The 72,089-nt window shown below is 34.2% G+C and overlaps 4 protein-coding genes across 7 annotated transcripts in view; 2 read left to right on the top strand and 2 right to left on the bottom strand.

Annotated features, from left to right (window-relative positions):
- Nucleotides 1–40,505: 40,505 nt before the first annotated feature.
- LOC110667913 (probable NAD(P)H dehydrogenase (quinone) FQR1-like 1) lies at nucleotides 40,506–44,937 on the bottom strand. The gene is made up of 3 exons (XM_021828911.2): nucleotides 44,791–44,937; nucleotides 43,995–44,667; nucleotides 40,506–41,111 (listed from the first exon to the last, which is right to left on the bottom strand). Exons 2-3 carry the CDS (start codon nucleotides 44,552–44,554, stop codon nucleotides 40,853–40,855), a joined length of 819 nt encoding a protein of 272 aa, XP_021684603.1. The 5' UTR covers nucleotides 44,555–44,667; nucleotides 44,791–44,937; the 3' UTR covers nucleotides 40,506–40,852.
- Nucleotides 44,938–50,777: 5,840 nt separating this feature from the next.
- On the bottom strand, nucleotides 50,778–51,750 carry LOC110667891 (uncharacterized). The gene is made up of 4 exons (XM_021828855.2): nucleotides 51,595–51,750; nucleotides 51,305–51,410; nucleotides 51,134–51,211; nucleotides 50,778–51,036 (listed from the first exon to the last, which is right to left on the bottom strand). Exons 1-4 carry the CDS (start codon nucleotides 51,652–51,654, stop codon nucleotides 50,972–50,974), a joined length of 309 nt encoding a protein of 102 aa, XP_021684547.1. The 5' UTR covers nucleotides 51,655–51,750; the 3' UTR covers nucleotides 50,778–50,971.
- A 1,422-nt stretch (nucleotides 51,751–53,172) lies between these two features.
- On the top strand, nucleotides 53,173–66,580 carry LOC110667896 (uncharacterized). 4 transcript variants are annotated; one of them, XM_058136273.1, is made up of 5 exons: nucleotides 53,266–53,414; nucleotides 53,677–53,815; nucleotides 54,556–55,050; nucleotides 65,713–65,957; nucleotides 66,188–66,580. In XM_058136273.1, exons 3-5 carry the CDS (start codon nucleotides 54,602–54,604, stop codon nucleotides 66,424–66,426), a joined length of 933 nt encoding a protein of 310 aa, XP_057992256.1. In that variant the 5' UTR covers nucleotides 53,266–53,414; nucleotides 53,677–53,815; nucleotides 54,556–54,601; the 3' UTR covers nucleotides 66,427–66,580. The 4 variants fall into 4 exon arrangements, with proteins under 4 accessions (XP_057992254.1, XP_057992255.1, XP_057992256.1 ...); XM_058136274.1 differs by having other exon boundaries at nucleotides 53,677–53,820; XM_058136271.1 differs by lacking the exon at nucleotides 53,677–53,815 and having other exon boundaries at nucleotides 53,173–53,342.
- A 1,289-nt stretch (nucleotides 66,581–67,869) lies between these two features.
- The window catches only part of LOC110667890 (phosphoenolpyruvate/phosphate translocator 2, chloroplastic), a 6,348-nt gene continuing 2,128 nt past the window's right edge, over nucleotides 67,870–72,089 (top strand). The window contains exons 1-2 of the mRNA XM_021828854.2: nucleotides 67,870–68,444; nucleotides 71,941–72,063. Coding sequence (XP_021684546.1) covers nucleotides 68,067–68,444; nucleotides 71,941–72,063 — 501 coding nt within the window. The 5' untranslated portion in view covers nucleotides 67,870–68,066. The remainder of the gene's footprint in view (nucleotides 68,445–71,940; nucleotides 72,064–72,089) is intronic.

Genomic DNA, 72,089 nt, shown 5'->3' with positions numbered 1-72,089 from the left:
GGGTAAAGCTTTTACTAGCCTACGGGACCTTATAGCTAGATCGTGGTTGAAAGAACGAACTCTTTGCCGATCTTCCCCCTGATCACTTTATTAGAACTCTTCGATTAGCGATGTCAGATCTCTTTTAGTTGCTAGTCCGGGATCCGATCTTATCTTGATTCTCGATCTATTATATTACCACCTGGGCTCGTTCTGAAGCCCGACCTCATAACTTATTTGTTAGTTTTGCTTTCGACCTATCCGTCCTATACTACACCCATCTTCCTTTGTCATTTTTATCCCTTTTTTAGACCGAAAACTCTCATATCGAAATACCCCTACCAACATTCTTTTGAGTATTTACAAGTTGCCTATGAATTGAGCGTCTACTCTCGAAGGAAATGAAAACTAAATGACGATTAATGGAATTTGCAAATGAAATAAAAGAAGATACAAGAAATAACTATTGGCCTGGACAATCTATCTTGAGATTTTACTGTAACTGAATATAAAAGAAATTTCAAAAGAAGACTGGAGAAAACAAAACAAGGATGTTCGATGAAACAACAGTTAAGACACTTACCTGTGGGAAGTCAAGGAGACAAATGAGCTGACTCCAGAATCCACAGATCTTATAGAGATAAAAGCTATCAGCCGAAAGACTAGAACTCACTCGAAGTAACGGGAACCAGGTCGGAACAAAGTTGAACTCTGAAGGCAATACCAGATACTAGAGCAGTGGGAATGAGGTGATGTGAAGATGATTGCACAGAAACTGAAAAATGGAAGTTTCAGGACTTAGAGCTCCTTTTAGTGAAATACTTAAGAAAACTGGTTTCTAAAGTTTCTCAATACTTAGAAAGCTCAGAATGGCAAGTAGCAAGACTGAATCAAATTTATGAGTCTTTCCACTATAATCACCACCTTCTCATTTTTCATCCCCCCTATAGTATTGCATGCAGATATTTATAGGGAACGGGTGCCCATAATGAAGGGTCAGGATCTCACCAGGGGAGACGGAGGGTTTAGATTCAAAAGGACATAATCTAATGTCTGAGAATTAAAAAGAATCAAAATGGATGATCGGAATTTCGTTCAGAATATCCATCCTTTCTTCTCTTAATCCAACGGCTCAGGGTCTTACCTTACAAGATGGATCCAAAGGCTGGGAATAAAAAGCGCCGAACCTATCGACTGCTTTTTGATTCGAGGGCTCCAGATCCATCCTTACGATTATGATCAACGGTGAGAACGAGATGTATAGGACTGCCTTAACTGTTTTGGCGTCTGGTGGCTAGGCGAGTGTTTCTGCAGATGAGGCGTGTGGTGAGGATCTGATCATGCCTGCAATGCTTTAACTAACTTGGATCTAATGATGAAGAGAGTTAATTGAAAGTTATTTAATCCTTCTATGTTTTCTTATCTCTATAGGTCGTCCCCTATTGCTTCCAATCTCCCCATTATGACCCTCTTCTTTTCCGATCTTTCTCTCGTATCGGGTCCCCTCTCATTTCCCGATCTCTCCCATTCTAGATCTTTCCTTTTTATCTGACTTGCATTGGTCAACGCAATAAATTCTTCAGTTACCGATGCATTTGCTTCAGGTTTTGTATGCAATAAATGCCAAGGCCCTATATATATGCAGCGATAGGAAATTATCTTCACACCTCACTTTTCCTTTCTCAGTTTATTTTTCAATGCTCTCCTTCCCCAATTCCAGCTTTTTCAATGAGAATTCTAATTATGAATGTCACACCCTACCCCTCCGTAAGGCATAACATGATCCCGTAGTATACCTAATGAATTACCAAACTTCGCCTACTGATAGTTCATTAAATACACTACAAGGGATTTTAAGACTTTTTTTATTTCTGTTTATAGTGGTGAGCACTTTTGACAGGTATTAAAAATTTTCGTTTACTGAAGTGAAACTAAATAACAAATTTGAGTATCAATAATTTTTATAAAAATTTTGGCAGAGTGCCATCTGTATTTTGAATAAAATAGTTCTTCAAAAACCTGTAAAAAAGTACTTCCAATATTTTTCTCAATCTCAAACTCCAATAACAGTTGAACACAATAATTTCTCAACATTTATCAACTCAGTTCAACAATCAATTTTCCAGTGTTTCCAAAAGATGAGATAAAAGAAATATGTCACAATATTTTTACAAGCCAAAATAATTTAGAAACTTAGTTTACAATTGCTCAAGACCAAGTACAATATATACATACAATGCACATACATTACAACAAAAACTACAAAATGTGGTATACTCAATATACCCAGCGAAATCTCAAAATGTAGTACAAGCAAATTTACTCACGCTTCTATCCGTCTGTCTACTGCGATAAAGAATGAAAAAGCTATCGCTAAGCCAATGTCTCAGTGGTGCACAACATTAAAAAAATACAATTTAAAGCCATAAACCATAAATCATATGAACTGTGGATACTTAAAATCATAGTTAAATTCAAAAGACAAAGAATGTCATAAAGAATTTAAACTCCATTTCACAATATCACAATAAATGTCAATAAATCATACACACAGCTTAATCATGATTCTATAGTCCAATTCGTCCCAAAAGCCGATGGCTAGTGAGGAATAACATAGCTAGCTAGCAATAATATGAGTACTCATTTTATTCGTCCTCAACAGGCACACACCTCAACACTTCAGCTAGAGAGGGAATTCAAAATTAATTCGTCCCACTAGACAAGTTAGCGAGGAATTCAATCAAATACATGATAGTTGTGGTTTCAAACCATTTACAATGTTTTTCAAGCAATAAGTATCCATCAATTATCCATTCAAACAATTTTCCACAATTTAAAACAATAACATACAAATAGTCATAATTTATTTCAATTGAAAAATTCAAAAGAAATAACTGTTGTGCATAAACCTCTGATAAATGCCTCTTGGCCCTGACTCGGTGTTTCCTTCCCCTTCCTTAAGTCTTTGCTAACTAAAACACACAATTTGAAGTGTTTCAGTACTTATTTAAACTGTCTCTAACAATAAGGCTTAATAATTGATTTATTGAATTCTATTATTTTCCTTAGTCAACCTATAATATTGACCATCAATACACTCTAGGTGAATTAGGTTTAATATTACCAATATGTCACATTTTGCATTTCAATATGCTACCAATATAGTGCAACTTACCATTTTTACAAGTTGGCATTCATTGCCACATTATTTCAAGCATCATTGTATGTAAATGTCAAGTTCTCAATTTTTGTGTGCTAGATTGGTCTAGCTTAAAGTCCTATTTCTCTTGGTTTTTAGCTTCTGGTCAAAGAAGCAAAATTGTAGCTCTATGTCTTATTGCACTTGAGGCAAAATTTTAGGTCATTCTGAGTTGTATAGACCAAGATATGGTCAATTTATTAAAGCTGGACAGATTGTACTAAAATGGCAACTTTAGGTCATTTTTAGGTCATTTTTGGTTCTGGCAGTTTTTATACCCAAATTTGTGCAAGCTATTTGACATGCTTATGGTCATTTCTGGGTTTTGGTGTCTTCATAAGAGTTGTAGCTCTAGGTCTAATCAATTCATGGTAAAAATTTCAGGTCATTTGGACTTGTTTTGAGTGAGTTATGACCAAAACACTAACTGCTGCCCAAATGGTAAATTTTCAGGCTTTCAAGTCACTAATCCGGATTTGGTCATTTTTCAAGTCACTTCCTAAGCAGAATTTTGGTAGACTTTCTTCATGAAAATTAGCAAATTTTGTGCCTAGTTTCACCTCCAATTAGCCACATACCAATTCGAGCCTCACACTTAGGGTTATAGGTCCATTTGCACACTGCCCTCTACATGCTTTCCAAACACCAAACCAACACACATTCACCAACTACCTCCTCACTTCTCCATACCATTCTGCATTTGGCACTAACCAAAACCATTCAATTCTCTACATTATAGGTCAACTTGGACAGAATATAACCACTTCAAAATACACCAAATGCAGTCACAATTCACAAGGTTCAATCCCAACAATATATACACATAATTACTTCTAATTATCACACATACTTCCATTAACAATTTGCCTACCTTATCACTATTATCCTCACACATATATACTGCCATTTTTTGTATAATATTACGATAATATTTCATGAACTTAAACACTTCAATCTTCATCATGAGGTTGCCACAAGTTTACACATACCCATCAACTTCCATTTTCACTTTTCAAGCTTATAAATCAAATTTTATACATGAAAACCAACTCCAATACATTTAAACATTTAAATCAACATCTCAAACAACCATTTACATGCAAAGATAAGTTGTACATGGTGAGGTTTCATGGCTGCCAAAATGGCTCAACTCCAATAATTCATCAAACATAAAAAATTCTTCCATAAATCAACTACCCACAACCTTGGTTACACTTTTAATGAAACAAGAATTGAAAACACCCACTTACCTCTTTTGAAGCTTTTTTAAAACTCATCAAAACTTATCTTTCTTGCTCCCTTATTGCTGCTTAAGGTGTTTAGGTAAAGATTAATGAAGGAACTTAAGGTTTTTATGGCTAAATCATGGTGGACTTAAGCTTGGAGTGTGGACGGCAATGGAGGATTCCCATGGAGGCTTTCAGCTGGTTTTGCAAGGTAAGGTTGAAGATGAGTTCTTGACCTCCCAAGTGTCCCTTTAGGTATCCCAAGGTTAAGGTTAGTGGAGCACTAAGGTAATATAATGGTTATTTATTCCAAAGTTTCTAAATTCCCATATTTTACCTCATTTTTTTTTACTATTTAATTTATGTACCACCATTTTAGTTTTTATGATATTTTCAAAGTTTAATATCATTTATTTTTAATGGACATTTAGGTCAAAAGGCATCTCGGGGTGTTAAATGACCACAATGCCCCTATTCAGGTTGCATTCCCGATTTTTCAGTAACACCGAGTTTTGTCGTTTTCTCGATTTCTTGATTTTCTTTGTACTAATTAATTAATTTTTCTTTTTATATTTCTAATGACATTTATACTTTAATAAGTCTTTAATTATGTCTCGAAACTAAATTCCGAGGGTTCCCTGCAGTCTTGGGGTCAGCTATTGCCTGCGCCGTAACTTCCCCGTGCGGTCACCCATCGCTGCAGTGCTGGCTCGTTTAACTTAGTTTCATTTCATTGCCATTATTTTTCCTTTATTTTTCTTGTATTTTCCTTTCTTGTATTTTATTATTTTATGTCTCCTCACTACTTTTAAATGTAGTTCTAGGCATCCTAGCTGTCCGGATAACACTGATCACCGGAACAGTAGAACGCACTACCGAACATAGGGGTGTTACAATGAAGGCCCTTTTGATCTTATTCTGGCTGTTTCCTTTGTCCTTTGCCTAAAAATTTATGATCTCGGCGATTGGAGAGCTATGAGAACATCATCTAATGACAGTGAGGGAACCGGACTAATCTACCAATCAAGATTGAAAGTGACGATCGTGCCGATCTCGAATAGCTCTACCGGTTCAATCGATAGACCGATCTCAGGCAAGAGGACTGCTAATTTCAATCTTAACGTCGGTGACCGCCTCTTGAAGTTCATTTGGCTTCTGACCACATCGAGCATCCCGACTGCAGCTCGGTTCTGGTCGATGACATCGGCGATGACTCCGCTCAATATCATGAGAGTCATAGTCACCCTATCTGAGCTGCACATCTATCCAATACTTGTGGCTGGCTTTTTGATCAAACACATCTTTTGATTCAGCCACAAGACTAGGCTTTGACATAGGCCACCATCCGGAGTAGTCCTAAACTAGGTAGAATGTAGTGCTGATCTTTAGAGATCGCTCCTGTAATAGCCCGACCCACTAGTGATATTGTCCGCTCTGGGCCAAGCCCTCACGGTTTTAAAACGCGCGACTAGGGGTTACGAACCGCCAACTTATAAACCCAGCATCTCTCTCGTATTTTGCCGATGTGGGATTTGCCTAGAGTGTAACAATCCACCCCTCTTATGGGACTTAGCGTCCTTGCTGAGGTTTGCCCCACCATTGCCCAAGGTTGCACGCAGAGCGGCTCTGATACCACAAATGTAACGGCTCGGCCCACTTGTGATATTGTCCGCTTTGGGTCGAAGCCCTCACGGTTTTAAAACGCATCACTAGGGGTTACGAACCGCCAACTTATAAACCCAACATCTCTCTCGTGTTTTGCCGATGTGGGATTTGCCTAGGGTGTTACAGCCCCAATGATGTAATCCGATCTTTTGAGATCACCCAAATGATGTAATCTGATCTTTTGAAAATGAAATGAAATTTTTTATTTAAATGTTTTTGTTTTATTATTGCATTAGTTATTTTCCGATCTCTTATATGTGTATCCGATCTGATCCCTAAACGGATCGCCATTAGCCGATCCATGATTTTGGAAGTTTGTTCAATCCGAAGACCTTGGCTAACCGATCTCATTTATTTGATTTTTTTTATTATGTTTCTGGAACCTTCTTGCGACGTATCAAGGAAGCGGCTGGTTCCGCTAACCGATGCGTCGCTTGGAACTTCGTGAGCATTTAATGCTCAAACGGGTATAAATAGGGGAGAGGTGAGTCAATTGTTTCCTTATGTCATTTTCAAAACTTCCCTAGTGATCTCTGCATTTTCTCTCATTTTCTCAAATTTTCAGGCACCGATTACACTTCGGTAAAAGTTTTGATTCTTTTCTCGGTTAATTTCTTTTTGTTTTTCTAAAAATGAGAGGTGTCGAGGGTCAGAGAGCTGCTAGCCTGCCTTCCGTCCATATCTCATGGACGTCGGATGAAGTTGAGATGGTCAGGCCAAGTGGATGATCTGAACCTTCTGCAACCTCTGTCCTAGCCCATGGTCGGGCGACCCAATCCAAACAGGCCTCTACTTTAGGGAAAGAAAATCTTCATGTGGATGAGTTGCCATCGGTCCTTCAAGAAACCGATTTGTAATCCATTAGTCAAGAGTACAACCTTCAAACTGACTCTTTCGAGCTTATCCAATGCCATAGCGATCTCCTAGCCGATCATTTCTTTGAAGAAAATGACGTGATCATGGTGTATGAGGAGCAATTGAAGGCCGGACTTCGATTTCCCTTGGACGATTTCTTTAAAGCCGTTCTGAAGCTTCATCATATAAGCATAGCCCAAGTGCACCCGAATTCATGGCGGATCCTGGTGGCTTTTAGAGGGTTATGCCGAGCTAAAAAGCATGAGCCTACAGTAAAGGTTTTTGCTGAGTTGCATAGGCTTACTCATCGAAAGGACGATGAGCACTGGTTCTTCCAAGTTAAGCAGCACTGTGGGCTTTTTACCGACCTCCCCTCTTCACTGAAGAATTGGAAGAATCGGTTCTTTATATTGAGGAGCAAGATTCTGAACGGCTTCAAGGGTTTCCCACGCAGTTGGGAATACCTAGTCCCTTTGGTTCCAAAGAAGGTCGCCCTAAATAGAGACGAGGACGCCATGGTAAAGGAATTGAAGGAGCTGTCGGCCACCCATAAGTATTCATATCTAGATGCCGTAATGGTTGAACTGAAGTGGTGGCTTATGCAGATGATAGCCAATGAAGATTATAAACTGTAGCTCTCTGACCTCAGACCTAGGATCAGTATAACCTGAATCTCTAGCCTCCTGACTTAGGTGATCTCATTAACTTATTTTCCGTGCAGTAAGTGAAAGCGCGAAGGAGAGTCATAAGCAAAAGAGAGAGGTCGCCCGGAAAGTATGGGAAATGAAGATTGCTACAGTATCCCAAACGCCAAGGCAGGACTCGACAGAAGTGCCAGGATCATCGTCTCGTCCTTCGGAACAGCCGATCCCAGAGGTGGAGATCGCTCCTTCCCCTCCTCGACAGGAAAAACCGCCACCTCTGCCTGTTTCCTCAAGTTTGGAGGGAGGATCTTCTCAACCTGCTGTGAGGACCCTTTCTTGTGGTGCTCAGGTCCTCATTCACTCTCTCGAGAAGAACCGCTCAGTTCGAGGGAATCCTGGCTTAGCCAAAGTTTTGGGTGCCACCATATGCCTTCAGGATGATTGGAATAGGTTGACCCCTGATAGTATTGATAATCTCCTGGCTTAGACGATGAGCTTGAGCGTAGAGAGTCTAGTGAATCAACACATAATCAGAGAAAAGGCTCATCTCTTAAGGGAGGAAATTGCAGTGGTCCAGATCGCTTCTCCCCGATCCCAACTTTTGTCCTCTCAGGACTATATCACTGAGATTGAGGGTCAGATAAAATCTTACGAGGACAGGTTAGCCAAACTGGAGCGTGAACTAGAAGAAGCTTGGGCCCTCCGAACTGCCGATGTCACTCGCCTTACCGAAGAGATCAAAGTGAAAAAAGAAGAGGCCATGACGAGGGAAGCTAGTGCTTATGTGAATGCACATGGCTATCTTCTGGCCGAGCTCAAAAGCTGTTATCCTGAGGAAGACTTCTCCTGGATGGTGGATCTTGCTCCTAGAGATGAAGAGGGGAGTGAGGAGGAGCTCGAGAGAGAGAGAAATGATGATGTACCTGGAGAGCAGGCTGGGGGAGACCCTCCAGCCGAATGACTTGTAAATTTTTACTTTCAAATAAATTGAAGTCCTCTTTTTTTTTACATTCAATTTTTTTTTATGAGATTGGAAAGCGTCCAAATTGTTTGAGTACTTAATTGATTGAACATTGTTAAACATTAAACTTGAAAGCGACTATTAATCAGAGTATAAGAGATAAGAAAAACATTACACGTGAACATGAGATCGGACTAAGTCATGACCAAATGCCGGGCGAGACTTTAAAATATTAGAATTACAAAGGTTTGACAGTGACTTGAACTTTTAAGATCGGAACTATTATTAAATCGGATAGAAACCTTAACTTTATTTTGGGGGAATATCTAGAGTATTCAAGCGAGAAGCCTGATCATAACATTAGTCAAGCGAAGCTCTGCGATGTTCGCACACAGAGAGATTGAAAGATATAAGTAGGCAAGATTTGATGGTCCGGAGACCCAATATTGATTTGAATCCATCTGATAAAAGATCGAAAAACAATTTACTTGAGCGTGAGATCAACTTCTCCATGAGATGAGTGATCAGTAAATTAGGAAAAGCTATTTTGTGATCGGGACATCGGTAAAGAACGGATAATAAAGTTTCAATTTTAAAAGACCCTTGCCTTCGGAGGTCGGCCAAAATATGGTATCTATAGCTGCCCCTCTTTACATAATTTCTATTAAAGAGAATGAAATTCTCTTGTATAGGAATTATGTAAAGATTCGGACCCATATTTTGGATGGTTGGGATATTAGAACCAGAGATCAATGATAAAAATTAAATGATGAAAATTAAAATCAACTTGGATCTAGGAACTAGAGGTTGATAACATGAAATTTAAAATGCTGAAAATTAAAATCAACTTGGATCAAGGAACTAGAGGTTGATAACATGAAACTTAAAATGCTGGAAATTAAAATTAACTTGGATCAAGGCAGAGGTTGATAACATGAAACTTAAAATGCCGGAAATTAAAATCAACTTGGATCAAGGAACCAGAGGTTGATAACATGAAATTAAAATGCTGGAAATTAAAATCAACTTGGATCAAAGAACTAGAGGTTGATAACATGAAACTAAAATGCTAGAAATTAAAATAAACTTAGATCAAGGAACCAGAGATTGATAACATGAAACTTAAAATGCTAAAAATTAAAATAAACTTGGATCAAGGAACCAGAGGTTGATAACATCAAATTTAAAATGCTGCAAATTAAAATCAACTTGGATCAAGGAAGCAAAGGTTGATAACATGAAATTAAAAATGCTGGAAATTAAAATCAACTTGGATTAAGGAACCGGAGGTTGATAACATGAAATTAAAAATGCTAAAAATTAAAATCAACTTGGATCAAGGAACCAGAGGTTGATGGCAGAAAATAAAAAATGCTAAAGCAAAGCAAACCTGACACAAGATGTTCTTCCAATCGAAGTGTACTTAACAAGGTTCCGAAGGTAAATGATAAATGGAGAATGAGTCCCAAGGCTTGGCCTACAATTTCCTCATCTTGCTCACTTTTCAGGATACCCTTTTCGATTTTCAATCCTTTCTTATTTTGCAGAAAGCGCCCTTGCGAATTTTTGCTTTCTTTGATACCTTTTGCTAGGAGCGCCCCTTCGGGTTTTCACTCCTATTCTTTTTTTTTTTTTGCCTGGCCATCATTCATCCCCTGCAAATCTCATAGCAAAGTACATGGGGTTATCAATATTCAAATCCAAAGCACATGGGGTTATCAATATTCAAATCCTGATCTTATAATAAAGTTTTAACGAATTAATAGCGCATAAATCAATGGTAGATAAGAAAAATAAATTGGAGTGAAGGAGCAATTTTATTATGGTTTAAAAATAAAGGTACAATTTCAAAGGGAAGGGGTACACGTAAAAATTTATTCTGTCTACAGAGAGAAGAATGATTCAATTTACACATGGCTTGAGAGAGAAAAGAGAAATACTGACTAAATTTCATACTGGAACTGTTCAGGTCAGCGTCTAAATAAAAAAATCATTAATTAGAGGTTAGAGGGATTTTATTGTGTAAAATTTATAAGTTAATGGGATTTTATAGTATATTTTTAAGTTGAGGGACTATAATGTTATAACTAGATAAGTTCAAGGATAGTTGTTAAAATTTATCTACTTATTATAGGATGATAATGAGTAGAGTATCTATCTAAAATATTTTATATAAATTTAAATGATTAATAATTTTAATGTTTGAATTTATTCATTTTAAATTTAATTAAAATTTATGTTTAATTATTTAAATTTATCTTAAATTTGATTATTATTATTATTATTTAAAAAATATTTGAATCTTTTTAATTTTATATTTTTTATTACTAATTTAAATAAAAAATATTTTTATTAATAATTTTTATTCTAAAAATTTACTAATTCTATGAAATATTAAAATAAAAACAAATATTTTATAATTTTAAAATATCATATATAAAAAATTATAAATGTTATTATAAAAACAACGTGTTCAACCCAATCTATAAAATTCCAACATGATATAAACATTATTTTTCAAATTCAAATCCATTTCAAATCCAATTATATATTAATTGAACTCATCTTATTAGAATTTAATCAAATCGATACCTATAAAGATCTGACTCGTTGCTTAAATAAAAAAATAATAATAATAAATATATGTGTGTGTGTGTGTGTTTAGCCCTTATAAATGATTAGGCTAATATATGGTAGTTTCAAATGAGTCGAGCATAGGTCCAAAATTGAATGGTACTCTCACAAATTTTTGAGTCAGATCTTTTTCTCCCTGCCTATATTTTCCATTAATTTTATATATTGTCATTTAAGGAAAAAAATCTCATGATTTAATATAAGATTTTAATTAGTAATTTTTAAATATATCACATAATTAAAGCAAGATTTTAATTAGTGATTTTGATTTTGGTGAATTGAGTGCGTGTGTGTATATATAAGGGTTACTCCAACCTGCTTTTACAAATACTAAAATCATCCAAGTTATTAAGTATTATTGTGGCTACTTATATATAAAAATAAATTTTAAGTTTGATTAAATTTATATTTTTATCAATATAAATAATTTAAAAAATTATAAATTTATGATCAATAATATAGTTTATCTACTTGAGTTGATTAAAAATTTAAATTCTTGATTTGATATGTAGTTAATGCTAAATTTTTATTTAATTAGATATTTAGTTTTTTTAATAATATTAATTATGTTAATTAAATACTTAATTTTTTTATAATAATTTTACAATAATGTGAAGGATATTTTTATTCCTCCAATAATTTTTCTTCTTTCCAGTTATATATATATATTAAAATAAATTAAATAATTTTTGATGAATTAATAATTTTTATAGGATTGTAATTATAGAATTACTATATTAAGAATTATAATATATTTTTTAGTTTAAGTAGAATTATTAAAATAATATTAAAATTTTAATTTATATTAAATATTATCATATTAAAAAATAAAACAATTAGGTATTTAGTGATATATTTCGTGGCCAAAAGTTATTATTGATAATATAATATATTTAAAAATTGGCATCATAATAGATTTAGAGACAAAACTTTATGTAGCTAAAAGATTAGAACGATAATGTTTGGAATGTTAAAATTACTAGTGATGTATATTTTTATTGCTAAATAGTATTAGTGACAAATTTACATGGATCAGCTACATGTAGATCTCTTCATTATGCATTATTAGCTAAGGATTATTTATCTGTCACTATAAACACATTTTATTTTATATTTTTATAAATAATAGATAGATTAATAATATTTTTTATTTATTAATTTTTTATTTTAGTTAGTTACTTCTTATAAAATTTTATATTTAATTGAAATTAATTATAAGTGAGATTAAGAATTTTAAATTTAAATAAACTTTAAAATTAAGAATTTTAAATGTATATAAACTTTAAAATTAATTTAAATAATAAAAATATGATTATAATTAATTTTAAGAATGAAAGATAATTTGAGGAAAGCTAACGTTCCTCCCTTCGTATATTTATATATAATATGGATGGAGCATGGGTTCAAAAATTGAATAGCACTCTCATAAATTTTTGAATATGATCTCTAACTATTTATCCATATTTATCATTAATTTTACATATTGTCATTTAAGAAAATAAATCTCATGATTTAATATAAGATTTTAATAAGTAATTTTTAAATATATAACATAATTAAAGCAAGATTTTAATCGGTAATTTTGATTTTGATGAATTGTGTGTGTATATATAAGGGTTACTCCAACCTTGCTTCCTAAAATCATCCAAGTTGTCAGTGTTATTGTGGTGGCGATGGAGAGCCGCAGAAGTGTTTTGGGTCTTTTAGCAACGCTTCTGTGCGTGTTGTTTGTTATGGGGTCTCTCCTGAAGATTGCTTCAAGCAGTCGTCAACCCACCATTGGCCCTGACGAAGCGACATGCACAGGTTTATTCAATGCGACTTGCTTTATATTCTGCATTGATGATTGCGAACATAGTGGTGGTATAGGACGACCCTGCGGTGATTTTTGTACATGCCAATGTTGTACGCCGCCATGCCCAAGTTGACAAATTAAGTGGAACAAAGACCAACACAAGAGGGATTGTGAAGTCTATATATCTCCATGGTTATCCTCTGCTTCTTAAATAATTTTCTTGTGTTATTGGGTCCATTAATAAGTTATTAATTCTATGTTGTCTTTGAATGATTGGTTATTTAGACAACAAGTTAATAAAATGATAATTTATGCCTTGCACTATTTAATAGTATTTCATATAGAATTAATTATTATGATTTTAATTTGCTAATTTAAAATATTATTTCAAGTTCTCTCTATATAAAAAAAAATTATAAATTTTATTATATAATATTTGTATGAAGAAATTCATTCAACTATAATATTTTTAACCTTCTTATTATATAATTGATTTATTAAACTAACAGTTAATTAATTATTTTGAAGTCAATTGAGTTAGAATTCTCAAATACATATATACTAGCTGATAAGCTGATGACTTTTATAATGCAGTGGGATAATTTTTTAATTTAATTAAATTAAGTTATTTTAAATTTTTTAATAAAATAATAATCTTTTAATTAATTAAAAAATTAATATAATATTCAATAATTATAATAAAAAGATAAATTTATTAGATTTTAGAATATAATTAACTTGTACAGTTATTTAAAGGGTAAATTATAAAGATGGTACCTTATCTTAGGAGTATGTAATAATAATTTATAATATAAATATTTTTATTTTTTAATTTAAATAACATAAAAATTTTTTATCACATTTAGCAATCAATTTCTATATTATTTATATTGAAGTAACATTTATCAAATCTGATCCAATGAGTTGCTTTTCATTGAAGAACGAAGGGATCTAGTTGATGAGCAAAACAATGAAGTGGATCTATACAGGCGAGGTTTGTTAATGGACAGGAGATGGGTGAAGGTATGTGTAGTTGATTTTATCATCGATATAAGTGAGGTGGAGGTGCCAAGAGTTGAAGGAGCTGCGAAAGTTTAGAGAAGATGGTTGAGGCGTAATGTGGAGGAGAATGAAGCCAAGAGAGAGGGGAAAGCTGGTTGAAAGGCGAATGTTGATGGATTTGATAACAAGGGAGGAGGAGTGGACGAGGTAGCAGTGGAGAGATAAATGAATTATTAAATATTTTTTAATTAATTAAAAAATTTTGTGTTATAAATTAAAGTTTAAATATGTTACTATTAAATATCTCTCCCTAAGTTAAAGTAACGTTAGTCTAATTTACCAAATAATTAATTATGCACATCATATTAAATAACTAATAGATTTCACAACTATTAAATTAGTTATTTCCATTATTTCATGTAATAGTTGTAAAATTGTATAAATAATTAAAATAAATTAATCAATGTAAATCAAACATTTTTAAATTTAAAAATGCGAAAAAAAATAATTAAAATATATAAAATAGAGAGAGCAATTAAATGTACAAGTCTTTATGCTTTTTGCAGGTAGATTAATCCACAATTATTTAATCAATGCAAAAGCAAAGTGAAATTCAAATTTTCTTGCATTGAAATTATTCCACATTTCCTAAGCTTTTGATTTAGCTCTCTCAATCTCACAGGAGACGAAGATGAATACTGAAAAGAGGATCCAAATCTTGGTTCTCACTCCAGATTCTTGTCTCCTTATCTACTTTCCCATTTATTTTTTTATTTTTTATTTTTTATTTTTTATTTTTTATTTTTTAGCTTTGTTTGATTCTTTCAATCTCTCAAGCCAATATAATGGCAAATCACCAGGGCAAAGTGCAAGGGCAATACAAAACGATGCACAGAGTAGAAAAACGACATCGTTTTTTTTTTTTTTGTTTCTGTCTTAACCTATCCAAGTAACGCAAACTTCACATTGTTAGGTGCTGCTCTAATAATTTTTTAACTTACTTTATATATTTACAGTTAAATTAAATTTTAATCATTTATTCAATAATAATTATTGTCAAAATAAGATATAATCTACAAAAGTTAAAATTATAAATATAATTTAAGTATTATTAAATTAAATAATATTATTTTCTAATTAAATAATAAATCTAAATAAATAAAAAATTATATTATAAATAAAAATTATAATTTAAAAATTACTAATTTAAATAAGGAAGATGCATGTGGGAAGGGAGAGGAAATAATGGGATAGACAAAAAAAAAATTATCAATTGAATTTGATAATAATAAATTGTCCTATATTTTGACTAACTAAAAAATAAAATAAAAATTTATTATTAGTTAAAAAAATCTTTAATTTTATTATTTGTTTAGTTTTCTATTTAAATTTAAATTCTATTTTATTAAGTAATATAATTCCATTGAGATTTATAAAAAAATAAATTAATTCAGTTGAATTTGATAATAATAAATTGTCCTATATTTTGACTAACTAAAAAATAAAATAAAAATTTATTATTAGTTAAAAAAATCTTTAATTTAATTATTTGTTTAGTTTTATATTTAAATTTAAATTCTATTTTATTAAGTAATATAATTCCATTGAGATTTATAAAAAAATAAATTAATCAATATATGTTATAAATATTGTGTAAGCTAAAAGGAATATGAATCTTATCACCATTGTGTGTGCAAGGAGAATAGAAAAAACACTTAATAATGAGTCTTGTAAATTGAAAACCTATTGACTATTATTTTCATTTATTTTTATCTGTCGTATTTGTATTTTATATGATAATTAAAAAAATAATTGGATGATTTCATTTTTATAAAAATATATTAGTAATTGACTAAATTACTCTTTATTTCACTTAATTATTTATTGTATTTAATAGATATAAAGGGTAAAATTAGGGGAAAAAAAAGTAGTTAATGCTGATTAATTTTCTAAATATCACAAATAATTTTAGATAAAATAAAAATCCAAATACAATAAATAAAAATTGATGAAGAAAGTATTTTTACTAACTTTTAGTTATTATATTTATTTGTTATTGAAATCAAGGGTTTGAGTAAAGAATAAAAAAATAATAACGAAGTGGTTTTTTTTTTCTTTTTAAATATGAAAGGAATGAAACAATGAAGCATGAAAAAAAATAATTATTATAAATATCTCATTGATCTTACAGCTTACAATTTTTATATATTAAAATTGATGTAAGAGTTTCATATTGATCACTATTAACCCAATAATTAGTATAATACATGATTTTATAAAAATTAAGAAATTTGATAATTATTTCTTTTATACTCTAAAATTAATTGATGCTCTAAATTATAATTTGCTCTCTATTTTTATTAACTAAAAAATAAAATATGAATTTATTATTATTTGAAAATTTTTTAATTTGTAAGAAATTACTATTTGTCCCTTCAATATATTTTTTTTTCATTTACACTTCTATAAAAATTTCATTTATATTTTTATATGATTTAATTTTAATTTCTTAATATTTTATAATTTATTTTAGTCCATATATTTTTATCAAGATTCCATTTAATTCTTTTTAATATTTATTTTTGACTCTCAAAAATTAATTTTTAGTTACACCCATATTCACCATCTTTTTTGTTGAGGTAACATTTTGGGGCGCATTTGATTTATTTTTATTAGCAAAATTAAAATATTGTATGATATTTTTTACTATTTTTGTTTGGATAGGGTTTCTGGGCAAAGAAATACTTTTGATCTTCACATATTTTTATGGAGGTAACACCTACTTTTACTTGGATGGTTGCTTTGGAATTTTTTTTTAAATAATTGTTTATTTATCTACGTACAATTAAAATATAATAATATTGTCTTTTAGTTATTTTCATAGTTTTTATTTAGACCTTTACTTTTGTTTTCTTAGTTTAATTTGTTATATTATTATATTTACTTTGATAGAAATTTTATTATTAATTAATATAAAAATTTTTCTAAAATTACATATAAAAAAACAAATTATGAGTAAAAAAGCATACAATGCACATAAAAATTTACTAATATAAAAATGTAAAATTGGATAATATTTAAAAACATTTATAACTTTTTAATAATGTCACGATCCAACCTATAGGCCGGAGCGGCACTAGGACCTGGGCCAGCCTAAAGCCCATGAGGCTCGTAGTAAGCGTAACTATTCCTTAACCCAATCCTATGGCCCATTTTAAGCCCAATTTCAAGAATAGAATTCAACTGGATAGAGTTCGGCCATAATATAGACCATACAACGAAAAGTTTTTTATTAGCTCGACCTGTAAACACAATATATAATAATTTGAGGAGCTCAGCTCACCCTCCACATACTCATCATGTCATAAATCAAATAACGAAAAGTTTTTTATTAGCTCGACCTGTAAACACAATATATAATAATTTGAGGAGCTCAGCTCACCCTCCACATACTCATCATGTCATAAATCAAATGGGAGCTCAGCTCACTCATCCAATCCAATCACACTCATACATACATGCATTTAATGTTCTTACAAATTCAACATAATATTATATTACAATCCCAAATTGATTAAAATACTCCTAATATATGCGAAGTCTAAAATTTTGGCTAAATTATACAAAATACATTAGATATTACTAATTGACCTGTGAAGAAGAGGAGCAGGTTAGTCACAATAAGTAATCCTCCTGTAGCCTGGCAAAATAAGGTGAACAGGAGTGAGCGTTTGACTCAGAGAGTAAAATATCAATTTTAACTATAATTTCTATAGCTACCTAGAACTAATGCATCATAAGGAGTGGAATGCAACACCATCGAAATTTTTATACACATCACATCATAACAGTAAAAAGGCAATTTAGAGCACTCACACACCCAATAATATTCAAACAGTACATATATGGGAGCTAATCCCCGATACAGCTCTCTTAATCCAACCTCTGCCAGTGAGTGTCTCTAAAGCTGGGCTTTCGCTTGATAAACCAAATATGGGGGCCAGCGAGATCATCTCGAGCCGTGCCTACCTCGACTTATCCATAAAGGACTGAGTCCCAGCGAGTGTCTCTCAAGCTGCATCTACCTATCTTATCCATATCCAATACCACACACCACACGCATGCCAACGCACGCACACTGCTCCAAATTACCATAAACAACATCCATGGCACTTCATCAATTAAGAATGCAATATAAAATGTGTCTAGTGTTTAACTATATAGATACATATTTATAAGTGATGCATGGGCATGCCTGAATATATAATAATATTGAAATTATAATTAAAATTAATATTTTATTTACAGACTTGAACCGAGGTCACTGCGGCAGCTGGGCGGAGGAGGAAAGCTGTCCCGGCTCACCTGATAATTTTATTGCAATTGTTTAATATATTTGACTCAATACCAGTTTAGAAAGGACCAAAGACACCCTAAGTCGTACCGAAAATATGGCAGAGTCTCCCCTATACTTAGGACCTACCTAACCTGCAAAATGGTTCAAAATACACTTCTATATCCACAAGTCACACATTCACAACTCAATCACATCACATGGCCCCTCCTGAGCCCATCCAAACAGTCAACAGCCATAATTTGAAAATTTATGATTTAGTCCCTGCAATTACCCTTTTGCAAAAACTACCCAAATGAGCTCTAAAAATTCTAAAATTTGCCCCGCAGTCCTTAGCAATATTATTAAGCTAATGCAAAAGGAATTATAATTTTTTAACCTACCACGAATATTTTATAGATTTTTAATCATAATCAAGCACTAGATAATTAAGAAAAAGTAAGGTTCAGATTTACCTATACCAATTCCGACCTTGGGGACTCGTCCGAAACGTCTGAAAATGGTGGGGTGGCATATAATTTCGACCAAATTCTGAAACTTTTTTGGTACCCTGCCTGCACGACCCGAAATTGCAAACCTGAGCAACTGTTGAATTTTCGCGAATTGAAGGTACCTATGGGAAGCCCACAACACGGGGGTTAGTATATAAATTTTACGAAATTTATTAAGCTCATTTAGTGCTTAGAAAAACACTGCGAAGTTTCATGGGACCCATCAAAAAAGGTATCAAAAAAATTTGAAATTGATATTGCTGCGAAACTCTCGCTAAGGGGAGCACTCCAATACTCTCAGATATTTTATGGGGTTCACGATTTACGAGATATCTAGCCAAAAAATTGAAATAGGCTAAAACTTTTCGAACAAAATTTGGACAAACCGCTCAATGAATTTTAGTGTTCTTAGAGTCTATGGAAAGCTCTCGAAGTGTATATGAGTTTTGGGATAAGACTCGGTCCAATCGGTAGCCGGATCGGCCGAAATTAGCCCGGGAAGCTGAAGCAGCACGCGCACACAGGGGGCATTTTCGCGAGGTTTTCCGGTGGCCTGGAGGCCAACCGACTGCGGGAAAAGGGTGGGGAAGGCCGGCGGCAACGCGGGAAGGGGTGGGAAGGCAGTGACCGGCGCGGAGGGAGAGGGAGGAGAGAGAAATGAGTGAGGAAAGAGGGAGCGTTGGGGAGAGAGAAGGGAGAAGAAAAAAAAGAAGGAAGGGACAAGTTTGATTTAATCGGTCCGATTCAATTTGATTCGATTCAGGATACCCGAAATTGAATTTTTACTCTGCCCTGAGACAAAAAACGAGGCCCAAAAATTTTGAAAAAACTCCAAAAAACTCAAAAAAATTCATAGAGTTTAAATATATTTTTAGTTTTACCATGTGGTCTTTAAATTAATTTTTAAAAATCATCAAAGTTTCACATTTTCAAAAAATCGAACCCGATTTCTAAAATTCGAAAAATTTCAAAAAATTTCCCAAAATTTAAATAAAATAAAATATTAATATTTACCCATAAAATAATTAATTTAAAAATTAGGGGTGTTACATTATTCCCCTCTTATAGAAAATTTGTTCTCAAATTTTTACACAAGGCAGAATAAAAGAACAGAATTACATATTGAACAAATAAGGGTACTTGCAAAGCATGTCTCGCTCTGACTCCCAGGTGTATTCTTCCACTGACTGGCTCTTTCATAAAAACTTAACTATAGGGATCTGTTTTGATCTTAGTTGCCTTACTTGGTAGTCCACTATGGCAATTGGCTGCTCCTCAAACATCAAGTCTTCTTTCAGCTCTATTGTATCCAGATGTAGTACATGAGAAGGATTAGATATGTATTTTCTGAGCATAGAGATGTGAAACACAGGGTGAACATGAGAAAGGCTGGGTGGTAACTCCAACCGATAGGCAATTGCTCCGACTCTGTCAGTAACCTCAAAAGGTCCAATATACCGAGGGGCTAACTTGCCTTTCTTTTTAAATCTCATAACTCCCTTCATTGGAGAAACCTTCGGGAATATGTAATTATCTATTGCAAACTCTACATCCCTCCGTCTAGGATCTGCATAACTCTTCTGTCTGCTCAAAGTCATTTTCAATCGTTCTTTGATTAAAGGAACCATCTCAGAAGTGTATTGCACTAGGTCTACATCATACACCTTTGCTTCTTCCATTTTTCTCCATCACATAGGAGACCTACACTTTCTGCCATACAGTGCCTCATAGGGTGCCATTCCGATACTGGAATGATAACTATTGTTATAGGAAAACTCCACCAAGGGTAACTGATCATCCCATTGACCTCTGAAATCCAGGACACACATACGAAGCATATCCTCTAGTGTCTTAATTATCCTTTTGGACTGCCCGTCTATCTAGGGGTGGAAGGTGGCACTAAAGTTTAACTGCGTGCCAAGTGCCTCTTGCAGCTTTCTCCAAAATCGAGAAGTGAATTGGGGCCCTCTGTCAGATATTATAGTAGCAGGAACTCCATCCAATCTGACTATTTCTCGAACATAGAGCTTGGCGTATTGTGCAACAGAATAGGTGGTTCTCACAGGCGAGAAATGAGCTGATTTAGTCAGACGATCTATAATTACCCATATTGAATCATATCTCCGCGTGGTACGAGACAACTCAGTTACAAAATCTATAGTGATCATTTTCCACTTCCATTATGGGATAGGGAGCTCTTGCAGCTTCCTTGATGGCCTCTGGTATTCAAACTTCACCTTCTGACAAGTCAAGTACTTGGACACAAAGTCTACTTTGTCCCTCTTCATGCCATTCCACCAGTAGCTATCCTTCACATCATGGTACATCTTGGTGGAGCCTGGGTGGACACTGTAGGGTGTATAGCGTGCCTCTTGCATGATCTCATTCCTGAGGTTGTCCACGTTGGGCACACATATCTTGGAACCTTGCATAAGAGAGCCATCACTAGCAAATCCAAATTCACAACCTTCACCCGGCTGTACTCTTTCTATAATCTTCATTAATTGTGGGTCCCTGTGCTGAGAAACTCTGATTCTATCTCGCAGGCCTGGTCTTACTAAAAACTGGGCCAATAATACCCCCTCATCTGAAATATCCAAGATTAGACTTTGATAAATCAACTTGTGTACTTCCTGAATTAATGGTCTCCTCAGAGCTGATATGTGCACCAAGCTGCCAGAAGATTTTCTGCTCAGAGCATCTACTACTACATTGCCCTTCCCAGGTTGATACTGGATGGTACAATCATAGTCCTTTAGAAGTTCCATCCATCTCCTCTGCCTCAAGTTTAAATCCCTTTATTGGAAGATGTATGTCAAACTCTTATGGTCAATGTATATCTCACACACTTCACCATACAGGTAGTGTCTCCAGATCTTTAATGCAAAGACTACAGCCGCTATTTCCAAGTCATGGGTGGGGTAGTTCTACTTATGCCTCTTTAGCTGCCTTGAAGAATAAGCCACTACTTTCTCATGCTGCATCAAAACACACCCTAAACCAACTCTGGAGGCATCACAGTACGCGGTATATCATTCACCACTCATCGGTAATGTCAACACAGGGGCTGCAGTTAGACATTCCTTAAGCTTCTAGAAGCTCTCCTCACAATCATCTATGCAAATGAATGGAAAATTCTTTCAAGTTAACTTAGTTAGGGGAGCTGCTATCCAAGAGAAATTCTATACAAAATACTTATAGTAGCCAGCTAGGCCCAGAAAACTTCGCACCTCAATGAATATTGTAGGTCTAAGCTAATCAGTTATCGCCTCAATTTTTTTTGGATCCACTTGAATACCTTTACTAGAAACCACGTGTCCCAAGAATGAGATGCTTTCTAGCCAAAATTCACATTTTGAAAATTTGGCATATAGCTGGTGCTCCCTCAAAGTCTGCAACACCATCCTCAAATGCCACACATGTTCTTCCTCGGTCTGAGAGTATACCAAAATGTCATATATGAATACGATGACAAAACGGTCCAGGAATGGCCTGAACATCCTGTTCATCAAGTCCATGAAGGCCACTGGTGCATTAGTGAGTCCAAAAGACATCACCAAGAACTCATAATGACCATATCTTGTCCTAAACGCTGCCTTGGGTGCATCTTCATTCTTGATTCTCAACTGATGGTAGCCTGACTGTAGATCTATTTTGGAAAAGAATCTAGCCCCTTGGAGCTGATCAAATGGATTATCGATCCAAGGAAGTGGATACTTGTTCTTCACAGTCACCTTGTTTAGCTGTCTATAATAAATATATAACCTTAAGGACCCATCTTTCTTCCTCACAAATAGAACAGGAGTGCCCTAGGGGGAGGTACTTGGAAGGATAAAACCCTTATCTAGAAGCTCATGTAGTTGCTCCTTCAGTTCCTTCAATTTTGCTGGGGCCATCCTGTAAGGTGGCATTGATATGGGATTTGTACCCGACATAATGTCAATACAGAACTCTATTTCCCTTCCTGGTGGTAACCCTGGAAGCTCCTCAGGGAAGACATCCATAAATTCTCTGACAACAGGAACATTCTCAATGTCAACACCTTCTACAGATGTATCTCTCACTAATGCTAAATACCCCTGACACCCACTCCTCAACATCTTTCTAGCACTAATTACTGACACCAAGTTATATGGAGCCACACTCCTGTCATTATCAAAGCTAAACTCTTCCACACCAGGTATATGAAAATACACCTTTTTGTTCCTGCAGTCTAAAGTGACATAATGAGTTGCCAGCCAATCCATGCCCAAATTACATCAAAATCCATTACCGGTAAAGGAACCAAGTCTGCTAGGAGGATTCTTCCATCCACCACCACGGGGCTACCTGAAAAAACCATATCTGCATCTATGTTGCCACTAAGAGGGGTAGCTACAGACAAGGGGCACTCTAAAGTTGTAGTGCTCCTACCCAATCTCATGGCAAAAACGGGGGAGATAAATGAGTGCGTAGCACCCAGATCTATCAAAACACGAGCCTCATAGGAACATACTAGAAGAATACCTACCACAACTGCATTGCAAGCCTGAGCATCCTGGTGGGTCAAGGTGAAAACCCGAGCTTGACCCCTACCCTGCATTGCAAAACCCTGAAGTTGACTTCTACCTCCTGACCTACCTCCAAATCTACATCCTCCTTGTCCTCAGCCCTGTTGGCCACTAAACTGACTGCCTGCCATGCTGGAAGTACCAGGATACAATTAACGAGAAAAATTTGCAACAGAACCCTGTGACCCCATTTGTAGCTCGATGAACATGGGACATTCTCTAGCAAAGTGACCTTGCTGGCCACACAGGAAATATACTTTTGAACCCATCATATAAGGTGTAACGCCCTCACTTTAGGTAGTCCATACGTTCTACTGTTCCAGTGATCCATGTTTGTCTGGACAGCCAGAATGTCTGAAACTATATTTAAATTAGAGTAAGGAGTCATAAATAACTTAAATGATGACAAGAAAAATGCTGGAAAAATATAAGAGATGAAATGTAAAGAAGTTAAACGAACCGGTGCTCCGGCAATGTGTGACCTAATGGGAAGCAGCTGTAAAGGCAGTTAGCAACCTTAGACCCGAGGGGAACCCTGTGAAATAATTTTTAGGACTCCATGGAAGGATTATTGAGGTTTCGATGACAATAGATTGTTAACAAAAAACAAGAAAAATTAAATCAATCGATACAGACAATTTTAACTCGGTAATCAAAATGAAGGGCATTTTGGTCATTTCACCTTCAGAGATGAGTTTTGATCAACTTGTCCAATTAAGTAAGTGAATTATATGACATAAAATATGAATAAATATTTCTAAAAATCTAATTAAAAATGAGTAGAAAAGAAAAAAAAAAAGAAAATAAAATGAAATTAAATTGAATTATTACATAAGCACACCTTATTAAAAAAATTTCTAACCAATCATAAATTGACAACCACATATAAAAAAACATAAAAATCAATTAAATGGACAAAAAGAACTCATCTTCTTCATTTTTGATCACCTTGGCCGAACCATACTCTAACTCTCTTCCTCCATTGTTGAGCTTTCTAAGCTCATGAATCCCTATGTTCTCTTCATAATTCTCATAACCCCCAACATAAAATCTTGATTTTTAACCTTGCTTAACAATTTGGGAGCAAAAGTGAGAGGATAATTTGAAGTTGATACAAGCTTGGAAGAGTAATCAACATAAGGTTAGTGCTAATTCTTACTTTTCTCTCTCTTTATTCTATGTTAGGGACTTAAATTGAGTTAGAAATTGTAAGAAAAATAAAATAAACATGTATAAACACCCTGAATTTTGGCAGCCATGGGAGGAGGTTGGAAATTGTTGATTAGTTTGAATTAAATTGCTTAGAAATGGTTTTTTATGAATAGATTTAAGTTAGATGTTGATTGGTATGTGTTGGATGTAATTATGGATTATGAGGGTTAGAGTTTGTAAATGAATTTAGGGATTTGTTAAATTGTTGCTGAATTGATGTTGTGAGATCAATTATGGATTATTTGAATTGCCATGAATGTGAATTGAAGTTTGGAAGTTGGGTGGAATGGAAATTTGGGAGTGTTGTTTCATTGCAGGAATTCTAGACCTATGAGTCCAGTGTGTTTAAATGACCATAAGTAGAGTTATGTTGCTCCAATTGGTGTGAGGCCAATTGGAGATGAAATTTAGGACATAATGCAACATTTTTTATGAAGAAACCATGCCCAGAAACTGCCCACAAAATGACCAAAAATTGGCTTGAATCACGATAACCATATGCTGGACCTGGAAAAATGACCATATGAATAGTAAATGTTCAAATGGCCATAACTCACTCTAGGAAGGTCAGAATGACCTGATTTTTGAACCATTGGAAAGCTTAGACATAGGAGAACATTTCTAATGAAGAACTTAGAACCCAATTCTGACCCTAATCTAATCAAATTGCTAACCAAAATTAGCCCAACAAAACTGCCAGAACCAAAACTGTCCAGAAAATTCTGGATATTGACCATCCAACTAGTTGTGGCAAAAATGCCATAACTTACTCTACAAAACTAAAAATGCAGCGAAACTAAAGCCAAAATCTTTATAAGACCTAGAACTATAATTTTGATGTTTTGACCAAAACCCAGAAATGAATGCAACTTTGCTAGGAGAATTCAGGACTTCCTAATCTGGAAATTCCTGCACTTAGACAAATTGACCATTTGACACCCGAATAGTAATTGAGCCATAACTTTTAGTAGAAAACTCCAATTGAGATGAGCCAAATTGATCTGGAAACTTAAGAAATAGAAATAAAATTTTGGTTTAAAAACCTCACTCAAATTTTGAGTGTAAGAACCCCAAATATGGATTGTAAAGACTGACCTGAACCTAAAATCCTGAAAGCACATGGTTCATAAGTCCAGGTCAGTTATTTGGCAATAATTCACTCTGTATAACTAGAAAATTATGATTCTTGAACCTGAGTGATCCTAAGACATAAGGTAACAACTCATATGAAGGATATTAGGTCTAAAAATGACTGTAGCATACCCAAATAATTAAACTAAATTAGACTCCAGAATCTGCCTGATTCTGGATCCAGAAAGAGTCAATGAACCAGTTATGGTAATTTGACCATAATTTGAGCTCCAAAACTCCAAATGGAGTGATTCAAAAAGGGAATGAAAGTAGAGACATTAAGAAACAACTTTAATGAAGAAAAGTTAGCCAAAATCCCACTGTAGATAGGTCTAATGAAATAGTAAACTTAGGTGAGAAAACTGAAATTTTGGGAAATACATCTATAAAGAATTAAATTGTGATTGGCAACTAATGCCAATAAGTTTATAATCCAAAATGTGGTACTACCACACATTTAGAATTTGTATTCCTATTAATTATGAAAAAGTCAACATTTTGCATGACTAGTAAGGTGAAAAGCAAACACAGTGAGACATAATACATAAGTAATACAACTTGAAATATGAAATGTAATCAACATAAATGGATTGTTTAGAGTATAAATGAGATAAAGTTATCATTAGGACTTACGTCTTTATTTCAAATAGGATGATAGTACCTTGTACAAAAATTGGTACATTAGAGGTAATAATATAAATACTAATTTAAATAAATTTTATAATGAATAAATGAATCACATGAATGTGTGAATGGGACATTAGTTCTCATTATGAGAAAAAGGAAGAATGTTTTGAGTACAATGGTATGTGAAACAATTGATGTGAATTGTGATCAATGTATATAATATGATAAATGTATAAATTACGTAGGAATGCAATTTGAAAATTTTGCTTCCATCAAAATTAGAATTAAAATGCTATAAAATATAAATAGAAATTATAATGAAATAATAAAACATATTAATGCTTAATAGTACCTATATGCCCATGTATTGCCTAAACACGTGTGTCAGATTGGATAGATTGACATGCCAATAGGATATTATTTGAGTAGTATTGCGTAAGGCTTTATGCCTGTATTTATGGCTTTATGCCGCCTTCATGGCTTATATGTCTGATTATTTGTTACCATAGCTTTTTAGCCATATTGATTGCATATGTAGTTGACGTTCCGTATTTCACGTCCTATGGTATGACAGCCAGAGACACCACGGTGTCCAGTACCCAGTGACCTGCTTATCCCGTTTAGTTAGCCTATCATAGGTTACTTGGGCAGTGAAATAAATTAAAAATATTAGAAATAAAATAAATAAGTTAGAAAAATTTGAAAAGAATTAGTTAGAATTAAGAATATTAGTTATTATGAAATGATCTAAACCTCATAAAAAAAATTATTAAGTAAAGTGATGAAAGATTGGCAAAAATAGGTATAACTTAAATAAATATTACAAATGTACCTTCTATAATCATATGAATATAAACTTAGTATTTTTATTAATTTTGTATATTAAGCACTTCCAAAGAGGAATAAATTAGAACAAAAGATAGTTAATACTAGAAATATCATATTAAATTAAATTCCTGAGTATCCAAATAATGCTTCATTTCTTTCTTTATTTGTATATTTTATTTTCTTGTTATATTATCGCACCACTAAGTAGCAATGCTTAGTGCGATAGATTATTTCCCTCGCGCAGGTACTAAAGGTTAAACCCAGTAGACATTAGACTGGGAATAATGAGTCCGGATCTGCAAAAGTGTCATAAGTGTTCAAGGTTGTCACCTCCTCAGCAATACATGTAGATAGGGCTCACAAAAGTCATATAATATATTTTGTGCATTATAATTAGTTATTATTTTGAAATGTAAATTATGGAATTGTAATTAATTTGCATATCATGTAAATTGTGAATTTATGTAATCAGTTTGTAAATTATGTAATTAATGGAAATTTGAGAATTTTGATATATGAATTGAGCATGAATGGAAATGTATAGAAATGAATATGAAATAGAAATATACAGATGATATTCGAAATGATGAGATGATTATGATGTGTATAAATGAGATTATTATTGGAAATTATTGTTGAAATCTTTAAACAGGTAAACAGTAAAACACACCAACTGATAATAAAATAGGGGAAACTCCGTCAGTTTCTCATATGAATTTAATTTATTTTAAAATGTAACGAGAACAAATTATTAAAGTAATAAAGTAAGATGAGATAGGGTGCTCCAGCACCGAGTGTGATATGCCTTGCTCGGCTACACTGTAGACGGATGAGGCGTGTCACATAAGGTCTTAAATGTCCTCTTCCACACTGTGTGCGAGGTGCCAAGGAGGATCCTAAACCAGACTCAGAATTGCTGTAACCCAAACTGTGACCACTGCTAGATTCGTATCCTGGTTTGAATCCTCGAGATCTGTGTTTAAAATCACACTTCTTGTTTTTTCTACTTCTTCCTCTGTAATGACTTTGGCCTCTACTATCCATGGTACCCATGTAGGGAACACCTGAAGAACCCTCTACTCTATTATTCTTTGCCCTTCCACTGTCATCTCCTATATAGCTGATTTAAATCTGTCGGGCTCGATCAACTACCACATCGAAAGACTGATCAGACATTATGGCTAGATTTGCATACTTCCTGTCCAGCCCCTTTAGAAACCTCTTTACCTTCAGACTTACTGTAGCCACTGCTGTGGGGGCATACTTACTCAGTTTCAAAAATTTTGTAGCATATTCATCTACGGATCTGCCATTCTGCCTTAAGGTTTCAAAGGCCTAATGCTTTCGGTCTCTAAAGCTTTATGGCACAAACCTGTTGATGAACAGTTCCACAAATTGGGTCCAAGATAATCCCTTAATACGAGATAGTACATAGCCTGTCATCCACTGCTTTGGCACTGGCCTCAATACATGCTGCACACACTCTACTAATCTCCTGTTAGTTAACTGCAATTCCACCCCTACCTGTTTGTAGGAGTCTAAAAACTGGTAAGCATCATCAGTTACATCATAGATACCAGGCACTAACTTTTTAAAATTTATTATTTGTTTGTAAGATTCCCCTCTTGGTGTGGTGGGCTGCTGCTGTTGTGAAGGATGGATCATATATTGTGCCATCATATCGATGGTTCTCTGCAATCCGGCTAGAGTAACTGCCATTAGGTCCATAGGACCCTGGGCCATAAAAGACTATTCTTGTAGTGGTGGCGGCTGCTCTTCTACTTGAATATCTCTAGGTTTCCTGCCCTGCCTCATCCTGTGCTGATACCTCGTCTGGCACATCCCGTTCTGGTGTAGTGGTAGCTCTTCTGCTTTTACGCATTTTCCTGAAATTCAGCAGCATTAGCCCATAAAATTCAAAACGGCATGTTACACAGTTCTATAGACTCATATTTACACACAATTATATGAAGCAAAAACTAGAAGCAAAGACGACAATACAAGGATGAATGTGGACCCTATTCTCCGCATGTGACTCCTATTAGACTCTTCCCAAAACTTTAGACATAAATTCCCTATGAATCTGGAGCCTAAGCTCTGATACCACATTTTTCATGACCCAACCTATGGGCTAAACCGGCAATAGGACCTAGGCCAGCCTAAAGCCCCCGAGGCCTGTAGTAAGCCTAACTATTCCTTAACCCAATCCTAAGGCCTATTTTAAGCCCAATTTCAAGAATAAAATTCAACCGGACAGAGTCCGGCTATAATATAGACCATAAAACAGGGAGTTTTTGACTCGCTCAACCTGTAAACACAATATATAGCAATTTGGGGAGCTCAGCTCACCCTCCATATACTCATCATGTCATAAATCAAATGGGAGCTCAGCTCCCTCATCCAATCCGATCACACTCACACATACATGCATTTAATGTTCTTACAAATTCAACATAATATTATATTACAATCCCAAATTGATTAAAATACTCCTAATACATGCGGAGTCTAAAATTTTAACTAAATTGTATAAAATACATTAGATATTACTAATTGACCTGCGAAGAAAAGGAGCAGGTTAGTCACAACAAGTAATCCTCCTCTAGCCTGGAAAAATAAGGTGAACAGGAGTGAGCGTTCGACTCAGAGAGTAAAATACCAATTTTAACTATAATTTCTATAGCTACCTAGAGCTAATGCATCCTAAGGAGTGGAATGCAACATCATCAAAATTTTCATACACATCACATCATAACAGCAAAAAGGCAATTTGGAGCACTCATACACCTAATAATTTTCAAACATTATATATATAGGAGCTGATCCCCTATACAGCTCTCTTAATCCAACCTCTGTCAGCGAGTGTCTCTCAAGCTGGGTTTTCGTTTGATAAACCAAATGTGGGGGCCAGTGAGATCATCTCGAGCCGTGCCTACCCCAACTTATCCATAAAGGACTGAGTCCCAGCGAGTGTCTCTTAAGCCGTGTCTACCCGTCCTATCCATATCCAATGCCACACACCACACACACGCCAACGCACGCACACTACTCCAAATTACTATAAACAACATCCATGGCACTTCATCAATTAAGAATGCAATATAAAATGTGCCTAGTATTTAACTACATAGATACATATTTATAAGTGATGCATGGGTATGCCTAAATATATAATAATATTGAAATTATAATTAAAATTAATATTTTATTCACAGACTTGAACCGAGGTCACTGCGGTGGCTAGGTGGAGGAGGAAGGCTATCTCGGCTCACATGACAATTTCATTGCAATTGCTTAATATATTTGAGTCAATACAAGTTTAGAAAGGACCAAATACGTCCTAAGTCATGCTGAAAATCTGGCAAAGTCTCCCCTATACCTAGGACCTACCCAACTTGTAAAAGGTTTTAAAATATACTTCTATATCCATAAGTCATACATCCACAACTCAATCACATCACATGGTCCCTCCTAGGCCCATCCAAACAGTCAACAGCCATAATCTAAAAAATTATAATTTAGTCCGTACAATTACCCTTTTGCAAAAACTACCCAAATGAGCTCTAAAAATTCTAAAATTTTGCCCCGCGGTCCTTAGCAATATTGTTAAGCTAATGCCAAAGAAATTATAATTTTTTAACCTACCACAAATATTTTATAGATTTTTAATCATAATCAAGCATTAGATAATTAAGAAAAAGTAAGGTTCGGGTTTGCCTATGCCAATTCTGACCTTGGAGACGCGTCCGGAACATCTGAAAATGGTGGGATAGCCTATAATTTTGATTAAATTCTGAAACTTTTTCGGTAGCCTGCCTGTCCGGCCCGAAATTGCAAATCCGAGCAAGTGTTGAATTTCGTGAATTGAAGGTATCTACGTGAAGCCCACAATACGGAGGCTAGTACATAATTTTTATGAAATTTATTAAACTCATTTAGTGCTCGAAAAAATACTGCGAAGTTCCATGGGACCCATCAAAAAAGGTGTCGGAAAAATTCGAAATGGATATTGCCGCGAAGCTCTAGCCGAGGGGAGCACTTCGGTACTCTCGGATTTTTTATGGAGTTCACGGTTTATGAGAAATCTAGCCTAAAAATCAAAATGGGCTAAAATTTTTCGGATAAAAATTGGACAAACCGCTCGATGTATTTTGGTGTTCTTGGTGTCTATGGAAAGCTCTCGACGTGTAGATGGATTTTGGGACAAGATCCAGTCCAATCGGTGGCCGGATCGGCCAAAGTCAGCCCGGGAAGCTGAAGCAGCGCTCGCACGCAGGGAACACTTTTGCGTGGTTTTCTGGTGGCCTGGAGGCTAGCCGGCGGTGGGGAAAGGGTGGGGAAGGCCAGCGGCGACATGGGGAGGGGTGGGGAGGCGGTGGCCGGTGCAGAGGGAGAGGGAGGAGAGAGAAACGGGTGAGGAAAGAGGGAGCGTCAGGGAGAGAGAAGGGAGAAGAAAAAAGAAGAAGGAAGGGACCAGTTCGATTCGATCGGTCTGATTCGATTCGGTTCGATTTAGGATACCCGAAATTAAATTTTTACTCTGCCCTGAAACTAAAAACGAGGCCAAAAAATTTTCAAAAAAATTCGTAGAGTCTAAATATATTTTTAGTTTTGCCACATGGTCTTTAAATTAATTTTTAAAAATCATCAAAGTTTCACATTTTCAAAAAATCGAACCCGATTTCTAAAATCCGAAAAATTTCAAAAAATTTCTCAAAATTTAAATAAAATAAAATATTAATATTTACCCATAAAATAAATAATTTAAAAATTAGAGGTATTACAAATAATTTTTAATATATATTTCTCTTCATGTGTGTGTATATATATATATATATATATATATATACTAAATAAAAAAATTATTTTTTAATATATGTATGATATAATTTTATTTAACATAATTACATTAATTCATATATTTTTATTATAAATATTAAACAAATAGTTGCATATGTAAAAATGAACACTTGTAGCACTATCTCATATCACTCCAAAATTTAATCCTTTTTTCGTTAGTGAAGCATAAAAGAGCTAAAGAAAATAAAATGAAAGCCAAGTTGAGATGACAATGCAAATATATATATATTTTAAAAACTGATTGGTTTATATAGTAAGCTTTTAGTTAGAGAGTGCTTACTGGTCAAACCATCTTATAAATTTTCAATATGAACATTGATTTGTTTATTTATAATAATTAATAAACTTATGAATTGAATTTATAAGTTAAAAAAGAAATGAGTTAGGGATTTAATTTTTTATTTTGATATTTATAAATCATGTGCTTATAAATTAGTTTGATAAAATATTTCACTGTATTATACTCATTTAAAATTTTATCATAAATCTTATTTAATATCATTTTTAATTATTTTTAATAATAAATATGTTTATAAACTATTTTTACTAAATACATTATCTACTTATAAGTCACTTTAAGTACTTTAACTAAACACGTTATTGCTTAAAATTTTAAATACTCATAAGCTCAAATTAACTTATAAGTACTGGGTATTTATAACTTGATTCTCATAAGCTAAGCCCAACACCTTTTTAATCAAATCAAATCAAATTTTCAATTAATTGAATTATTAATTAATTTTAAAAATATTAATTAAACCAAATTAAAATTGAGAAAATACCAAATTTAATTAAAACTGAAAATATTTAATTAATTATAGATTATAATCGATTTAACTAAAAAAATAAAAAAAAATATATGTTTTATATTATTAATTAAATATTAATAAAGCTATCTTTCTAATTTTTATTTATAAAAAATAATAAATATAAAAAAAATAATTAATATGATTGTTAATAAAATTATAATTAATATATTAATTACTAAAAATTTAATAATTTTAATTAATTTCGTTACTAAATCAAAAGTAATTATACTGATAATTGAAAATTTAAAATTTTATAATTATTAATAAAAATCAAATTTATTTTTATTAAAATATATAAAATTCTATTAGTTCAGTTTGATTATAACTAAATAATACACATTAGAATTGTACAGTTGGTGGGCCGTCCATAGCCCAATTTACATGTGAGTCAGGTTAAAGGCACCATCAACATTTTATTGTTCTTCCCCATTTCCATAATAAATTTGTTTGGCTTTATTAACCAATCCATAGCTTTGAGGAAAAATGGCATCCACATATGACATTAATTGGGCCTCCGATGAGATAGGTAGCAATGGGAGATTGAGACTTGAGAAAACTCGCTAGGGAGATGATTTTAGAAAGTATATTTTTTGGGTAAAACATACTTCGAATATTTCATAAAATTAAATACAAATAATTATATTTTAAATAAAAATATGAGTTAAGAAATCTTAATTTTTTTTTTATATCTATAATACTTTAATTATTTTATATTTGTGATTTGATAAAAATTAATAGTATATAGTTAGCATTATACCGTCTATCAAATATTAAATCTTATATTAATAAATAATGAATATTAATATATAATCTAATTAAATGAATATTAATTAAGGGCGAGTATTTAGTTAATTGCATTAAATTAAATTAAATTTTTAACTAATTAAATTATTAATCGAATCTAAAATTATTAATTAGATTGAATTGAAAAATACAACTCAACTCAACTCAACTAAGCCTTTATCCCAAAAATTTGAGGTCGGCTATATGGATTCGCTTTTTCCACTCTGAACGATTTTGGGTTAAATCCTCAGAAATGTGTAATGCTTCTAAGTCATGCTGTACTACTCTCCTCCAAGTCAATTTAGGTCTACCCCTTTTTTTCTTTCTATCCTCTAGCCTAATGTGCTCTACTTGTCTAACTGGAGCCTCCGTATGTCTACGCTTCACATGACCAAACCACCTCAATCTCCCTTCTCTCAACTTATCTTCAATTGGCACCACTCCTACCTTTTCTCTAATACTTTCATTACGGACTTTATCTAGTCTAGTATGGCCACTCATCCACCTTAACATTCTCATCTCTGCAACTCTTATCTTAGATGCGTAGGACTCTTTCAGTGCCCAATACTCACTACCATATAGCATAGCCGGTCGTATGGCTGTACGGTAAAATTTTCCTTTTAATTTATTGGGAATCTTACGATCACATAAAACTCCCGTGGCACGTCTCCACTTCAACCATCCGGCTTTAATCCTATGACTAACATCCTCCTCACATCCCCCATCTACTTGAAGGATTGAGCCTAGATATTTAAAGTGATTACTTTGGGACAGTGCCACTCCATTCAAACTAACTCCTTCCCTATCACCAGTTTGGCCTTCACTGAACTTGCAATGCATGTATTCTGTCTTCGTTCTACTTAACTTAAAACCCTTTGACTCTAAAGTACTTCTCCAAAGTTCTAGCTTCCTATTGACTCATTCTCGTGTCTCATCTATCAGAACAATATCATCCGCAAACATCATGCACCAAGGAATACTCTCTTGTATATGTTTCGTCAGTTCATCTAAAACTAATGTAAAAAGGTAAGGGCTTATGGCTGATCCTTGGTGTAATCCAATTGAGATCGGAAAATCTCTTGTGTCCCCTCCCACTGTGCGCACAATAGTAGTTGCTCCTTCATACATATCTTTCAATACTTGTATATACCTAATAGATACCTTCTTTTGTTCTAACGCATTCCATAAGACCTCTCTTGGAACACTATCATAAGCCTTCTCCAAATCAATAAAAACCATGTGTAGATCTTTCTTCCCATCTCTATATTTCTCCATCAAGCTTCTAATGAGAAAGATCGCTTCCATAGTTGAGCGACCACTGCATGAAACCAAATTGATTGAGAGAGATAGAAGTATCATGACGTAGTCGATGCTCCACAACTCTCTTCCACAACTTCATAGTATGGCTCATGACCCTATAGTTTGAGCAACTCTGTATGTCTCCCTTATTTTTAAAAATAGGTACTAAAATACTCTTCCTCCATTCATCAGGCATTTTCTTTGAGTTTAGAATCTTATTAAATAATTTAGTTAATCATGCCACTCCCATATCTCCCAAATACTTCCACACTTCAATTGGTATTTCATCGGGTCCACAGGCTTTACCTACTTTCATTCTCTTAAGTGCTTCCTTTACTTCTAAAGATCTAATCCTTCTAGTATAATTTACATTCTTTTCTATTGTTCTATAATCTATATTCACGCTATTTCCATTTTGACTATTATTAAAGAGATCATTAAAATAATTTCTCCATCTTTCTTTAATGTCCTCATCTTTCACCAACACTTTTCCTTCTTTATCCTTAATGCACCTAACTTGATTGAGATCTTGACATTTCCTTTCTCTACTCCTTGCTAATCTATAAATATCTTTCTCCCCTTCTTTAGTTCCAAGTTTCTCATATAACTTTTCAAAGGCCTGTGCTCTTGCTTGGCTAACTGCCTTTTTTGTCTCTTTCTTTGCTATCTTATACTGTTCATATGCCTCATTATTATCACATTTAGGTAATTTCTTATACCATTCCCTTTTTCTCTTCACTGCCTTTTGTACTTCCTCATTCCACCACCATCTCTCTTTTGAGGGTGGTCCATGTCCTTTAGACTCCCCAAGTACTTTTATAGCTACTTCTCTAATCTTTGATGCCATCTGTATCAACATATCATTGGCCTCCATATCTAGCTTCCATACTTCGGACTCAAGAAGCTCATTTTTGAACTTCACTTGCTTTACTCCTTTGAACTCCCACCACTTTGTTCGAGCTACACTATTTCTTCTGACCTTACTTGAATTGTTCCTAAACTTGACATCCAAGACCACCAACCTATGTTGACTTGTTAAAGCTTCTCCTGGAATGACCTTGCAGTCCTTGCATAGAGCTCTATTTGTCTTCCTGGTTAAGAGGAAGTCGATTTGGCTTCTATGTTGCCCACTTTTGAAAGTCACTAAATGTGACTCTCTTTTTATAAAGTAGGTATTTGCTAGTATTAGGTCGTATGCCATAGCAAAATCCATGATGCTTTTTCCCTCCTCATTTCGACTGCCAAAACCAAAACCTCCATGAACATTCTCATAACCTTGCCTATCACTTCCTACATGTCCATTCAAATCTCCACCAATGAAAACATTCTCTTCATTCGGTATGCTTTGCATTAAATCATCCATATCTTCCCAAAACCTTTGTTTACTCTCACTGTCTAGTCCTATTTGTGGGGCATAAGCACTAACTATATTTATTGTTTCTCCGTCTAGTACTAGCTTTACTAATATAATTCTATCTCCTACTCTTTTCCACATTACTCTGCGTCTTTTAATGTCCTGTCTATGATTATACCCACTCCGTTCTTGTTTCTCTCCTTTCCGGTAAACCACAATTTGTACCCTGAATTACCCACTTCCTTACTTTTCTCTCCTACCCATTTAGTCTCCTGAATGCAAGCAATATTCACCCTTCTCCTTTCCAAGGTATCCACAAGCTCCATTAATTTTCCTGTAAGTGATCCAACATTCCAAGTACCAACCCTGATCCTCCTCCTATCCTGCTCCTTCCTAATTGGTCTCCTTCTATGATATCTTCTATTATTTTCTATGTCTATCTTGTGTTCTGTTCCACTATTTGTTCTATTATCTGTCTTATGGACTAACTTCTTTACCTACACCCGTCCATGATGTGGGAACCCTTGCTCACTTAACACCACACCCGGGCGCCGGCATGGCGCGTCGCTTTCAGTGAACGCCCTACACCCTTGCATATTTATCACTACACCCGGGCTCCGATGTAGCGCGTCGTTAGTAGAGGACGCCCCAACGTTTATATCATTTGAATCCATATCATAGGGTGTGACGAAATTTTTACGCTGGTTGTCACCTACCGCAACCCTCCTCCTTTATCCGGGCTTGGGACCGGCTAAGCGCAAACTACTTAGGCGGAGTTTGAATTGAAAAATATTTTACTAATTATCAGTTATAATCAAATTAATAAAAAAAATAAAAAATATATTTTATATTATTAATTAATTAATTAAATATTAATAAAAATATATTTATAATCTTTTGCTTATAAAATAATAAATATAATAATTATAAAAAATATATTATTAATAAAATTATAATAAATATATTAATTAATATAAATTTAATTAGGTCGATTACTAATTCAAAACTAATCCAACCATTAACCGAAAACCAAATTGCATCTGACCAAACTTATTTTACCATTTTAATGTAATCAACTTTGACTTTGTATAATAATTAAATTGAGAGTGGGTTTGGCTGGAGAGAGCACACGCTCGCATATGCGAACGGCTCTCTCCTCCGTAGTATGTATCACTGCACTAAGAATTAGTGCAACCTTTAAAAAACTTTGGCAAAAATGTTTTTTTTTTTTTCTCTTAATATTTATATGTGACTGAAAATTTTTCATATTTATATAAATATTAAGCGAAAATATTTAAAAGAAAATCATATGTTTTTATATAAATTTTATATTTATATAAATATGAAAGATTTTTAAAACAAATCATATGATCATATAAATGCATATAATTTCATATTAAAATTTTTTAAAATTGAAATATTCAAGTGGTTTACTTTGCATTATTTTGTATTTCTTAATTTATTAACATTTAAAATTAAGAAAATAAAATTAAAATAAAAGTAAAATATAACAAATTAAAATAGAGGGTGACTGATATATAGAAATAGCAAAATTTTTCAACTCATCTCGTCCTACCATAAACCTGATCAATTTTTCCTCATCCCGATATTATGCAAAAAAGGAATGGAGAGACTTTTTTTTTTTTTTAAAATTCTTATAACTCGTCTCTCTTGTTCAGTAATATATTATTATTTTTTATTAAAAATAATTTATTTTTATAAATTTAAATATTATAATTTTAATAAAAATATAAATATATTATTAAAATTATATTTAAAATTTATATGTTTAATTATATTTTATTTTTAATAAATAAATTTATTTTATATATTAATAAATTAAAATTAAAAAAAAAAAAAACTCCCTGCAGGGAAATTCGTATTGTCCGTTCTGAAGTGAGAAAGTCCCCACCCCTACCCTGAATTATTATGGGATAAGGATCGAGGGACCCTGAACTATTATGGGATAAGGATCGAGGGAGCGACCCCTGCCCTATGGATCAACTTTAGAAGAGTTTTTTTTAAGAAAAAGCAAAAATAAAAAACATATTGGCAAGGTTTTTTTAGAATGTTGAACTAATTTCAAGTGCAGTGATGCATCCAATGAGGGAGAGAACCGTTCGCATATGCAAACGTGCCCTCTCTAGCCAAACCTACTGAGAATTGTGTCAAATAAACAAAATTAGAAATAAAATTAATTTTACACATTTTTTTCATATTTTTAAAATTTATTATACAATTTTAACATAATCAATATATTTATATATAATTAAATATAATAATAAATTATATATTTTAATATTATATTTTATTTCTTTAATTTGATACACGTATTTCAAATATATATATATATATATATATATATATGTGGGGAGGGAAAATAATAAAATTACCAATAAAAATACACTCTTTTATATTATTCACAATGTTGTAAATTCTAATGCTACTCAAATTTTCTATTACAAGTCTATCAATTTAAAATTCTAATATCATATAAATATAATGTATACAATTGTCTATTTATTTGATTAAATTAATGTACATACAAAGATTTTATCATAATCACTGATTATGATAGAACTTATACTTTCATGGTATAATTTTTCCTCTTACTAGTTTACATTTAAACTCCTCTCAAAGGCTACAGAACGTGTTGTTCATTCAGTGCAGGACCCATTGAAAAACAATAAAATTCAAGCTAAAAAAAAAAAAAATACATTAAGTGAGGTCTGTGGAGAAAACCTGTAGCTGCAAGCTAAAACAAAATTATCGGCTGCAGAAGGGTGACTTTCAATGAAGGGAATCAAAATAAGAGAGATGGGTTTAAAAGGAAAATTTTCCTTTAATTTTTTGCCACTATGAGAGGGTCCTTAAACACTAGTTATGGTAAAACATGCAGTGGCCAGACAGAGCTTCCTTTTCACTCACTATGAATGAAGTATGGATTGGTCCTTGAAAAGACGTTTATAGATGGAAAAAGGACAAATCCCCATTGCCAGTTTTAGGGTTTTTAATTTGTCTGTCAAATTGCTCAAAGCTCATATATATATATATATATATATATTTGGAGGACCTATGTGTTGTTTTTGTTAATTCTATGAAAAGGAAAATGGGTTCTGATTGGCACATTAAATGATACTATTGGGTAGACTACCAAGTTAAGAGAAAGATTAGTTGTTTTGGTGTTCATCGCACATGCCTTATGCTTATTCGATTCAAAGTTTAACATTGATGTGCTGGACAATGATGGGTTTCGATTCATATATCCAATATTAGAAGATTCCACTTGTAAAGAGTTTATCACCATTATTCTAATTTAAAAGGTTAGCCATACAACACATGATGAGTTAACAACAATTTTTTTAACGAAATTTAAATTTGAGAATTAAATTATTACTTAAAAATTAATTAGGGATTAATTTATATATTTTAGTATACTTAAATGCCCTTTTTAAGTGTGTAAATTTGAGAACTAAATCATTACTGAAACAGAAAGAAAAGCCTTTTATTTTGCTTTGACCATTGTGGTAATAAGCAGAAAAAGTATTTACTTCAATTCTTTTTTTTTACAAAAAAAAAAAAAAAAAAAGCAAGAGAAGATCAAGCATACTTAGTGTTCCAGCTGGTGTCTGCAACAACTTCAACTGGGAATCCTCTTATGCTTTTAAGTGTGTAATAATGCTTTCTGGTAGGGTGTCACATGGAGAAAATTAGGTGAGATTATGATTTTTTTTTTTTTTATCAACTAATAAAACAGAGGAAGAATCAATGCAAGAGATTAGAAGGGTGGTACGATTGCTCATGTTGACATTTTCAAAACCAGTAACTCATAAATCATAATGAATGTCCAAATTTTTCATATATGATGTTAGATGATGAGTAGCTTCTATGTCAAAAACTCAAGGTTGTGCAGGACTAGAATTGGCTGATGCATGAAGAGACTGCAGGATTGCTAGCTGCTGAGTTGATCAAGTTTAGTTTCTGGTGAAGGGCATTGTCTTGCTTCCACCACTTGCGGAAGAACAGACTCATATAGAGTGCTAACAAAACAATCCAACTCAAGACCAACTGATTTTGGGTGAACTTCATGATACATTTTGGGGTTGTTGGAATACTGCCATCACTATGATGTGTTAACTTGTAAGCTTGAAGTAGTGGCAAAATTTGAGTTCTCTATGGGAGATAGGGCATGTAAATAAGCATGGTGATATTATAACTATATTGATGCTATGACACTTACATCTGAGTTTGAATGAAAAGATTTTATTTTCAATAAAAAAACCCTCACAAATTTTATTGATCATTATGACATTACAATCAAATAGTTTACATGAAAAATAAACGGACACAATCGAATGACAATTTCAAACCATATACAAATATGTAAGATTTCCAACCATTGAGGAGCTAGACGCGAAGAACCAGTGAAAATTGGAAGTACGTGCACATTTAATTACAAAATCACAAGCTCCTCGATCGTTTAGATAAGATCTACTGAGATGCTGCATCTATTGACTCAAGAACAGAGAGAAGCATGCACAAAACTAATTAACAAACATGGTGCATATGCAAATGGATCTTGGCTTCATTAACACTAGCTATGGTTGTTACCAGACACCAGCGAGAAAGGCTTAGCATATCTCTTGACTACTGTAGCCATATATTTTCCCTGATGCTCAGCAAGAGCCAACTCTGTTTCAGTTGGCTGCCTCGAGCCGTCTCCAGAAAAGACTCCAGCACCATATGGAGACCCTCCCCTAATGGAATCCATTCTAAACATTCCAGCTCCGAAAGTGTACCCAATGGGAACATAGAGCATCCCATGATGCGCCAATTGAGTAATTGCTGTCCAGCTGCAATATAAACAAAACAAACCAATTGGATGAAAATTGTCAGCTTCACATTACATGATGAAGGAAGTTGCCCTCAAATACGCTATCATTAATTCTGCCCTTTAAAAATTTTTCTAAGTTCCTAACAGTAAAACGTGAACTGCAAAATTAGATATCTAGCATTAAGTTATGGTTTTGAATTTCAATAACATGCTTAGTTACTAATAATCAACAACAAACAGCGCAACTCATGCACACTGTATAATTGGAAAGCTAATCATATATGCCTGCATTAATTGATACTTTTCAAATTAATATATCCAAGTGACAAAACCAGTTTGTTGAGATGCTGATTTTTGTTTGGGCTAATATATGTTGCAGGTCCAGATAAGTACTCAGCAGTATAAGCGGGATTCTCCAGATAGAGTATCAGATGTTCTAAATAAAAGGTTTCCTAAGATAACTGAACAGTATCATAGGAAAGCATCATGGTTGCATTTGATAAGCAATTGCCAAAAGAAGCTTAATATTGATGAGTTGAAACACAAGTCTTGCTTGTGGGGTTCATGCAAAAACATATAAAAGGAAAGTAAACTTAAACATGTCCTTGAGAGTAAAAGATCTAGAGCATCTAAGGCTCTTGTAAAGGTACTAGAAGCCAATGACTACCCAAAAATTCCATATTTTATGTTATTGGGAAATGAAATGGACAACTTAAGATTTTTCTAATTATTCATTCAAATTGTAAATTTCCTTCCAATTTATAATATCAGACTTCACATCAACATACTGTCTTTGCCAAGAATACCAATAATTTAGCAAATTAGCACAAAACATAGTAGAGTGCAGGAGAAGAAGAAATAAAAGAGCTCACAAAATCCAGATATTGGCAGGGTATGATTGTAACACTAACGTATTTTATATTGCCCAGTCATGTTAGAAAATTATATTAGTGGCATGATCGTTCAGCTGAATCTAAGAATTAACTGTCACCTAAACTCTCAAATAAAAGTTCTTTGGCAGGAAATTTTTCATATAAGAACCTAAACAGGACCATAACTATCTATCCAACAAAAAATCAGTTAAACAAAAATGCTGTCAACATTAACGGATAATGGCGTGAAACCTAGACACTTACTGCATCATAAAAACTTCTCATATAAAAAGGTGAAAATCACACCTCAATTCCCCTTGAAATTTCGAGGTTGATAGTTACCAAAGTTTTCCAAGCAGTTCATGCATCAAATCAAGAGCTTTTTTTCCCCAAAAGTTTGTGTTTTAAGAAACTTATTTACCAAAGGAGTCTGAGTTTGAATTTTCAAACTCAAAATTGGGGATTAAAAACAAGACTTGCAAGTCGTTTGTCTAGTCACTTAGCAAAGAAACAACTAGAGACCCAGTCACTATTAAAAATAGTGACCATGTAATGCAACGCATGCCAGCATGCATGCACGACAGAAGTGCTAATCTTGACTAGTGTTGGTGATAATCCAGCATATAAGCCTCTGAAGTCACGAGTCCTAATTAATGGTATCAACAATTGCATATCTCATTGTTGGATGGACCTAAATGTGGACACTCATTAGTCAAGCAACAATATGCAACGTAGAATAAAAGAAAAAACAAGTAAATGGGTTGAGTGGCAACTGGCAAATATATATAATATATATACTCAAAGCAATATAAGACTAAACAAATGACCCAAATACCATCAAGGCCCTTTACCCAAGTTTCAGGGTGAGTAAGATTTGGAAGAAGGGGTTGTGGGGAAAAGCAGCACTCCCCAATTTCCACCATGCAGAAGCTTGCCACACTTGATGGTAACCAAATGCCAAAAGCATGATAATTAGAACCAAACCACACTATGCAACCAAGTAGTTCGCCACCTGGATGAGAGATGACTCTTAACCCTGCTGAGCAAAACATTGAAAAGCAAGCTAACCCTACTGAACTATAATGTTTTAAGCACTCATTATAGTTCATGAGATGCAGACTTCCCTTTTCGTCAAGACTCAAAAAAATGCAATTTGAAAGCAGAAATGGAATTCCTTGCCAACTTAAAGAACAACAAATATGCTCCCAAATGCAAAAACTAAAACACTAGATATACAGTGTGGTAGATTGTTGCACAAGCACAAATATGGAAGAGAGTTTCATGACCCAAGGTAGTTCCAAAAGATATTCTCATCTATACAATGTTTGGTAGATCACTTCAAATTTAATTTTAAAGACTAAATTGATTTATTTTTGTAAATGCTTACAAACAAGGTAAGAGACAAGGAGAGTGCAGAATGAAATTGAGTTATGTCAACCAGGGTTGGTTGTGTTTTACAACAGCAACCATATTTGATTAGCGACTAACCAGTGAGATTCTGTCAACCTTTAGGAAAAAAGCTCAGAAATCAAATAGTTTCTATTCCGACACAAACAAATTACTTCATGATCCCTTTCAAATAATCATGGCCAGGGTATTGGAGAAGCAATTTCAACTTAAAGATTAATCCACTCAAGCAGAAACAAATCTAAAGTTTTATTTTTATTTTTATTTTTATTTTTAATTAGATATATAAGATTCATGTCTAATATGCTATTTCTACCAGATTCCTAAGCATAACCTATTTCTCTTGCACCACAGTCAACATCTACTTAAAGAACTAGGATGACAGAAACGTAGTGCCAACACTCATTTACACTTTCTTCATAATACCTCAATATACTGTGAATGCATTGGGCATGGAGATTAGGCAATTATTTTCCAATCCTTAATAAATCTTGATTCATCAACAAAGAAAATTAAATTGATTATTTACATCCCATTATACCAAAAGAAACCAAACACAGCACAAAATACTAAACACAATACATCTAACAAAATAACCAATAAAATCAAATTCCCACACTTACGCTGTTGTCTCTTGCCCGCCCCCCTGCGTGCCAGTGCTCACAAAGAACCCAGCAGGCACTCCTGCTAGCTTTTGTTCCATCCACAATTCATCTGTGGAGTCAAAAAACGCTTTCATCTGAGATGACATAGAACCAAATCTGGTTGGGAACCCAAACAAGAACCCATCAGCATTGACTAGCTCATCAACTGACACCACAGGAATCTCATCTCCCTTAGGGGGTGCCTTCATTTGCTCCAAAACCTCCACTGGTAGTGTCTCTGGGACCCTGAACAAAACTGCTTCGACACCATCAATGGAATCGACACCCTTCTTCATTCTTCTTGCCAAGAACTCCACATGGCCATACATCGAGTAAAAAATTATGAAGATTTTAAGCTTCTTAAGTGCTAGTGTGGTGCTATTCTGGATTGTGGTGGAGTGGGTTTGGGTTGCGCTTTCGCTTTGGTTTTGGTTTTGGGTAATAATTGGAGAGTTTCTTTCTGGAAGGGGAGGATCTTGATCAGATACTCCTACGGGCAACTTTGTCTTGCTTGGTACACATCCACCACCCTTACCCATACCAGAATTCAATATGGGTATTAGCTTGCTGCTACAATATGACTCTGCTTCAAAGCTATATGAATCTTGAGCAAGAATTGTTGGCTTCTTCTGGTTCCACTTGAAATTTTGAACTATATAGTGACCAAAGAATGGTTGCACAGTTGATAAGAATGTTGAATTCACAACAGAAACAACAAAAAATGATGACAGCTAGTACATGAAAATGGAAGTCAAGAATTTGGCCATATGGGTACCTGATGAGTTCTTGAGGCTGTTGACTTTTCTCTCCCTTCTTCTTTGCTGTTCCTGCTGGCACTTGGTCCATAAAGTACAGTTCTTTGAAAAACGACGGCGTTTCCTTCCCGTTCACTCGCTTTAATAATGGCCGTTTAAAGTCGTTAGTCAACTGCACGAATCTTTCACATCCAACAGATCATGAGAAAATAAATGATATTTCTATCTTTACCTGCCAAGTAATCTTTGGAAAAACCACAAGAAACATGGAAATAACTTTCTTGATAACCAAAATATATAAATGATCCATCTGAAAGTAAATTTCTTGCTGTTTCAGCAATCAATTTTATTTTGGAGTATGAACTGTGAAGAGCTAAAAATTATACATAGATCTTTTAAATTTTAGTTTCCTCAAGCAATTGCTTCAGAAAGCAGCTGAGTTGTTTTAATTTTCTCTGCTAACATACACTGGGAGTAGACTAGAGTTCAAGAATAATCAATACAATGAATTTTTTTTTTTTATTGTCAGATAGTGTGTCCCAACTGTTAGCCAACTAGACTAATAATTCCTGAGCTCTTGCAATAACCTGAAAACTACGGGAGTCAGATAGCAAGCTGTAAAATTCCAGTCAAACAGTATACTTAGCCCCAAGCTCAAACCTTATATCTCTCTCAAGCCCACCTCATTGTAACCATTAGATCAAGGAATCATTGGTCAACACAATGAAATTCAAGGGCTTTGAGCCGGCAAAATGGCATTTCTAACCCGAAGATAGTGAGAGCACAAGAATGTTAATAAAAGGTTGGTGAACTTGATTTGAATAGAGCAACCTGATAATCTACATTGGATCATTCCAGCAATATACATATGAATGCTTAACATCAGAATACAAGTTCACAAAGAAAGAACACCATGAGTGAAAATAGGAAGCCACATCCTAATATATTCTTTTCATTATCACATTCATGGAAATTAGTGTCATGTCATACTGTGGTTGCCTTGCCTTTAGGGCCTATGCATTTCCACTGTGAACCTGAAGGAAGAACACCATGAGTGAAAGTGAGCTCTAAATTACCAAAAAAATTACTTTCTAGACAATGGGAAGGCAACATATACAAATATTAATAACAAGTTTTTGCGTTCAACATCTATGACAATCATAAGGGACAAGTTTGAATCTCAAGTGTCAATATGGCACAATGAAATAAAGCATTTATGCTCAATATTAAGTATATGGTGTTTAAGAAAGATACTAGCAAATACCTTTTCTTGCAAGTCGATTTACCTTTTTGTTATTGAGTTGCCAGCAGCTTGTAACATATATACTTAGAGAAACGATTGCAGTTCTTAACTATCAAACGATATATATGCATCACCCTTGTAATTTGCAGACTGGCGTTCCATGAATTCTCGAATCAAGAAAAACTCTATGAATGTTGTCCCCATGAAAATTGATTTCCTAATCTTGCAACCAGGTGTCGAGGTTCAACCTCAAAGACACCGCTTGATGGATAGGCGTGGGCTTCAAAGGCATATGGACTGTCAGAATCCATAAGCACAGTCAGCAAAGCACTTGGTGTCATCTTGAGATGTCATGATTTAGGAAATAACAACAGTGCATGGTAGAATGAGTGCATTTAAAAATACATTGATAATTTTTTTTAATAACTCCACCTTTGCGCTTAGCCGGTCCCAAGCCCGGATAAAGAAAGAGGGTTGCGGTAAGTGACAACCAGCGTAAAAATTTCGTCACACCCTATGATATGGATTCAAATGATATAAACGTTGGGGCGTCCTCTACTAACAACGAGCTACATCGGAGCCCGGGTGTAGTGAGAAATGTGCAAGGGTGTAGGGCGTTCACCGAAAGCGACACGCCATGCCGGCTTCCGGGTATGGTGTTAAGTGAGCAAGGGTTCCCACATCATGGACGGGTGCGGGTAAAGAAATTAGTCCATATGACAGATAGTAGAATAAATAGTGGAACAGAACACAAGATAGACATAGAAAACAATAGAAGATATCATAGAAGGAGACCAATTAGGAAGGAGCAGGATAGGAGGAGGATCAGGGTTGGTACTTGGAATGTTGAATCACTTACAGGAAAATTAATAGAGCTTGTGGATACCTTGAAAAGGAGAAGGGTGAATATTGCTTACATTCAGGAGACTAAATGGGTAGGAGAGAAAAGTAAGGAAGTGGGTAATTCAGGGTACAAACTGTGGTTTACCGTAAAGGAGAGAAACAAGAACGGAGTGGATAGACAGGACATTGAAAGACGCAGTAATAGCTGTGAAAAGAGTAGGAGATAGAATTATACTAGTAAAGTTAGTACTAGAAGGAGAAATAATAAATATAGTTAGTGCTTATGCCCCACAAATAGGACTAGACAGTGAGAGTAAACAAAGGTTTTGGGAAGATATGGATGATTTAATGCAAAGCATACCGAATGAAGAGAATGTTTTCATTAGTGGAGATTTAAATGGGCATGTAGGAAGTGATAGACAAGGTTATGAGAATGTTCATGGAGGTTTTGGTTTTGGCAGTCGAAATGAGGAGGGAAAAAACATCCTGGATTTTGCTATGGCATACGACCTAATACTAGCAAATACCTACTTTATAAAAAGAGAGTCACATTTAGTAACTTTCAAAAGTGGGCAACATAGAAGCCAAATCGACTTCCTCTTAACTAGGAAGACAAATAGAGCTCTATGCAAGGATTGCAAGGTCATCCCAGGAGAGGCTTTAACAAGTCAACATCGGTTGGTGGTCTTGGATGTCAAGTTTAGGAACAATTCAAGTAAGGGCAGAAGAAATAGTGTAGCTCGAACAAAGTGGTGGGAGTTCAAAGGAGTAAAGCAAGGGAAGTTCAAAAATGAGCTTTTCGAGTCCGAAGTATGGAAGCTGGATATGGAGGCTAATGATATGTGGATACAGATGGCATCAAAGATTAGACAAGTAGCTAGAAAAGTACTTGGAGAGTCTAAAGGACAGGGACCACCCTCAAAAGAGAGATGGTGGTGGAATGAGGAAGTACAAAAGGCAGTGAAGAGAAAAAGGGAATGGTATAAGAAATTACCTAAATGTGATAATAATGAGGCATATAAACAGTATAAGATAGTAAAGAAAGAGGCAAAAAAGGCAATTAGTCAAGCAAGAGCACAGGCCTTTGAAAAGTTATATGAGAAACTTAGAACTAAAGAAGGGGAGAAAGATATTTATAGATTAACAAGGAGGAGAGAAAGGAAATGTCAAGATCTCAATCAAGTTAGGTGCATTAAGGATAAAGAAGGAAAAATGTTGGTGAAAGATGAGGACATTAAAGAAAGATGGAGAAATTATTTTAACGATCTCTTTAATAATAGTCAAAATGGTCATAGCGTGAATATAGATTATAGAACAATAGAAAAGAATATGAATTATACTAGAAGAATTAGATCTTTAGAAGTAAAGGAAGCACTTAAGAGAATGAAAGTGGGTAAAGCCTGTGGACCCGATGAAATACCAATTGAAGTGTGGAAGTATTTGGGAGATATGGGAGTGGCATGGTTAACTAAATTATTTAATAAGATTCTAAACTCAAAGAAAATGTCTGATGAATGGAGGAAGAGTATTTTAATACCTATTTTTAAAAATAAGGGAGACATACAGAGTTGCTCAAACTATAGGGGAAATAAACTCATGAGCCATACTATGAAGTTGTGGGAGAGAGTTGTGGAGCATCGACTACGTCATGATACTTCTATCTCTCTTAATCAATTTGGTTTCATGCCCGGTCGTTCAACTATGGAAGCGATCTTTCTCATTAGAAGCTTAATAGAGAAATATAGAGATGTGAAGAAAGATCTACACATGGTTTTTATTGATTTGGAGAAGGCTTATGATAGTGTTCTAAGAGAGGTCTTATGAAATGTGTTAGAACAAAAGAGGGTATCTATTAGGTACATACAAGTATTGAAAGATATGTATGAAGGAGCAACTACTATTGTGCCCACAGTGGGAGGGGACACAAGAGATTTTCCGATCTCAATTGGATTACACCAAGGATCAGCCATAAGCCCTTACCTTTTTACATTAGTTTTAGATGAACTGATGAAACATATACAAGAGAGTATTCCTTGGTGCATGATATTTGCGGATGATATTGTTCTGATAGATGAGACACGAGAAGGAGTCAATAGAAAGCTAGAACTTTGGAGAAGTACTCTAGAGTCAAAGGATTTTAAGTTAAGTAGAACAAAGACAGAATACATGCATTGCAAGTTCAGTGAAGGCCAAACTGGTGATAGGGAAGGAGTTAGTTTGAATGGAGTGATACTACCCCAAAGTAATCACTTTAAATATCTAGGCTCAGTCCTTCAAGTAGATGGGGGATGTGAGGAGGATGTTAGTCATAGAATTAAAGCCGGATGGTTGAAGTGGAGAAGTGCCACAGGAGTTTTATGTGATCGTAAGATTCCCAATAAATTTAAAGGAAAATTTTACCGTACAGCCATACGACCGGCTATGTTATATGGTAGTGAGTGTTGGGCACTGAAAGAGTCGTATGCATCTAAAATAAGAGTTGCATAGATGAGAATGTTAAGGTGGATGAGTGGCCATACTATACTAGATAAAGTCCGTAATGAGAGTATTAGAGAAAAGGTAGGAGTGGAAGATAAGTTGAGAGAAGGGAGATTGAGGTGGTTTGGTCATGTAAAGCGTAGACATATAGAGACTCCAGTTAGACAAGTAGAGCACATTAGGTTAGAGGTTAGAGGATAGAAAGAAAAAAAGAGGTAGACCTAAATTGACTTGGAGTAGAGTAGTACAACATGACCTAGAATTATTACACATTTCTGAGGATTTAACCCAAAATCGTTCAGAGTGGAGAAAACGAATCCAGATAGCCGACCCAAATTTTTGGGATAAAGGCTTAGTTGAGTTGAGTTGAGTTGAGTTGAGTTGAGTTGATAATTTTTTTTAATATATGTAGCCGCATAATTAAACCACATTCTGTGTCTTAGTTGTTAAAATGTATCAACATATGCATATGTGTATATTTAAACTAATAATAATCATGCAACCAGAAGAACGTGGGTATCCAAATGATAAAAATTGAAAGGAAGGTGGGACAGCAATACTTTTGGCGAGGATCAAGGTTCTAGTAAAATACACCTCCCCCCACCCCAAATGCCAAATTGCAGCAGAAAGTCAATATTATTAAGTTAAAACTCGAGCTTTACAATTATGGAAATGATTTCAATATTATTAAGTTAAAATTCAATGTGTATATTTTTGGCATTACTGACTACAATTATTTATAGAATGCAGAAATTGCTTTGGTGTTACGGAGTTGCCATTCAATATAGTTAAGTTAAAACTCTCTGTGTATTTTTGGCACTGCTGAGTACAATTATTGATAGAATGCAGAAATTGCTTTGGTACTACAGAGTTGCCTTTTTTTATTTGCATTGTTGTTTTTCTTGTATTTTTCCTTTTCTTGGCTTCCTCTGTCCTGCTTTATGTGCTGTCAATAATTAGGAACTATAGAGTAATGTTATTGATAGAAATATGGATAAATTCCCCTGTCCTGCTTTATGTACAGCTGCACTTTTGTTAATAGCTTGGAGATAGTGTTTTCACTTATTTTAATGTTATACAGTTGACTCCCTGGTTAGCTTGAATCTTATGGTCTATAAATGTTGTTCCATCTCCATGTCTATTGCAGAATTCCAATGCACTCAACAGTAGAGTAGGAGCTTTGCAAATATAGGTAGCATGATGTGAACCGTGAAATCACAAGTCTGAGTTACTTGAGCAAAATATTTCATGAAGTAATTAATTATCTGTAATTAGCAATACATACAGGATTTTTCTTTAGTCACTTTGATCTTTTGAGTTTATTAGGGTTTTCCTCTCTCTCTCTATATGCATATATATATATATATATATATATATATATATATATTAATTTAAACCAATAAATCATGCATTTTTGTATAACTTAATATATTTTACACATAATTACCGGCAAGGCTATAAAATACACACAAATTAAATGAGTAGGGAACTAACTTTACAATGTTTATATATGCTTGAGATATTAAATTTCATTCTTTATTTTTATCTCCTAACTGCTGAATATACAACTTAATCTGCAGCTATCTGCACCAGCATACAAGTCTTCAGCTCTTAAGCTTACTCTATTTATTATATTGCTAATTGGACGTGTAACAAGCCATATGGCTCAAGGAGGTTACCCTCCCAGCAGCAGCAGATCTACCTAGAGAAAGAAAATCACAAATTCGTAAAGAAAGGAAGGAAGAAAGAAAGTTTATTTAATTGATGAAGTTTCCTTATCAAATGTTTTGATGGCTTACTGGTTGAGTGCTTAGGAGAAGTAGCATTGAAATATGCTTGGAAGAAGTCCTTGTTCTCTTTGAGCAACTCTTTCCACACTGCAGGCACCAGGAAGCAAAAAGTTGTCAAGCCCAAGAAGAAGAAGAAGTAGAAGAAGAAGCAGAAAAAGAAGAAGAAGAAAGCAAATTAACCTGTAAGAGTGACAACTGGGTGAATACTAGCATGCTTTGCAAGTGCCTTGATGCAGTCATCTCTGCTCATTTGAAAGAGCAGGCACCTCTCTATCAGATGTTGAACCTATAAAAAACATATGATTTATCACAAGACTTTCATATTAACAAATGAAATAATTTGCTTAGTTTTCTCCTACTTTCATGGAATATAATAATAATAGTAAATAACAAGAAGCCAGTACAATGTACAAACAAAAGCAAAGATTCTGCAGTATCTAAGCTTTTGTTAGATAGTATAATCATTTTACCATTCTAATATAGTCTTGTGGTTGGCAATGCAAACAAGGGAGTTGATGCTCATTGCACATTGTGTGTGACCTTGCGTGTGTGTGTGTGTGTGAGAGAGAGAGAGAGAGAGAGAGAGAGGGGTAATGCAAAAAGTGAAGGTTGCTAGATATTTTAGCGTAAGATATTTAGGGGTTGGCTATAAAAATTGCAAATAGTATGGAAGAAGAGAGTGGCTGTTATCCAGATATCCAAGTGAAGGGCCAAAAGTGAATGAGAAATCTAAAGCAAGGGCTCACCTCATCCTCTAGTGATAAGAACCCAGTTTTTATTTTTATATATAAAGATTTTTTGAGATGGGTAATGATGATGGTGACCCCTTTAGCCATTTATTCCACCATGAAATTACTAATCAGATTGGTTTTTTAAGAGTAAAATATAAAGCCAAACCACATTCTATCAACTAAAAAAAATAATAATTCATCTCATTTTGTATGGTTGGATTCGTGTTTAATAATTTCAAAGATCTTCATGCGTGTGTAAATGTAAGATATTATTCTATTTTTAACATCAAGAGCATTGAATAATTGCATAAAAGGCTAAATTATTATTTATTTTTTGGGTATTGTTATTATTTATTACTTAATCTCTATATTTTGATAATTATATTATTATATTCATGGGATTTCATTCCATCAATTAAATAATCACTACGTCCATATTTTGATAGATTTAGTCATTAACAATGAGTAAAACCATGAAATTACCCTCTTTTACATTCCCACTCAAACACTCTCTATGGTCTCTGTATATGCCTCTTACCCGTTCCCTCCCTCAAAAAATAAATAAATAAAAAATGATACTCTTCAACCCAACACCCCTTCTCCCCCATAGAGAAATAGCAGAGAGAGAGAGAGAGATGGGAAATAGCAAAGTGAGGATTTTTACTAAATTCAATATATCATGAACCAAATTATAAGATATATAGTATAATATATTTATTAAATATGTGGATTCACATTTTTATATTTTAAATCTATTATGAATCTAATTCAGATAAAAATTTCTCTAAAAGAAAGAGAAATAGAAAAGAGACAATGCAACAAGAGAGAGAGGTAAAGGTATCATTGAAATAATAAAAAAAATCTCATTTTAACTTCCTTGATTGGTGGAATATGATAAAAATAAATGGAGACTATGCATTCTGACTGAACCAAACCTCAGAAATACAATAATATAATTATCAAAATACAGAAAAAAATAAATACTAATATTTAAAAATTAAGTATTAATTTTTTCAAATAAAAAAATTAATTAATTTTGACCGAGTTTTCACATATTTAAACGATTTAAAAGAGTTGACAAAAATTTAGTATCTTTCAATAAATTTAAATTATAAATAAAAAAACAATTTATAAAATTTTTTTATTTTTAATTTTAAAAAATCAATATATATATATATATATATATATTTTTTTTTTTTGAGAGAATCAATATTACTTGAACTTGATGTTATTATTTTGCTTAATGAAATATAAAACTTTGGGGTGTTAGCTCGGTTACTACATCTGTGGCCCATTCCAAAAAGAAGCTTGAAGTTCTAATGGGCGTTGAAGACCCAATGGAATTCTTCAATGGGAGAATCAAGAATTGGGCTATGATTTTTCTGGTTCATAAAGAAAACCCAATAGCCCAAAAGTAAAATGGTTGAGAATAGAGGGAAAAGAGAACGGAAAAAAGGCAGAAGAGAACAGAGAACCCTACTCAGAAGGTAGAAAAGCCGTTGGCCAATTTGCGCTATCTATTTTCTCCTCCTTTACCAACTTCTCATTACCAATTGCTTGTGAGTGTTTTTTTTTTATGAATTTTTTTCCTAGCTCTCTAAATTCTATGATTTGCTCTTCGATTACATGCTGTACTTTGTAGTTTCTATGTACTCCTTGGGTTGGTATTAGTATAATCTTCAATTTCTTGAACAACCACCAGTTTTCATGATGTTGTAATTTTGAATTGGATTAGTTTTGATGGATATTGGGTGTGGTGTTCCGGGCTTCCATTGAACTTTTTCTGCTTATTGACTCTTTTCTTTGCCTTTGCTTTACCAGCTACAGCTTGGGTGGGTTTGTTTTCTTGTTTTGTTAGTATTGATGCTTGCTGATGGATATAGGGTGTGGTGTTTTGGGCATCCATTGAGCCTTTTCTGCTTATTGACTGTTTTCTTTGCCTATGCTTTACCAGCAACAGGTTTGGTGGGTTTGTTTTCATGTTTTGTTAGTATTGGTGCTGCTTATAATCTTTGTTTGGGCTTTAGAAAAATGCATACTTGGGTTATGTGAGTTTGTTCATTGACAGTTGTAGTACCACGATAGCTCACATAAAGCTTGGCCCTTAACATAACATAATGGAGAATGTGAATTCGTATAGATTATTTGCATTGGAATTCTGATTGATTTGAGCCAAGTTATTCATTGGTGAAGAATGGAACCATGAATATTACTTTTGAATTTAACATCATGGAATGTGTGTGATGCATTAGTGAAAACCCGAAACCCAAACCCAAAGCGAAGGACCTAGAGAATTCAAATAAAAGGGTTGATAGGGACAGCAATGCATTAACTTTATTACACTGTAGTCTCTTAGATGTTCGCTTTATGTTGGATTTTGCCTGTACCATCCATCTGTTTTATGTGATTGTTTTATATTGCTTCTTTCCTAGAGAAACTCTCTTTGACACTTATAGGGGTGAAGTTTTATTGTTTATTTATCATGTTTTACTTTCACTATCTTTAATTATATCTACTTACATTGAATGCTATACAAATATGGATGTCATGGGCTTGCTCAAAAGTCCTCCAATATCACAGTAAAGAGTAAACAGTACTTTATAAATATCTTATGTTGTTTATTGGATAAAAGCATCAGATGTTTGTGATAGGGTTCACTAGTTACCATGCTAATCCTCATATACATTCTATTCATGACAGATTGTGCTTCTACCAACCCCTACATCAGCAGGTTCCACATTTAAAGATGTTGCTTACTGATTCAACGAAAAAGTTATCATTTACACGGTGCATAAGAGATGGAGATTTGGTTATCGTCTATGAGAAGCATGATACAATGAAGGCAATTAGAGTATGTGAGACTTCAGTGCTCCAGAACCGTTTTGGTGTATTTAAACATTCAGACTGGATTGGAAAGCCTTTTGGGTCCAAAGTGTTTAGCAACAAGGGTGGATTTGTCTATTTGTTAGCTGCAACTCCTGCACTATGGACTCTAGTTTTAAACCACCGGACTCAGATCCTCTATATTGCTGATATTTCCTTTGTGATTATGTACTTGGAGATAGTTCCTGGTTGTTTGGTACTAGAGTCTGGCACTGGTAGTGGATCTTTAACGACCTCACTTGCAAGGGCTGTGGCTCCTACAGGACATGTTTATACGTTTGATTTCCATGAACAAAGAGCTGCCTCAGCAAGGTAAGAAATTGATTTTCCCTTGTTTAGTATATATTGTTTGATTTTTGAATTGTGTTGAATTTTCATTATATATATAATGAAAAATCTAAATTCTGTTTCAAATCTAGGGTTCAAAAATAAGTTGGTGAATCTTGTAATTTGTTAGGGTTTGAGAACCCTAATAGAAAAGAATAGAAGAGTAGAGAGAGAGAGAGAGAGAGATAGGGGTGTGCAAACGGTCGGTTCGGTTCGGAACCGAACCGAACCGATAAAACCGAAAATCGAAAATCAAGAATTTTAAAAATTGAACCAAATCGATCACTAATCGAACCGAACCGATAAAACCGAAAATCGAAAATCAAGAATTTTAAAAACTGAACTAAATCGATCACTAAGAGGGAACCGAACTGAACCAAACCGATAATATTGGTTTGGTTTTAAACCGATCAAACTGAATTTTGTAAGATTTCATTTTTTCAACATTAAATCTCAATAACAAAAATATAAAAAAAACTTAAAAATTAGAACTCAAAAATTTTGGGATTTCCTATATATATATAATTTCGGTTCGGTTTTTTTTTTTTTAATGAAAATAACCGAACCGATTAACCGAAATTATCAAAATTTATAAATTGAACCAAACCGATTGAACCAAATTGACTCGGTTCGGTTCGATTTTTCAGTTTAGACCGAAATTTGCTCACCACTAGAGAGAGAGAGAGAGAGAGAGAGAGAGAGAGAATAGAGAGAAGTTATTTTATTTCTTATAAATTCTGGAATGAATACAAGAAAGATATAGCTGAGGTATTTATACAACAACTATCTCATAATTGCCTCAGCTGTCTTATCTTGCCAACTATAGAACAACTGGCTCTCTAACAAACTCACTTGCTAACTACAGAACAGCTGGCTCCCTAACAAACTCATCCACATTTCCGTCCAATTCCTAACTTCCCCATCTTCTAGAATATCTAATCATAGTCTCTTCTTATATTTCTTTCTATAGTACGTAATAATACCCCCTCCTTTAGTACTTTCTTGTCCCCAAGAAAGTGAGACTTTAGGAAATTGCCCCTCAATAAAACTTCTATCTTCCGAAGTGGCATCCTCTGTTGACAGATTAAGCCATTTAATAAGTCCTTGTTCCACTCTCTAGTCTCCTCTTTCAATTATTCTAGTCTGCAACACCTGCTCAGGTACAACTTTAATATGGTCATCTTGCATAATAGGTAAATCAGTAGCATCCATTACACCATCCCCAACCTTCTTCTTAAGCATGGATACATAGAAAACAAGGTGAATAGTAGTTATTGGAGGCAGGTCTGATTGATAAGCAACTTTTCCAAACTTAGCAAGAACTCTGAATGGTCCTTAAAACTTAGCAGAAAGTTTAAGGGTTTGTCTAACAGATACTAAAGTCTGCCTATAAGGTTGAAGTTTCAAATACACCCAATCCCCAACAGCAAATTCCCTCTCAGTTCTCCTCTTGTCGGCCTGCTGCTTCATCCTATGCTGGGCCGTTTGTAAATTCTCCTTTAAGAGATTATTAAGATGTTGTCTTTCCTGTAACAATCTCCCTACAACCCCAACACTAATGAATAAATAGTAAAATTCTCATGAAACAGAGGTGGAGCATACCTATACAGTGCTTCAAATGGAGTCATTTGAATAGCACTTTGATAAGAGGAATTATACCATCATTCTGCCATAGGTAACCTAGAGCTCCAAGTAGTTAGCCTCAAATGAACCATGCACCTCAAATAATTATCCACACATTGATTAGCTCTTTCAGTCTGTCCATCAGACTGAGAGTGATAGGCAGAACTAAAATTAAGTTTAATTTCCATATTTCGAAACAATTCTTGCCAAAATAAGCTGGTAAACACTTTATCTTTGTCAGAAACAATAACTTGAAGAGCTCTATGCAACTTAAAAATGTGATCAATGAAAAGTTTGGCTATAGAAACATCAGAAAATGGATGTGCTAGTGAAATAAAATGGCCAAATTTGTTAAATATGCAAACAACTACCAAAATAGTGTCTTTCCCTTTTGACTTAGGCAACTCAACTCAACTCAACTCAACTAAGCCTTTGTCCCAAAAATTTGGGGTCGGCTATATGGATTCGCTTTTTCCACTCTGAACGATTTTGGGTTAAATCCTCAGAAATGTGTAATGCTTCTAAGTCATGCTGTACTACTCTCCTCCAAGTCAATTTAGGTCTACCCCTTTTTTTCTTTCTATCCTCTAGCCTAATGTGCTCTACTTGTCTAACTGGAGCCTCCGTATGTCTACGCTTCACATGACCAAACCACCTCAATCTCCCTTCTCTCAACTTATCTTCAATTGGCACCACTCCTACCTTTTCTCTAATACTTTCATTACGGACTTTATCTAGTCTAGTATGGCCACTCATCCACCTTAACATTCTCATCTCTGCAACTCTTATCTTAGATGAGTAGGACTCTTTCAAAGGCCCAACACTCACTACCATATAGCATAGCCGGTCGTATGGCTGTACGGTAAAATTTTCCTTTTAATTTATTGGAAATCTTACGATCACATAAAACTCCCGTGGCACGTCTCCACTTCAACCATCCGGCTTTAATCCTATGACTAACATCCTCCTCACATCCCCCATCTACTTGAAGGATCGAGCCTAGATATTTAAAGTGATTACTTTGGGACAGTGCCACTCCATTCAAACTAACTCCTTCCCTATCACGATTTGGCCTTCACCGAATTTGCAATGCATGTATTCTTTCTTCGTTCTACTTAACTTAAAACCCTTTGACTCTAGAGTAATTATCCAAATTTCTAGCTTCCTTTTTACTCCTTCTCGTGTATCATATATCTGAAAAATATCATCCTAAAACATCATGCACCAAGGAATACTCTCTTGTATATGTTTCGTCAGTTCATCTAAAACTAATGTAAAAAGGTAAGGGCTTATGGCTGATCCTTGGTGTAATCCAATTGAGATCGGAAAATCTCTTGTGTTCCCTCCCACTGTGCGCACAATAGTAGTTGCTCCTTCATACATATCTTTCAATACTTGTATATACCTAATAGATACCCTCTTTTGTTCTAACGCATTCCATAAGACCTCTCTTGGAACACTATCATAAGCCTTCTCCAAATCAATAAAAACCATGTGTAGATCTTTCTTCCCATCTCTATATTTCTCCATCAAGCTTCTAATGAGAAAGATCGCTTCCATAGTTGAACGACCAGGCATGAAACCAAATTGATTGAGAGAGATAGAAGTATCATGACGTAGTCGATGCTCCACAACTCTCTCCCACAACTTCATAGTATGGCTCATGAGTTTAATTCCCCTATAGTTTGAGCAACTCTGTATCGATGCTCCACAACTCTCTCCCACAACTTCATAGTATGGCTCATGAGTTTAATTCCCCTATAGTTTGAGCAACTCTGTATGTCTCCCTTATTTTTAAAAATAGGTACTAAAATACTCTTCCTCCATTCATCAGGCATTTTCTTTGAGTTTAGAATCTTATTAAATAATTTAGTTAACCATGCCACTCCCATATCTCCCAAATACTTCCACACTTCAATTGGTATTTCATCGGGTCCACAGGCTTTACCTACTTTCATTCTCTTAAGTGCTTCCTTTACTTCTAAAGATCTAATCCTTCTAGTATAATTTACATTCTTTTCTATTGTTCTATAATCTATATTCACGCAATTTCCATTTTGACTATTATTAAAGAGATCATTAAAATAATTTCTCCATCTTTCTTTAATGTCCTCATCTTTCACCAACACTTTTCCTTCTTTATCCTTAATGAACCTAACTTGATTGAGATCTTGACATTTCCTTTCTCTACTCCTTGCTAATCTATAAATATCTTTCTCCCCTTCTTTAGTTCCAAGTTTCTCATATAACTTTTCAAAGGCCTGTGCTCTTGCTTGGCTAACTGCCTTTTTTGCCTCTTTCTTTGCTATCTTGTACTGTTCATATGCCTCATTATTATCACATTTAGGTAATTTCTTATACCATTCCCTTTTTCTCTTCACTGCCTTTTTTACTTCCTCATTCCACCACCATCTCTCTTTTGAGGGTGGTCCATGTCCTTTAGACTCCCCAAGTACTTTTCTAGCTACTTCTCTAATCTTTGATGCCATCTGTATCCACATATCATTGGCCTCCATATCTAGCTTCCATACTTCGGACTTAAGAAGCTCATTTTTGAACTTCACTTGCTTTACTCCTTTGAACTCCCACCACTTTGTTCGAGCTAAACTATTTCTTCTGACCTTACTTGAATTGTTCCTAAACTTAACATCCAAGACCACCAACCTATGTTGACTTGTTAAAGCTTCTCCTGGAATGACCTTGCAATCCTTGCATAGAGCTCTATTTGTCTTCCTGGTTAAGAGGAAGTCGATTTGGCTTCTATGTTGCCCACTTTTGAAAGTCACTAAATGTGACTCTCTTTTTATAAAGTAGGTATTTGCTAGTATTAGGTCGTATGCCATAGCAAAATCCATGATGCTTTTTCCCTCCTCATTTCGACTGCCAAAACCAAAACCTCCATGAACATTCTCATAACCTTGCCTATCACTTCCTACATGTCCATTTAAATCTCCACCAATGAAAACATTCTCTTCATTCGGTATGCTTTGCATTAAATCATCCATATCTTTCCAAAACCTTTGTTTACTCTCACTGTCTAGTCCTATTTGTGGGGCATAAGCAATAACTATATTTATTGTTTCTCCGTCTAGTACTAGCTTTACTAGTATAATTCTATCTCCTACTCTTTTCCACGCCTACTCTGCGTCTTTCAATGTCCTGTCTATGATTATACCCACTCCGTTCTTGTTTCTCTCCTTTCCGGTAAACCACAATTTGTACCCTGAATTACCCACTTCCTTACTTTTCTCTCCTACCCATTTAGTCTCCTGAATGCAAGCAATATTCACCCTTCTCCTTTCCAAGGTATCCACAAGCTCCATTAATTTTCCTGTAAGTGATCCAACATTCCAAGTACCAACCCTGATCCTCCTCCTATCCTGCTCCTTCCTAATTGGTCTCCTTCTATGATATCTTCTATTATTTTCTATGTCTATCTTGTGTTCTGTTCCACTATTTGTTCTATTATCTGTCTTATGGACCAACTTCTTTACCCACACCCGTCCATGATGTGGGAACCCTTGCTCACTTAACACCACACCCGGGCGCCGGCATGGCGCGTCGCTTTCGGTGAACGCCCTACACCCTTGCATATTTATCACTACACCCGGGCTCCGATGTAGCGCGTCGTTAGTAGAGGACGCCCCAACGTTTATATCATTTGAATCCATATCATAGGGTGTGACGAAATTTTTACGCTGGTTGTCACCTACCGCAACCCTCCTCCTTTATCCGGGCTTGGGACCGGCTAAGCGCAAACTACAAAGGTTTGACTTAGGCAACCTTTCAATAAAATATATACACCTGCTGCCAAGCTTGAGTTGCAATTGGTAGAGGTTGTAATAACCCTGGATAAGCACAATGCTCTTGCTTACATCTAGCACAAGTATTACACTTACGAACCCACTGCATGACATCATTAAGCATAGCAGGCCAAAAGAAAATTTTCTTTAATTTCAAATAAGTAGCATGAACACCTGAATGGCCTCCCACTGCTGAACTATGATAAGATTCCAACAATACCTTTCTCCAATTGGTAGTAATCCCCACATACATTCTTTCTTTGTAATACAAAATACCATTTTTCACTTGATACACAAAAACTGCATCCTTATCCAACAACAATTGCTTGATTAAGTCAGAAGCTTTCCCATCATTTTAATAACTAGCAATTAACTTTTGCATCCGAACAGGAACCACCACTGAATACATAGCATAAGAATGACAACCCACATCAACACACCTTTTGGATAAAGCATCTACCACGTTATTTTCAATGCCTTTTCTATCTAAAATTTTGTAATCCAGACCTAGCAACTTTGAAATACCCTTCTGCTACAAATTGTTATGTAATCTTTGCTCCAAAAGATACTTAATGCTTTCGTGATTAGTCTTAATAAAGAACTGCCCTTGCTCCAGATAATGTCTCCATTTGCTGACTGCAAAAGTAATAGCCAATAATTCTTTTTCATATATTGACATAGCGTGACTCCTAGGACCAAATGCCTTAGAAATATAAGCAATTGGATGCCCTTGCTGCTGTAAAACTGTACCCATTCCCCAATTGCTTGCATTAATTTCCACAATAAATGGCTTAGAAAAATCAGGTAGAGCAAGGACTGGTGCTTCAAACATCATTCTCTTCAAGGTATCAAATTCTGTGTGGGCTGCCTTATTCCAATAAAAAGAATCTTTCTTCAGTAATTCAGTAAGAGGCCTGCAGATTATGCCATAGTGCTTAACAAATTTCCTATAATACCCTGTGAGGCCTAAAATACTTCTGAGTTCTTTAACAGAAGAAGGCAAAGGCCAATCAACTATGGCAGCCACCTTCTTAGGATCTATAGATACTCCTGCCGCTGAAATTATATACCCCAAATATTCAATCTCAGCTTGCCCCAAAAAAAAACATTTAGACTGCTTTGCAAATAATTGTTGGGCCTGCAATACTTTAAAAACTTCCTCCAAGTGCAGCAAATGAGACTCCATATCCTTGCTAAACACCAAATTGTCATCAAAAAATACTAACACAAACTTCCTCAAAAATAGTTGGAAGATGTGATTCATTAAGGCTTGAAATGTTGCAGGAGCATTAGTGAGTCCAAAAGGCATCACATTGAATTCAAAATGCCCATGGTGTGTTCAAAAGGCTGTTTTAGGAATATCTTTAGGCAACATTGTAATTTGGTGATATTCAGCCCTCAAATCTATCTTAGAAAAGATTTTAGCCCATTCAGTTTATCCAATAGATCTTCAATAATAGGGATTGGAAACTTATCTTTTATTGTTTGATCATTCAACCTTCTATAATCAATGCAAAACCTCCATATGCTATCTTTCTTTTTCACTAAAAGAACTAGAGAGGAATATGGGCTAGTGCTAGGTTGAATTATTGAAGATTCTAACATATTAGTTGCAAGTTTTTCTATTTTAGCCTTCTGATAATGAGGATACCTGTAGGGTCTAATATTGATGGGTTGAGCATTTGATTGTAAGAGAATAGCATAATTATGACTCCTAAATGAAGGCAACCCCTTAGGTTTTGCAAAAACACCCTTATACTTACAAATTAAATCCTACAACCTCTCATTTGGAACAGAAACAGCAGTTGTAGTAGCCAAAGAATCTATTGACAGGTTGGAATTCATAACACAGAATAAAGGAGTTTGAAAAATCCACTGCTCAACAAATTATCAGAATGCCACAATCTAGATTGCAAATTTTCCTCTCCAATTCGCTGCAATTGAATGCGTTGGCCATCTTTTGCAATCGTAATTTGAGATGCGGCAAAATCAAAAAGAACTGGATTATGATCTTTTAACCAATCAACCCCCAAAATCATGTCAAATCCACATAAATCTAATATTCTGAAGTCAAACATAAAGTCATTATGCTGCATTTTCCATTTAAATTGTTGACATAGATGGTTACAACCTAATTTTCTTCCATCAGCAACGGTAACTGCTTTAAATGGAATCTGCACTAAGTCTAATTTCAGTTCCTGTGCCATCCTCTTGTCCATAAAACTAGTGGTATTACCACTATCAATGAGGATCACCAATTGCCTATTTTTGTGAATCCCTAACATTCTTATAGTGTCAGCCCCATGACTACCCTCTAAAGCATGAACAGATAAGGTGGAACTAGCATCTTCCAATTCTTCTATATTAGCCTCCGCATCATGCCACCACTCATCCAATTCCTCATCTTTCCCATCCATACACAAAGCATTCAATGTCTTTGGCTTGCATTGATGGCCAGGAAAACACTTTTCACCACATCTAAAACATGGTTTAGGTAAATTTCTTATTGGTTGAGTCTGATTGGTATTAGGTTTTGAGGCTACTATGGAAGTATTAGTAGCTGTAGCAGTACTACCTACTGATTGTTGCTTGGTAACAGGGGATTGAGTTTATTTTGAGAATCAGAATTTGGTAATCTAGGAGGGTATTGATAGGTTTGATAAGGTCTGCAATACTGGAAAGAAGAATTGGAATAAGTTGTGGGACTATTAGTTATGGCTTTGAATTTGAAAGAATTAGTTGTAGATCTAGGTTTCTTGGTGTTTTCTAACAATTGTTCTTGCAATCTAGCTATTTCAATAGCTTAGGAAAGAGTGAAAGGTTTCATCACCTTTACCATTAATCTGATTTCATCTTTTAGACCTCCTATAAATGCTGACAAAATGTAAGATTCCCCCTATTAGATAATAGCCTCTCCATCCTTATTCTTAAAGCCTCAAACTTGTCTTGATACTCCCCCACAGTCCCTTGTTGTCTCAGTTTCATAAATTCCTCCACTATATCTTCTAATCCATCCTCCCAAACCTACTACAAATTTCCTTCTCAAATTCCTACCAAGAATGTTTCTCTCCTTTTTCCCAATTGGGAAAACAAGCATCAGCCCTATCAAGCAAGAAAAGACTTGCTAATTGCACTCTCTGATCATGAAGGACCCTATACACCTCAAAATGCTTCACACATTTTCTCAACCAAGCCCTTGGTTCTTTACCTTCAAAAGTAACTAACTCAATTTTTTGGCAATAGTGGAGACATACCTCCCATGTTAGAAATATGTAATAATCCCCTATTATTTGCAGGAATTGACTGGATTATAAGGACTGAATGTATCATTGGAACTGGCTGCACTACAGGTTTAGATTGCGTTCCCCTGTTTTCGACTCTGCTTCCACCCTTATTCGAACTGTTGTTGCCCTTATTCCTTTCCACCACATGAGTGATCATCATTTGTCACAAGTCCTCCAAAATGGCATTATTTGTTAAAGAAGTCTTGTTTAATTCCTCCTTCATCTCCTTCTTGAAATCATTTAGTTCCTTAGCATTCCTCTAAGTTGCTTTCTGCAAATTCCTCTTTTTTTCATCCAATTCTGCAATCCGTACCATCTCTGGGCCAAGCACAACAAATCTAGTCATGGTTGCGACCCTTAAGGAAGAATTACTCACTGGTTTCTTGGATGCAAAGCTCTGATACCAATGCTAGGGTTTGAGAACCCTAACAAAAAAGAATAGAAGAGTAGAGAGAGAGAGAGAGAGAGAGAGAGAGAGAGAGAGGGAGAGAAAAGAAAATAGAGTGAAGTTATTGTATTTCTTGTAAATGCTGGAATGAATACAAGAAAAATATAACTGAGGTATTTGTATAACAACTATCTCATAATTACCTCAGCTGTCTCATTTTGCCAACTATAGAACAGCTGGCTCTCTAACAAACTCACTTGCCAACTACAGAACAGTTGGCTCCCTAACAAACTCATCTACATTTTCCTCCAATTCCTAACTTCCCCATCTTTTAGAATAACTAATCATATTCTCTTCTTATATTTCTTTCTATAGTATGTAACATAATTGTAATTTAAGATCAAGCTTATCAAGAGTTTACCTTGTCTATAAAAAGCGGTACCGGATTTGTTATCTAAAATGTGAGAGGGCTATCCCATCTTCTCTACTAATGAAAGAATCATTTCATACAACAACAACAACTATACCTGAACCTCAAACTAGTTGGAGTCAGCTATATTAATTCTTTTTTGTCATTTAGCTTTGTTTAAAGCCAATTCTGTATTAATATTAAAAAATTGTAAATCATTTCATACTAATTTCCTCTATGTCATCTTAGGTTTCTCCTTTTCCTTTTCACTCTTTCCACCACTAACTTATCATACTCCTGTATTAAACATTCAATACTCTATGTTGGACGTCAATAAACTATCTTAATTGACTCTCTCATTTAATCTCCAATTTGTGCTACATAAACTATCTTACAGATATGATCATTTCTAATCTTACCCATTATCGTGTTACCGAACATCCATCTTAAAATTTGCATATCTAGCATACCCATCTTGTGTATTTATTGTAATTTAAATGCCTAGTATTCACTCTCATATAACATAGTTGGCCTTAGACACGAGCCCAGTCCATTTGAAATCGAAACCAGAATTGGTCAATGGTTCTTAGGACCGAATCAAACCGAACCTTGGTAGTATAGGGCTAGTCCCAGTTTGGGGGTTCCCTGAACTTTGAGCCGGACTAGACCAAAACTTCTAGTTTGGCCCTTAATAGTTGTCCCTTACTAGTCTCATTTTCCAATACTAATTTCAAGGAGATGATCTTATTATCAATTTTCTTCACTTTAACTAGCTTATCTTTGAGTCTTAGTTCAACTATGATTTTTCCCTCATTTCTATTCCTGTTTCATGCATTCAATTAATTTACTCAGATGAGCCTTTTCTATTTTTATTGGGAAACTGGACAAAGGACAAGGGCAAACTAAGAGGGAGACATAGTATTTGTTTGGTACTATAGCTAGTTGCAATGAGATTAGACCAAATTCACTTTAAATGAAGCTAATCTTCAGACCAAATTAAGTTTTTCTTCTTCTTTTTGTCCTTTTATCATTGAGACTGCGGGGTTGTTCTTGGGGAAAGAAGATTCTACTATTCATACCAGGTTTCATTAATTTATGCAATCCCCTTTACCTTTTTTTTTTTTTTTAATATGTAAATAGGGAAGATTTTGAGAGGACAGGAGTAAGCAGCTTAGTCACAGTTGGAGTTAGAGACATTCAGGGTGAGGGATTTCCAGATGAATATACTGGGTTGGCTGATTCTGTATTTCTGGATCTACCCCAACCATGGCTGGCCATTCCTTCAGCTGGGAAAATGTTGAAACGTGATGGGATTTTGTGCTCTTTCTCCCCATGCATTGAGCAAGTGCAAAGTTCTTGTGCAGCTCTTAGATCAAGTTTTACGGGTAAGTTGTAGTACTATTAGTGAGTCCTCTCATTTTTTAAATCTAGTAATGTGTTTACAGGATACCCCGTGTGGCCTATATAGTGTTTTTGACTCGTCCTTTTTCTCTTCTAGTGTGTAATTCAAGAAATAGATTTTTCTAAGTACAGATTTTCTAGTGATCAGCTGTTTTATTCCCCATTCAGTAACCTGTTATGGATGCTAATACATGTATCTTGTGCTGGCATATAGACATAAGGACATTTGAGGTGCTCCTTCGGACATACGAAGTTCATGAAGGAAAAATGGATTGTGGCCAGGGCGATGAAAGTGTTTCTTTTGGGTCTCCTCCTTACAAAAGAAGGCAGCGTTCAAACGAAGAAAGTAAAATGCAGGAAAATACCAGTTCACCTGTAATCTTGGCTAGGCCATGTGGTGAATCTAGAGGTCACACTGGCTATTTGACATTTGCTAGACTCAAATCCCTATGATGAAGAAATGTAGTCAATCATCCATCCACTTTGTAGGTTAGAAGAGTTCTGTGCTCATATTTGGTTCAGTCTATGCCCCATTGTGAATTCCTTTTAATCACCTTGAAGCTTGGAAAGTTTTGAAAGAAAATTTTGGCCTGTGGTATTTGATCTAGATTTTTCATTTCTTTATTTGATGTTAATTAAGGAGCAACTCATTATAAAAAAATAATAATAATAATAACAATAATAAAAAAGAAGATATCTAATGGCTGCTATTCACTCTCATTGTGATAGAGAAACCAAGGGATTTTATGAATGATGGCATATAACTAGTCTTGTTTTGGAAACATTTCGGAGTTCAAATAGAGTCCACAGAAGACTTTTCTCCCAAATGCTTGGATAATGCTGGTAAACTCCTTTTTTAAATTAAGGGAATAATGCAGATTTTCATGTAATTCACAAAATTCCGGTAAAATTGAAAGTTATTTTTTAACGTTTTGTGTTTTGGTTGGCTAAATTTTATAGCTCATACCTAGACTTTGATTTATATTTTTCTTCTGTTTTTTAATTTTAATTTATTATTAAAAAAATTTTAAATTTTAATTTTATTTCATAAAAAATCCTTCTAATCTGCAATAATAATAGATTTTTAGATTAAAAAGCCTCTCTAAATTATAGTATGATATCTATAAATATAGTTTCAGCACCTTTCGTTAGAGGATAAATCATTCGTCTTTTCATATCATTGTAATAACATTAATATTTTTGTATTAACTCTAAATAGTGGTTAAAATAGCTAGTATATTTTAAATGTCAGTAAAAAGGTGATCTAAATTTTTTATTTTAATTTAAAAACCTATTATATATTATATAGTAAGTTGGAGAGATTTTTACAAAATAAAAATAAAAATAAGAGATGAAAGTGAAATATAAGCAAAATTCAACAAGTTATAAAAATTATCCATTTTTGTTCATAAAAGGGATTTTAACTTGATTAAAAACATGATTTTATAAATAACTAAAAAATGCCAATGTAAAATGACTGAAATTCGATTATTTGTTTTCAGTCATGCCAAATGAACATGGTCCATAAACGTCTGAAAGATGCAGGTCTAAATTTAGAGAATTTCAACCACATCTTTGCCTAAAATTAATTCTTTCCTAGGAGGAAATTCAATTCAATCCATGCATTTACACTTGCCGGCAACTATTTCTGCAGAAACATCGAAACATACAAAAAATGGATAAAATCTCAATAATCCACCATTAGATTTTTCCTTTGATATTTAGCAAGTGCCACGAACCCCTTGAAAGTAACTGCAAATCTATCAATTTGCATTATCTCCAAATAAGTGCCTTGGCACAATGGCACCCCACATTCTCTCTCCTCACGTGCGACTCACGTGACCCATTTGCTAAACATGGAGCTACAATATTTTGACCTTCGCCTCCAGCTTTGATGAGCTATTAACTATCAACTGAACCATCATTCTTGCTTATGAACTATGCTCTCCAGTTAAAAGGACTAGAAATGCAGGCCGCCAAGTGCAAAGCCAAGACTTCTTTGTACCATTCATTCAACTTTTAAATTCTGTGCCTCTTCTATTCCAGAGAAAAATCTCTTGCTGTGTCTTTCTCACTTCTTCTTCAACCTCAAAATGCATACAGCATTTGCTGTGTCTCTTTCTACCCCATTTCTCAATCCACAGAAACTTCTATATGGAAATTCCATCCCCAGATTTAACCCAACACTGAAACTTACTTCTTTCAGACAACTTCAAACCAGCTGCTCTCTTGGCTTCTCATGTCAAAAAACTTCATTTTTAAGTTCCTCCTGTCAATGTTTCAAGTCTCAAATCTCTAGTTCAATTATATGTTCGAATTATGGATGTCACAGTTTGAGGGTAAGGGCTGCTTCAGTTCCTGAGAGCACAAGTGAGAATGAAACAAGTGATTTCGTCAGGATTACGCAGCTTGGAGCTATGTTTGGAATTTGGTATCTTTTGAACATCTACTTCAACATTTTCAACAAACAGGTTCCTGTTTTCATATTGTTTATAATTTATCTCTGCCAGTAACTTCCTTTCTTTTTTTTCTCTTTTTTTTTTTTTCTGTGAAATTGGTCAGTAATCTGTTGCTTTCACTTTCTTACGCCATATTTGTCTCTACTCTTTTTATAACAAAATTTGTGCACATATTTTTTAATTTAAGTGGGAAAAATAATAGAATAAGTAATTTTTTCCATGAAAACTTCTATTTTAATATTATTATTTCTAAATCGAATTAAATTTCTAATTAAATAAGAATTAAGGGACTAATTATATTATTTGACAGTATTATTGGTGAGGGCTATTGCCCACACTTTTAGGGTTATGTCAAGAGGGAATTGAGTATTTACTAGTAGCATAATTTTTGAACTTGTAATTGATGATTGCTGATTTATTTATTGAAGATAGTGAAAATTATATGTCTATGTACATAGTCATATGTTGAGAGATCACTGCAATTTTGCTAGTATGATTTATTTGTTTTATTTCTTTGTAATTTAAATACTTCCACGGTGCACTACATCTACCTTTTCTATGGAAGTGAAATAGCATCATCATTGCAATTTTGAGAAGAAAAAAGAATTATCTCAAAGTTATAAAATTAGATTATAAAATAAGTTCTTGAATATGATTTTTTTTTTGGACTTCTAAGTATGCATTATTTGGAAATTATTTATTAGGCACAATGCATTATTCATTCAATAATAATAATAATAATAATAATAAAGCAAATTCAAATTTGTAATTCTCCTTTCCTCTATTTTTTTGGAAAAAAGATAAAATTTGATTATTTTGATCTTCCTCTACACTTTTAGGATTGGAGATACTTTCAAGCAGAAGACCTAAAATCACTTTCTTAATTAGCTTATCAATTTGAAATTTTATTGATCATGTTCAGCAAATTGCAAGGAAGAAATCTATGGAATTTTAGGGGAAGAATGTCACGACTCGATTTCTGGGCCAAACCGACACTAAAACTTAGGTCAGTATAAGGCCTCTGAAACTCATAGTAAGGCTAATTATTTCTAGAGAAAACATATAGTACATAAAAGTAGTCCAATTTGAAGTAAATAAATGGATAGAGTCCAGTCATAAATTGGACTATCCAACGGGAAGTATTAACTCATCTAACCTGTAACACAAAATATCAAAAATTTGGAGAGCTTACCTCTCCCTCACAATCTTCAAAATAGATAAATAAACATTTGGGAGCTCAACTCCTTCCATCTATAGCAATAAAATCCCAAGCATCCAAGCAATCTCACATAATTGAGTTTATAATTCCAGAAAATTAAATTATTACAACTCCAGATAAAAATAATACAACTACTGGTACATGCGGAGTTCTAAAATTGAAACAAAGATAATAAAAACACAATTAGACTTTTCTAGTTAAACTTGCGAGAAAAAAAAAATAGGCTATTCTCAACAAATTTACCTGTCATTTGAGAAAAAATAGTTGAACAGAGGTGAGCGTTCGACTCATAAAGTAAGATATTGATTTTAAATATAATTTCTATAACTATATAAACCTAATGCATTCCTATGTATGAAATAATGCAACATATTCACATCGTTTCAAGTAATTCAAATAATATTCGCACAAAAAATAATTTGGAGCACTCACACACTCGTGTGTCACATCCATATATATATGAGAGCCAATCCCCTATATAGCTCTTTTAATTCTAATATCTGCTAGTAAGGTCAACTCAAACCGGACTTTTTCTTAATAATCTAAGTGCGGGGGTCAGAGACCTCAACTTATCCATATATAAAGATTAGGTCCTAGCGAGTCAAGCTCCAGCCATGACTATCCGTCCTACCCAAGTCCATATCTATACCATATACACACCAACACATGCACATAACTCCAAATCACCTTTATGTGACTGACATCCACAAACAAGTTCAATAAAATATGCAACAAAACATATATGTTGCATATAACTAAATATATACATAGATATATGTGAATGCATGAGCATGCCTTATATATAAATTATTAATATTAAAATTATAAATAAAATCAATATCTACTCACAGATTAATAGAAGTTTACTGAGGTAGCTGAGAAGAGGAGGATTAACTTAGATTACTTAAACAATTATATTCATAAATTTATCAATATTAAAACAGAACAAAGGACTTAAAGAATTAAAGACGCTTTAGATTTTATGCCAGAAATTTGGTAGAGTTTTTATTATATTGAGGACCTACCCAACCTGCAAAACAGCTTAAACAACACTTTCAAATCCAAAAGCCTTAGGCTCACAACACAACAATAACATACTACCTCTTCTAGGCCTACCAAACCAGTCAATTCTTACATAATTACATAATTCAGCTATTAAGTTTAAAATTAACGTTTTGCAAAAACTAACCAAATTAACCCCAAAAATTCTATAATTATTCCCTGCAATCCTTAATAATGTCATTCTACTATTGCAATTAGAATTATAATTTTTTAGCAACCCATGAATATTTTATGAATTTCTATTCTAAGCTCAACATTAGGTAAAAAGGAAAATTTGAAGTTCAGGTTTACTTATACTAATTCTGACACCTGAAATGCATCCGGGCATTTGAAAATGGTAGAAAGCACTATAATATTGATCAACTTTAGAAGTTGGTTTGACAGCCCAACTTGTCTGGCTAGAAAATACAGTCTCGATCGTTAGTGAAATTTCTTCAAAACGAAAATACCTACATGAAGCTCACAACATCAGAAGTTAAAATATAATTTTTATTTAATTAAAAAGACTCATTTAGGACCCGAAAAATCAATGGCAAGCTCGTGGGACCCACCAGATGTTCGATGTCTAAAAAATTCCAAACTGGTATCGTTGCAAAGCTCTCAACGAGTAGGACGCGTTGGTAGTCTTGGATTTTTAGTAGGATTTACGGTTTGAGAGAAATCTAGCTCACAAGTCAAAATGGGCTAAAACTTCTGAATCTTGATTTGCACAAACCGGAAAAACTATACCGTGCAAACTTGTTATTTACACAATGTCCATGAAGAGAGGAGCGTTTTGACACCAAGAATGCCAGAAACGGTAACCTAAAAACCAAGTTATGGCCGGAAAAAGAAAAAGAAAGAGAGAGAAAAAGGGGGAAGGGGCCGCTGCTGTCCACGCTTGAAACTTTTTTTTTTTACTCTTTAACTCTATAATCTTTTCTACTTTCTTCAAGTAAGTCTAAAATGTTTAATACATTCAAATTAAACTTTAATAATAATTCTAATAATAATTTTAACAATTCTAAAAATATTAAAACACTAAAATTAAATCAATAAGATAATATAGTTTTTAAAAATAATATTTTGAATTTAAGAAAATAAAATTTCAAAAAAAATTCTAGATATTATTTTGAATTTAAGAAAATAAAATTTCAAAAAAAATTCTGGGTATTACAGTGAAACTGAAGTTATATGTTTATATGTTTATCAAGAGTGCAGGAACCTGTATTTACTGTTTCCATATAGGTTCTTAAGGTGTATCCATTTCCAGCAACAGTTACTGCTTTCCAATTTGGCTGTGGGACAGTGATGATTATCATAATGTGGGCATTAAATCTCTACCATAGACCAAAGCTGACTCGTTCGCAGGTACTTTTGTTATTTTAAAAAACCTT

The sequence above is a fragment of the Hevea brasiliensis genome, chromosome 15 (assembly GCF_030052815.1).
Source record: "Hevea brasiliensis isolate MT/VB/25A 57/8 chromosome 15, ASM3005281v1, whole genome shotgun sequence".
NCBI lineage: Eukaryota > Viridiplantae > Streptophyta > Magnoliopsida > Malpighiales > Euphorbiaceae > Hevea > Hevea brasiliensis.
This window is presented reverse-complemented; position numbering and strand designations above follow the sequence as displayed.

Excerpts from the sequence above, each read along its gene's own strand:
- LOC110667891 (XM_021828855.2), bottom strand. The coding sequence starts at position 51,654 with ATGTGCAATGAGCATCAACTCCCTTGTTTGCATTGCCAACCACAAGAC. Across the intron at positions 51,411-51,594 it reads CACAAGACTATATTAGAATG|GTTCAACATCTGATAGAGAG; the intron begins GTAAAATGATTA and ends TGTTTTTTATAG. Across the intron at positions 51,212-51,304 it reads CCCAGTTGTCACTCTTACAG|TGTGGAAAGAGTTGCTCAAA; the intron begins GTTAATTTGCTT and ends TGGTGCCTGCAG.
- LOC110667913 (XM_021828911.2), bottom strand. The coding sequence starts at position 44,554 with ATGGGTAAGGGTGGTGGATGTGTACCAAGCAAGACAAAGTTGCCCGTA. Across the intron at positions 41,112-43,994 it reads GGCGGGCAAGAGACAACAGC|CTGGACAGCAATTACTCAAT; the intron begins GTAAGTGTGGGA and ends TTTATATTGCAG.
- LOC110667896 (XM_058136271.1), top strand. The coding sequence starts at position 53,275 with ATGGTTGAGAATAGAGGGAAAAGAGAACGGAAAAAAGGCAGAAGAGAA. Across the intron at positions 53,343-54,555 it reads CAGAGAACCCTACTCAGAAG|ATTGTGCTTCTACCAACCCC; the intron begins GTAGAAAAGCCG and ends TATTCATGACAG. Across the intron at positions 65,958-66,187 it reads TCTTAGATCAAGTTTTACGG|ACATAAGGACATTTGAGGTG; the intron begins GTAAGTTGTAGT and ends GCTGGCATATAG.